Source organism: Mesoplodon mirus, assembly GCF_964341445.2.
Source record: "Mesoplodon mirus genome assembly, chromosome: 10".
Lineage (NCBI taxonomy): Eukaryota > Metazoa > Chordata > Mammalia > Artiodactyla > Ziphiidae > Mesoplodon > Mesoplodon mirus.
In genome coordinates this window covers 23,472,886-23,544,974 of record NC_138986.1, presented here as the reverse complement: position 1 = coordinate 23,544,974, position 72,089 = coordinate 23,472,886, and positions in this window count along the sequence as shown.

Below are 72,089 nucleotides of genomic sequence, written 5' to 3'. Positions count from 1 at the left end.
AATTCATCCAAGCTATGTGTAGCAGTAGTTCACACAGCTACAACTTCTTGTAGCTGTATAGTTTCTCATTGTAAGAAGGTGCCACAATTTACTGACCAATTTTCTTATTGATAAATGGATTATTTCTAGTTTTTTGGTTCTTAGGTATAAAGCTTTTATGAACACCCTCATATATTTCTTTGATAAACATGCACTCTTTTTCTTGGGAATATAACTAAATAGGAAAGAAGTTTTGGAATTTTTAGAACATATTATATATATATATATATATATATATATATATATATATATATATATATATATATATATATTACTCAGAATATACATTCTATATGTTGTCAAAACTATTTGGCATTGTTGATGCTAGTTTTCTGGACTGTTATGTTATCCAGTATTTGGTGTTCCTTGGGTGCTCTTCAATTTTCTGTACTCTCTGATTGGTGAATGCTATTAGTTCAGCCTTGCTGTTGAAGTCTCCTATATCATTTCTGATTATTTTCATCAATTTCACCTATCAATTTCTAGGATATGTATTTAAAATCACCCACTAAATTAGTAGATTTGTTGTCATTTCCTTGAATTTCTGGCAAATTGTGCTTTAAATATTATCAAGTTATATCATTAGCGGCCTCCACATTTAGAACTGTCAAAATTACTTGTGAATTATAGAGTGATCCTTTTTATCTTCAGTCATCACAGTTTTCTTGTGTGATTTTTTAATCTGATATTGATTTATCTACAGCAGCATCTTTTACTTAGTTTTTGCTTGATACACATCTTTCTAACTTTTGAAGTTATATTTTTTATACACTTTAGGGATGTCTTTTGAAATAAAGATGTCATCTTTTGAAATAAAAGTTACATTTAGAGTACATTTATAGATTACATATTTATATCACTCTGAACTTCTTCATTTTTGAAAAAGTTGATTTCATTTTCATTTATTTGATTTCTGTATGTTTGCATTTAATTCTATTTTAGCAGCCATTCCCAATCTTTTTTACCCCGGAGAGAAATTTTAAAAAGTTTACATGTCTCAAACGACTCCTGCATAAAAATTATTATATCTGCACATATTATTTAGCATAATTAATAAATTATAGATATAATAATCCAATAATAGTTGTCTATTATTTTTGAATAGAGAGTAATATTTTTCCTGTAGCTCTGTTTCTTTATTATGGCACTATTTTTGTATGATTTTTTTCCTTCCTACTACTAAAGAAAATAATGTAGATAGTATATACTCCAGTTTTTTTTCCTTTTTAAAACGTTTAACTTCTTACTTATCTTTTAACCCAATCCAAGTTGGCCTAAAAGATTTGCCATAAATTTCTACTATTTAGAATTTAAATAAGGTTATGTATTCTAAGGTATGTACAAGAGTTTTCCTTCTTTCTCTCCCCTTCTTAAAGTTAAAAATGATTTTTCAACCAAACTTTCTTGAAAAACAAAAAAGGAAGTATTAAAATTAGGGTGCCTTTTTTTGACATTAATTTCTTTCCTTTTCAAATATTTTATAACTCATAAAACAAATATTTAAATAAATATTTTAATTTGATATTCTTTGAGGTTACTACAATATGAAATGTGTTGATATGATTGATTGGTAAAACTACTAAATCCATAAACCAAAGCCATATGATTAAAATTATAGTATAAGATATAATTTAATATGTGTTTGGAAAAAAGCATTTTCTAAGTGAAATGACTGGACTCAATATATCAATTATAAAACTATTATGCACATTTGTTGGTTACATGATCTTTTTAATAATTTTATATATACATAAAAGTTATTTTGAACTAGATATAAATAATGGTGCTTACATATTAAGTATAAAATGTGTGCTTTTATTTTTGCTACACAGGTACTCATGGTGATTCAAACTTAAAATGAACACATACAATTTTAATTTTTAACTGAAATGAGACAATTTCTGTCCTCACACTCAATGACTGCTAAACAAGCAGAAATTTGAAGATACATGCAAGAAGTTAAAAACTTCCTCAACAAATGAAGGCGGTCAAAGATACAAATTTCCAGCTATAAGATAAATAAGTAGTAGGGATGTAATACACAACATGCTAAATATAATTAACACTGCTGTATGTTGTATATGAACGTTGTTAAGAGAGTAATCCTAAGAGTTCTTATCACAAGGAAAAATGCCTTTTTTCTTTTTCTTTAATTTTGTAACTATATGAGTTCCTCAATGTTCACTAAACTTCCCTTTGTCATCATTCCATGATGTAAGTCAAATCATTATTCGGTACACCTTAAATGTATACAGTGCTGCATGTCAATTATAACTCAGTAAAACTGGAAGGAAAAAAACGCATCAGAATGTTCAATGCTTTCTTCTGACATGAAGGATCTTCTTTCACAGATATATAAAACTTGTCTAGAGGCAGATTTATAATAATATTGAGCATCTGATCAGACTGCAGCTCACAAAATACTTCCTCTTCTTTCAAAGTCAAGTTCTCAGGCTGAACAGAAATGACAGTGAAAGGGTCTATCACTGTGTCATACATTTGAATTGAGAGGAAGAAAAAATCCTGTTCAGTGTTGCTCTGTAGTTCTCCAGATATTTTTCACTAAGATTTGGGCCTTGCTCCTATTTTTTCTCACTCCAAATCCAAGCAGCAGTGGAAATATTTCAAGATTTCCCTTTGTAACATGATTTTGTAAATATATGATTTTTCTAAATATATGAGTTTTCCAATTTTAAATACAAAAATCTTATCATTTGCAGTAAAATGATTTGCTCTGGGAATTGTTAAACTGGATCATGAGACAAAAAATGTCTGCCAATTAGACTCATTTCTGCAGCCATTTTTCATCTTCAAAGGACTCAGCAAAGTCTGTCCTACAATTTTCTTGAAAGTGTTCCTATAATTTCCCTTTCAGTTCAAAATCCTGTTGGGAACTGTTTCTGCATTAAACCACAGATTCCTTTGTGTAACAGGAAGTGTGTGTATATGTTTTTTGCCCAGGTTTTTTTGGTTTTGTTTAATACAGATTTTAAGTATTTTTGAGTGAGTTGTTCTTGGTTTAATAAAATTGACCATATTTTTCATGGCATCATTCTACTTATTTCATTTTCCTGAGTATTTTTTTAACCTCAGAACTCTGTGAACAAAGCATAGTTTTATGACAATACTGGGACTCTTGCTTTATTAGAGAGGTGAAATCTTCCAAGAGCCAATCATTGACATGGTACCTCAGTGCGTATGCCAATCTAATTCCTCCCAGACAGAACTTCTGTTCGAGATATGAAAATCAAACATCAAGGACATGTAGCCATTTGCTTGTTTCAGACCACTTTTGCACAGGGAAAGTTACTATAAAATTCATCACCATTTACAAATATCACAAATGCTACAGAATGACATTTATTGGTGAAATCTGTTGATTCATCAACCTGAATAGTGAAGCTCTTGTTTTCTACTTTATTATACAAACCATTTTCAACATCTTGTGACATATCATCAATACATTGATGATCACAGTCCTTGAGAATGGAACCTTTTCAAATTTTCATTCAGTGTCTTGTCTCACCAATTTCCTCACTATAATTTTACATGCGGGCATTATTAGATTTTTGCCAACCATGTGACATATATTCTGGACAATATTCTCTGCTGCTAAATAACTTGGTTCCTTTCTGCAGGATGAACTTTTTAACAAAACCTTTATTTTTAAATTCTAAAAGCCATATATAGTTGACCCTTGAACAACGCGGGTTTGAATTGTGTGGGTCCACTTATACAAGGATTTTTTTTTCAATAAATGTAGTATATATATTTTCATTTAACAGACCTTTAAATTAACTAAGTGTGGGGAAAAGTATGTGTTTGATTAGAGATCCCATTATGTGAAATCAAAAGAACTAGGGTTTGAGTCCTGTTTCTGTGAAAACTGTTTCAGCTTCCTGCCCTTGGGTGAGTCATTTATCAATTCCTTTGTTTCTGAGGCAGAGATAGCAGTTCACAGATTCTTGACTGTGCAGCAGTTGGTGCCCCTAACCCTCACATTGTTCAAGAATCAATTGTAAAATAATCAGTAACATTATTTGTCAAATGACTGTGATTTATAAATAAGTTTCTTTAATTTTTCTGGCAATATTATTGCATTTTAAGTTGCCATAGAAGACATAAAGAAATTGCCAAGTTGGACTGTCAGACCATGTAAAACCCACTGATAACAAGCTTTCATGGTAAGACCGATGTTATGTGTCCCTTTGCACACTGATGTATGATTCCGAAGTTTGTAATTCTTTATCACTAACCTGATCAGAATTGTCCATTAGTCCAGGCCTTGAATCCTCCTCACCATTCCATACCTCATCTTTACAGAGCTCCACACTGGATAATCAGACACGTCTGTAAAACAAAAGAGCTAATAAAATACAAAATAAAAGAGCATGATATATGGCTAAATAAATGAGAACATTGGGAAACAATAAAGCACAATATAATTTACTTCTAACTTATAATTGAAGTTTTGTAATGTTCTTCAGGAGAGGATTTGCATTTGCTTCAACCAAGTGAATTTCTTATTAACCTGCGACCACTTGAATTTAAATTCTCCCCTCAAAGATTTTTTGACATATAGGTGGTGTTGCAGTTAATGCTGTTACTTGTGGCATAATATAGTTTCTAAAGATGGCCATAACTTCATAATGCATTTTGCTGTAATACCTAGCTGATGATAATGATTATGTCATTTGCTCCCTTTACCGAAAACCAATGATGAGAAAGGCAAATTTCCTTACTGTTACTTCTGAAAAGTAGGGGTCTATTTTCTATTCCACCACTGTTCTTTGAGACCTAATCTTTATGGAGATGTCTCTTATTTGATGCTTCTCATTGATTGGTCATAAGCTATATTACATGTAGTCTGCAAAGAGGAAGAACTGGATCTCCATCTTTTCATAAAAACAGCTGAAGACAAAAATGTTCTTCTCTTCATTTTTGAAGTTTCAAAATATTTTTGATGTTTATGGATTTCTTTCTTTCTCATTACCTCAGTAATGTTTTAAAAGCTTGTTTTTTGTTCACTTTGTTTTCAACATTTCTGTTATTTTAGTAGTACAGAGTCATCACCATCTTGTTTCTAGGGATGTAAATTCAAAATGGTCTTTCCACAGAGCAAACATTTTAGTGCTACCTCCATGTTTGAAACTGTTCTGTTGATGACACTGCTCTTAAACTACAAACTCTGTTATATGCATCACTAAGTATGCTGTGATCTGGTCCCTCCTCGCCTCTCTTGTCTCATTATTTTCTCCAATCTCCCTTCACCACCACTCATTCTGTTCCAGCTTTTTAGACATTTTTCAAAGGGTAGCTGTCACTGCCTTATTTCTCTTCTCCTTAGTCCTTAGCTGACTCACTCCTACATCAGCACAAAGTGTTTGCTGGTCATAATTTTGCTGAAGAACGCTTGTCTAGTAGCTCCCCTTCATCCTTCCTCACCCACTTCTGTCCACTTGTCCTCCTATAAGCTTCCCCTCTTAGAGAAAACAGCCAAACTGCATCATATCCACCTTGTTATTTGTCTCCCCAAGCAGAAAATACTCCCCTTGAGGATGAAGTCATTGAATATTTATTCATCATTTTCCCCTAGATCCCAGCACAAGGTCATAAATATAGAAGGAACTGAGGGTGTGTGGCATAAATGAATGAAAGTATGTTTAAAGTTTATTACTCATTATGGTCCAAAGAATAGGCATGTGTGTGTGTGTGGATGTGTGTGTGTTTGTATGTATGTGTATGTGATGGTTAAGTTAAAATTTTTGCTTGTGTAAAATAATTTAAAAAACATTTCCCTGTCATCATGATTAATACTGAAATTCTTTAAATTCTTTTTTTCTGGCTTGTCATTTAAACACTTTATTCTGTTTCTTGATAGAAACTTATCATTACTTCTAATCTACTTGCTCTATATCAGATTTTTACTGTAGCCCTATCATTGTCATTAATTTAGCCAACATATATATATATATATATATATATATATATATATATATATATATATATATATATATATATATATATTTTATGTATCTCGTTCCATGTTGTATGCCTGCTGCTTTTAATCTTTAGGGCCAACAATTGTAGTATGTCCATGTTCACATTATACAACCATAACTGTCACATTGAACAAACATAACTCATTTGTATACAGTCATGAAATTGTTTTTCTCACTCTTGCCTGGAAATCTACTACATCACTTCTCTTTTCTCTGGGAGAAATTTTACACAGTCTCTGTAATATTTTCCAGTTATTCTGAAACAATTCTTACAGACATCTTCATTCTTACTCATTTTGGTAATCAAATTGCCCTTTGCTAGTTGCATATTCTCCCCTCCCATGACATGTCTTTGTCAAGCTAGAAACTTAGTAAGAAAAAGGGAAGCTGTCTTCTGTCAGTTTCCTCTCCTTTTCCTAATCTTGTGTTAATATTGTTGTTGCTATTGTTGCTCTTCTTTGTCCTCAGTCCCCAGTGCCCATACCAACCACCAACATTGCCCAGAGTCCTCTGAGAGACAAGAGACAGAACAGCAGTGGGGGAAGACAAGTCAGAGATTCCATAGTAAATGTGCTTTGAACACCAAGAACATTAAATCTCTATGTCCATTAGGAAATGTTGTGGTGTAGGGAATATGAACAGTGTAGAGACACGGGAAAGAGATTTTCTTGTGGAAAATGGTATTTACATCTGACATATCTTTTGCCTAAATTTGGCAGAAAGGGGTTCTCATTAAAAATCACTATTACTCTCTCCTTCTCATCTTTGCTTTGCTCTGACTATAGGCTTCATTGTCAGAAAAGTTGTTCCCCTCTGCAACTCCTATATCTCACACACACACAAAATTTACCATCAAAGATAAATTCAGACATGCTCTACTTGGTCTCAACTCCAAAACTTATAGCCTATTTTTATTTGCATAGTACTAGATATAAATTCCAGGAGCAATAAGCTGTGAAGAGGGAAATATATTTTTGAAATGTAGCTTCAATTTCAACCATATATTTGGAAAGAAGTGTTAAAGCACAAGAGAATTGGATGGGTGTGTTAGGAGTTTTTGGCAAATGAGTCAATATCTAACCACTGCATGGAGGTGGAAGTAAAAAGAAAAAGGTTTCTTTTGGAAAAAACTACCACATTTAGGGGTAGAAATTTGTTGTTTTTATTTGTTTTGGATGAAACTTATAGAAAAAATACAATATGCAATGGCTCTAAGAGGACTAAATCTTTACAAAGCATGATTATATTGAAATAAGTAACAGATCTTAGTCATTGGAAACAAATACTTTGATTTTAAAAAGTTCTAAGATGATTTTGATTGAAACCCTCAGAGACCCCTAGGCAATGCCTAAACAATAGGCTATTTGTATCTGTTTAGAGTTTGTTCAGCTTCCAGCATCAGTGGACTTAGTAGCTTAATATTTCATTAAGGACAGGTTTTTCCCTCTGTTTGCTCCAGCCTTGACATTGGCTTTTTCTCAAGGTGATGGCAATTTGGAGGCAGCCATTCAAGTTATTCTGTAAAATGCAGCAGTGATCCAGAGGAAGCTAAGGGATTATTTTTACTATGGTTCTCACATAGATATGAGAAATAATTTTTAAGAAAATCTCTTACATGTCTTTGGCCAGAATTTGTTTCTATGCCTATTTCTGATCATGCAGTAGCAAAGAGATACCATTGATATTATCATGTTGCCCAAACCCTTACTGTCTGAAGTTAAAGGTCATTGATGAATCAAATTTAATATATGATATTAAAATTAGATCTTTGGATTTCAGGCTATGAATCTTATTTTTTGAATTCTTGTTTGAAAGAGAAAATAATTAATTTATTAAACACATATTCGAATAACATCTTTAAAAAGTCTTCTCATCATTGTTTTCACTGATTTCATTAAGAGATTTTACTTCTGTTATGAAATAAGAGAGTTGCCTTTAATGCTGATGTAACAATAATAAACAACTGCCATTTCCCAAAGTTTTATAACCTAGACGTTGCTTTATGCAGTTTAGTCACTCTCAGAGGTCTTTCTTGTAATAAGCATAGTAAATATTCCAATAAACTATCATAAATAAGTTAAGCATTTATATAAAGTTAAATTCATAAAATTCATAAAATCATAAAAAGCCAAAGAAATTCTGATATTAAAATGTAAGTCATCTAAAATTCTAATAGAATACTTAATCTATGAACCATTTACAAATAGCCAAAATTATAAAATGTTTCCTCTTCACCATTCAAAAAATTTCACCTATGACTTACGAGGAAATTTATATCTAAATAAACTAAAATGAAAATACCACAAGTTTCATGAGTTGGCTATCTAAACTGTTTTGCTGTCCATAGGATATTTGAGAGAAGGAAAAAAGTTGGCATTTGTTGGTTCACCCTTGAACATTTTATGTGAAAACCTGGTTATCATTATAAAGCTGAACAATTACCAAACATGAGGTTTTACCATATTACAACTATATGGTAAATAGTGGAAACAGTGTCTATTATTCTGACAATTTGCTTTTTTTAATTCAAAATTCATAATTTCAAGTGAACAAACATATTGGCTAGTTTAGTTCTACTGCCCACCTTTATATCCCTCTCAAGCTGATAAGGGATACATCCAAATGAAAAAAAAGAAAGTTAAACTTAAGAAGCCCCCCAAGGATTAAACTGTAAAATGCATTTGCATTTAACAGTAAATAAGAAAAAAATTCAAAAGTATATAGCTTATATAGAGTACTGTAATACATTCTTCTTATTATTTTATATTACCTAATGGAGGTAAACAACCCACAGGTGTAAAAATAGCCAGAAGATGGTCATTGGCCTGCACCTAAAACTCAGGAAGGTGAAAATGTGTCTTATGCTTAGATGATTTTGCAGAATTTACTTTTCTACCAATCTGTTTCCTTAACATTTTTAGCTTTAAATTTCCCAGTATAGCTAAAGCGTATTTTAATAGAGTAGAATGCATCTGTTCCATGTGCCTCAAGGATCAGAATTAGAATGTGTTCCTCTTTATCAAATAGTAGAGATGTGTTTGGATGTTTTTGGAGTCAAAATTTTCTGAACATGAAACTTGACCTGAATTATACAATCACCAGAGGAAAAAGAAATCAGGATTTGAACCAGCCATTAAGGATTCTCCTGGAAGCATTTGAAACTCAGGCATTAACTCAATCTTAAAGTGAGTTGGGAAGTACAAGATTAAGTCAATGGCAAACAAAACACTATTAAGGCAACATTAGATGGAATTGTTATTTTTGCAAGTTGGTAGGGAACTGAGAATGAGAAATCATATACAGTTGATTCTCATTATTCAAGGCAGTTTTGTTCTTTGAAGTCGTGAACAATGAATTAGTGAATACTGAACCATTGCTCAAGTGAAAATACAGGGATAGGTTCCTGGAGCCTCTGGTCTAAATATTTCCATCAACTATTAAGTACAATTTTTTGTTTTATGAGTGTCTCTGTTTAAAGACACCTTACTTATGTATATTGCTGATTCATTAACACTGAACTCAGAGTCAACAATACTAAAAGTCAGGCCTGAATGAAGCTTATTGAACACACATATTTTCTCCATAACTCATATTCTTTCTGGCCTTATTTTGCTTAGGAACAAAACAGAGATAGAGCACTTTGGCACTGTGATTAGGGACCATTTAAGCGGCAAAATCACCAACAAAAAGCCCCCAAATGCACAAAAAACCAGTCACCACTTAAACCGTGAAAGGACACTTGTTTATAGTATGAGAGCTGAAAAGAGAAGAGAAGGTAGAGCATCTGTGTTTGACCTCAGCTGGGAATGAGTGTGTCGGGCAACTCAAATTTTTGTCACTCTGCATGTGTCTGTTATTATCCACAAAATTGATTTTGGAGTTACAAATAAATACCACCAAAGAGACAAATTCACAAATATGGAAGTCTCAAGTAATGAGGATACACTGAACCTGAAACAGATGCTAAAAAAATGGTCATAATTTGAACTTCTAAAAACAATCTGGATTTCAAACTAATCACTACTGCCAAGAATTGACACATAACCTACTTATTCTACAGCAACAACCCTGGAAAACAAATCACTCTGTGCATTACTCTAATTATATAACCTCAAATCCCTATGAGATGCTTAGCCCAGGTGACTTGGGCTTTCCATTGGTTCTAAGATTTTAACATGCATCAAATTCACCTAGGGGGCTTGTGAAAACACAGATTGTGGCACCTCACTCCCAGGTTGGTGAGGGGTCTGAGAATTGGCAGTTGACAGGTATGGTGTTGTCCTGGAACCATACTCTGAGCACTGATGGACTAGATGAAGTATGAGTCAAGAAGACACGTTCTAACCTGGGTAAATATTCACAGCTGAGGCTCAAAAAAGACTGCATGGACCTCCTTGGCCTCTTTCCCCTAGCTTCACCTCTCTCATGAGATTGTGTTGTTTTCATGTCAAATATAGAAAAGTTAAATAAAAATAAAGGAAAGGTCTGCCAAAGAAAGAGGAATTTTATCTTTTTTAGAGCAGAATCCATTATTTCTAGGTATTGTCAGTACATGGGATTTGTGTCACTTGAAACGTGGTCCTATTTTACTACACCAGATTCATGGTGGTGCCGAGAATAAATCCTACAAGGAAAAGGAAAGGGAATTGAAAAGTGGCTAAACAGTGAGAAATCATAGCTGAAGAAAAAAAATTAATATGCCCATGAACTCAAGAGATGTTATTCTCAAAAACATTGACATTTCTAATCCTAAATATCCTAACACCATGTTCTCATCATTATTTTTTTTTGGGGGGGGGGAGTGGGATGGAACTGATGGAGCAGTTCTCAAAATCAAGTAAACAAGTGGGTACACAGTTTATTAATTATACTGTCTAATTCTAGCTTGGAAAAGTCAATAAGTTATTTAAAAATATTCCTACAAAGAACCCATAGTGAAGACAATGTCTATACTGAAATTTTAAGAGAACAAGAAAATGGTATATGTAACTCCTCTTTTTGTGATGTGACTCATTGCCAGCTATATAATTTGGTAAAAATTATGATTTTCTAGTAAGATTCTGTCTATAAAGCAAAATCAAATTTTCAGTTTATCAATAAAAGCATTTGATAATATGTCTACAAATCTATTACTAACAAAGAAAATTGCTCTACAGGTATTTTGTCCTTTGAGCTATGTAACCATCAGAGCTAGCAAAATGTTTTAAAATTAAGCTTCAGGAACATAAAGACAAATCTCTAAAACTTTTTTAAAAACTGATGTTTAAAATCAAATGGTAAAAAAAAAAAAAACCTGGCTAAAAAATGGCAAAGGATTTCATTAGATATTTCTCCAAACAAGACATATAAACGGCCAATAAGCCGATGAAAAGATGCTCAACACCACTAATCATTAGGGAAATGTAAATCAAATCAAATCCACAATGAGACACAACTTCACAACCATTAGGATAGCAGGTATTAAAAAAACAAACAAACAAAATAACAAGTGTTGACAAAGGTATGGAGATATGGAATTCTTATGTTCTATTGGTGAGAATGTAAAATGGTGCAGCCACTATGGAAAAGAGTACAATGATTCCTCAAATAATTAAAGTAGAATTACCATAGTACATTTCTGGGTATATATGAAAAATAATTGAAAGCAGGATATCAAAGAGACATTTATACACCCATGTTTATAGTAGCATTATTCACAAGAGCCAAAAAGTGGAAGCAATCCAAATGTCCACTGATGGGTGAATGGATACACAAAATTATTATATACATACAATGGAATATTATTCAGCCTTAAAAAGGGAAGGGCATTCTGAAACATGCTACAACAGCCAATCACAAAAAGACAAATACTGTATGAGTCTATTTATTTAAGGTACCTAGAATAGTCAAATTCATTGAGACAGAAAGCAGAATAGTGGTTGACAGGAGCTGGGGGGAAGACGAAATGGAAAGTTATTGTTTAATGAATATAGGATTTCAGTATTTCAAGATGAAAGGAAGTCTGAAGATTGGTTGCACAACAATGTAAATGTATTTAAAGCTACTGAATTATACACTTAAAAATTAATATGGAAATTTTTATGTTATGTGTGTATTTTACCAGAATTAAAAAGAAATAAAAATCTAATGGTAATGCAGTATTTGCAGAGTGTCACTAAATATAATGATGTGTTTAAAGCTCTCTTTCGTGGATTTTTTTCCCACAATAATGATAGGCAAAAAGAGATATACCATTCAAGAAACACTTGCTCCTCTTTCCTGATAAAAATGGCTGATACAATACAGAGTAAACAATTTGGCCACAAATGGAAATGAATTCTCATGTCAGCAAACATTATTGAAATTTACATGAAAAACAATGCTGACAATAGGAAAAAATATATATACAGTATGATTAAAGTATGGATTTTTAAATATTTCAATTTGTGATATAAAATAGCTTTTCCTTCAATTATGAAGAAATTATTTTCTTTGTTGACCAATTAAGTAAAGATGTATCCAAGAAAATATATTTTCAACATATTCTCAATGTATGCTCTCTATATAGTAGAGTAAATATGTATATGTATAATCCCTGATGGAATGTGTATTTGGCTTCATTTATTTTTTTATTTGAGATAAGATTAGCCAAACATCACCACATATAAAATTTTTTCACAGTATATTTTATAAGGAAGCTTTTGCAATAAAACTCGAAGCCAGAAGTTCACAAAGTGCTACCTGATTTTATCAAGGTATTAAATTTTTTAAAAAATAGATCCTCAACATATAAGTGAATCATTATACTTTATGATGAAATGGAAAGACACCAAGAAAATCTTTCAAAGAGGTTCTCTGGTTATCATGTCAACGTGCTTAAAAGAGTTGTCAAACTTAAAGATTTTGTAAAGTTTTTTTGGGTGTTTCAAATAGACTAAATTTTTTGGAATTGACAAGTGACCAAATGTTTGCTGTAACTCATAATCATTGTAATAATTTGGCCATCACTGTCACTGTCCTAGAGTCTAGAATTTGTCTCCAACAACACATTCTGGGAATTGAGGAACAAACATATCCCTGAAGGGAAATGGAAATCTCAAGGTGTGGTTTTGATTAGCTGCTTCTGTTGAATTTGCTTGGGGTGTTTTCCCATCAGACCAGTCTGAAGTATTTCATATGACCCTTCTATTAGAGTTAAGAACATAGAACCTGAAACAGCATGCATTTAGGTACCACCTCTACATTTACTATATGGTGTATTTCAGGCAAGTTAAATTACATGCATTTATCTCAATTTCTTCACCTGCAAATTGTGGATAATAAATTTTACTATTTAATAATTACAAGAGTGCCTGGTGCAGAATAACATTCAATAGCTAACCAAAGCTTTATTTTATGTTGTCACAAATTTATTAATATTTCCTTTTTCTTGATTTTCAAATATTCAACTTTAGATAAATACCAATCTCGATTCCCAAAATAATGGTGTGGATAATTTCTAGTAAAGAGGGAGGAAAAATTCACTCATGCCATATAGTTTTGCTTCAGTTATACTTTTGGATTTTCTCTGTGAGACTAAGGAAGTTGAATTTTGATAACACTATCATAGTAATCATTTATTGTGCCATAGGGTATTCACAGAGCAGTTCAGCTTCTAGTGCTACTAGTGATCTGGAATTACAAGTCACCATAGCTATAATGGAGTACCTGAAAAATCCTTGGCCCATTTAACTATCAGGGTTCTTTCCACCCATCAATTATAATATAATATAGATAATTTCATAATTGTGTGCAGAAAAAGGAAGCTTTTGTTATCACCAGAGCAAATCTGACAAGGATAACTTTGTCTATGGCAGTTTTTTGCATCCAGTGTTAACCCATCATAAAAGAATGCTGCCATTCTGATGCAAGTTCATACCCTGACTCCAATCTCCATTTTAAAGTGGTGCTTTGTTAACAAATTCACTCAAGAATATGTGTATAACAATACTTGGCATGAAAAAACTACTGAAAAATAAGTAAAAGAGAATATAATGTGGAAGCTTCAGTAGAAGATAAATAGTTCCCTAGGAGATAAATAGTTCTTATTTTTTATAAGAAACTTTAAAAACATGATGAACTGACATAAATAAATTGTAAGTATACATAGACTATGAAGCAGGAGAGATCCATAGATAATCAAATTTACATGAAAAGGCAACTAGTTAAGTTTAAATGAGAAATGTAGAAACATGGAAAGACTGAAAAGAATTTGAAATGCAATATCTCATTTAAAATGCATGTGGGGCTTCCCTAGTGGTGCAGTGGTTGAGAGTCCACCTGCCGATGCAGGGGACAGGGGTTCGTGCTCCGGTCCAGGAACACCCCACATGCTGCGGAGCGGCTAGGCCCGTGAGCCATGGCCGCTGAGCCTGCGCTCCACAACAGGAGAGGGCATAACAGTAAGAGGCCCTTGTACCGCCCCCTCCCCCCAAAACAAATGATAGTTGGTTAAGGTTAAAACTTGAAATATATCCATGGAATACAGGACATTGGATTTTCAAAGTCAATGAAAGGCTTGGGACTATGGTCCAACATGAATAAAACAGACGAAGCTAAAGTTTAAGAAGGAGTTCAAGTGTTCAGTACTGTCATGAGCAGACTATTTTTGCAAGTATTTTTAGCAACTGGCTTCCAATTTGTAGGCAGAAATTTCATCTCATTCATGCACAGTCTTTTGATTCACTTACTTTAATGTTATGCAAATGACTCTACACCTCAGAAATATATATACTAAAGTATGTAATAAATAGATAGCCTATAATAAGATAAATAATAACACACATACATATATGTCTATTCCATAATATTAATTATATTCAGTTATGTTTAGGAACAGAGTGTATAATTATTAATAAATGCAAATTATTAAATTTTAAACATCTCTAATATTTAAAAAAAATATTTACATTAAATTTTACATTTACAACTTTACATTTAGCAACTTTACATTTTTCCATTTTAAATTCATAATAAAGTTTAGACAAGAGGTTTTAATTTGAAGTATATAATAGAATGTAATTTAATTTTAAACATTTTGACACTAATTAAGAAAACAATTTACTACACATATATACTTTTAGTAAATATATGTGACTATTTTGTTTGTGAAAATTGTATATATTGCCATGTCAGAATGTTAACTGATTGAAATAATCAAATATGTTGAATTTACAATTATAGTTAACAACAGTTTGTCATTTATCACTTCACATTTGCTTACTCACAAACATCATTAAAATGATTGTCTTCTTCTTTACAACTTATTTTTTTTTAATTTCCCTCTTTTGTTCCCATCCTAAAATATTCTCTTCCTCCTCATTGTAAAACTTTCCTCATTTGGCTTCTAGGTATGATACTTGTTTGTTTTTTCTCCTACACTTGTAACCTTTAAACTCTGGTGTACTCCAGTACAGAATTTTACTCTTTTCTATTTATGCTTACTCCTTGATAATCTCTGTGTGGTCTAAGGCCAGATTTCTAACCTTTCTGTGCATTTGTTTCCCATTTGTGAATTGGGACAATACCAACTTTACAGAATTATGTGGACGAAGGGAATTAATACACATTTAGAAAAAACTGCTTAGAATATGTTCTAAAAATGCTTAGGCTTGCTTACTCTGAGACATATATATGTTATGTTATTATTAGTGATGACTCATTAGTCATCTAGCCTCATGGCTTTAAATACCTTTTATAGATCGATCATTCCCAGCTTGTACTTGTACTTCCAGCTCAGACTTTCCCCCCAATCCAGACTAATATATGTAACTTCATTGTCAATATTTCCATTTGGGTGTCCTCTTAGTCTACTCAGGCTACTATAACAAAATACAACAAACTTGGCAATTTATAAACAATAGAAATTTATTTCTCATAGTTATGGAGGCTGAAAGTCTATTGAGACTTACCATCTATTCATGTTTAAATATTTTAATTTGCTGCAGGACTGACTTTTGTGACTGACACACTGTAATATTTTTGTTTTTTTAGTATCTTTTAATCTGGATTAGCTTCCTCCATTCCCTTGCCCCTCCTCACCACACAGAACTTTTTATAAAACAATGTCCTGGTCACCACAAAAAGTAAATATTAAAGGGAAAAATGTGACATATTACCCCTGAAATTCTGGATCAGGAAATCCAAATTGGAGGTAATACTGCTATGAGAATCTGGAATTCCATTTTTTAAATTCTTAATGTTTTCTACATTAGTAAGATGGGACGACCTTAATATAAATGTGATGCGTTCAATGTAATGATCAAACCATAGAAATGCATTTTCAAATGTGTATAGGCTGCTAAACTCTGTGATTGTGTACCACTGTTTTAAATTCTATATAGTACTACAAATTCTTCTATTTAATGCATTTTCTTCATACCTTTACACCTTAGAAGTAGTGTAACTTTCCATTTCTTTTATGAAAACCCACATGAATATAAGTCATGCTAGATGATAGATAAGGGGTGTTCACATGTAGGAATAGAACATTTATGCATCCCCAAGTTCTTCAAAGATTCTTTCAAATTTTATCCTAAAATTATTATAAATATAGTGCATAACAGGCAAATAGTCACTTATCATTTTAAAGGTAAATGGATTTTTCAGAACATTAGTTTATCCTCCTTATATTAGTCACTCTAATTTGAAAACATGTAAAATATTCCCAGAAAATCAGTTTTATTCTAAAGTTGGTATTAGTCTTCATATTTATTGAAAACAACATATGCATTTAAAAAAATCTATCACTCTTGCTGCTATTATTCAACAGAGTTTTGGAAGTTTAAGCCACAGCAATCAGAGAAGAAAAAGAAATAAAAGGAATCCAAATCAGAAAAGAAGAAGTAAAGCTGTCACTGTTTGCAGATGACATGAAACTATACATAGAGAATCCTAAAGTTGTTACCAGAAAACTACTAGAGCTAATCAATGAATCTGGTAAAGTAGCAGGATACAAAATTAATGCACAGAAATCTCTTACATTCCTATACACTAATGATGAAAAATCTGAAAGAGAAATTAAGGAAACACCCCCATTTACAATTGCTACAAAAAGATTAAAATACCTAGGAATAAACCTACCTAAGGAGACAAAAGACCTGCATGAAGAAAACTATAAGACACTGATGAAAGAAATTAAAGATGATACAAGCAGATGGAGAGATATACCATGTTCTTGGATTGGAAGAATCAACATTGTGAAAATGACTATGCTACCCAAAGCAATCTACAGATTCAATGCCATCCCTATCAAACTACCAATGGCATTTTTCATAGAACTAGAATAAAATATTTCACAATTTATATGGAAACATAAAAGACCCCAAATAGCCAAAGCAATCTTGAGAAAGAAAAACGGAGCCGAGGAATCAGGCTCCCAGACATCAGACTATACTACAATGCTAGAGTAATCAAGACAGTATGGTACTGGCACAAAAACAGAAATATAGATCAGTGGAACAAGATAGAAAGCCCAGATATAAACCCATGCACATATGGTCACCTTATCTTTGATAAAGGAGGCAAGATTATACAATGGAGAAAAGAGAGCCTCTCTAATAAGTGGCTCTGGGAAAACTGGACAGCTACATGTAAAAGAATGAAATTAGAACACTTCCTAACACCATAAACAAAAATATACTCAAAATGGATTAAAGCCCTAAATGTAAGGCCAGACACTATAAAACTTTTAGAGGCAAATATAGGCAGAACAGGCTATGACATAAAACACAGCAAGATCCTTTTTGGCCCATCTCCTAGAGAAAGGGAAATAAAAACAAAAATAAACAATTGGGACCTAATGAAACTTAAATGTTTTTGCACAGCAAAGGAAAACATAAACAAGACAAAAAGACAACACTCAGAATGGGAGAAAATATTTGCAAATGAAGCAACTGACAAAGGATTAATCTCCAAAATATACAAGCCGCTCATGCAGCTCAATATCAAAAAAACAAACAACCCAATCCAAAAAAGGGCAAAAGAGTTAAATAGAGATTTCTCCAAAAAAGATATACAGATTGCCAAAAAACACATGAAAGAATGTTCAACCTCACTAATCATTAGAGAAATGCAAATCAAAACCACAATGAGGTATCACCTTACACCGGTCAGAATGGCCATCATCAAAAAATCTACAAACAATAAATGCTGGAGAGGGTGTGGAGAAAAGGAACCCTCTTGCACTGTTGGTGGGAATGTAAATTGATACAGCCACTATGGAGAACAGTATGGAGGTTCCTTAAAAATCTAAAACTAGAACTACCATAAGACCCAGCAATCCCACTACTGGGCATATACCCTGAGAAAACCATAATTCAAAAAGAGTCATGTACCACAATGTTCATTGCAGCACTATTTACAATAGCCAGGACATGGAAGCAACCTAAGTGTCCTTCAACATATGAATGGATAAAGAAGTTGTGGCCCATATATACAATGGAATATTACTCAGCCACAAAAAGAAAGAAAATTGAGTTATTTGTAGTGAGGTGGATGGACCTAGAGTCTGTCATACAGAGTGAAGTAAGTGAGAAAGAGAAAAACAAATACCATATGCTAACACATATTTATGGAATTAAAAAAAAAGTGATTCTGAAGAACCTAGGGGCAGGACAGGAATAAAGACGCAAATGTAGAGAATGGATTTGAGGACACAGGGAGGGGAAGGGTATGCTGGGACGAAGTGAGAGAGTGGCATGGACGTATATACACCACCAAATGTAAACTAGATAACTTGTGGGAAGAAGCCAAATAGCACAGGGAGATCAGCTCGGTACTTTGTGACCACATAGAGGGGTGGGATAGGGAGGGTGGGATGGAGAAGCAAGAGGGAGGGGATATGGTGATATATGTATACATATAACTGATTCACTTTGTGATACTGCAGAAACTAACACACCATTGTAAAGCAATTATACTCCAATAAAGATTTAAAAACTTTTTTTTTAAATCTATCAATGTGAACATGGTGGTTTATTTTTTCCCCTCATAGATAAAAACATATAGAATACTTGAAGCATTTTGCCTTGTGCATATCCCTATAGATACAGATGAAGTTGAGAAGAATAGAAGTGATAAGGGAGAAACAAATAAATACATTTTTCTGAATTAAAGTAGGGGAAATACAACGAATGTCTTTATATCACATAGACTTTATATGTTTTTGAATAATTCATGTTCCAGAAAAATCCTGCAGATATTCAAGAAACTTGTTTATCCATTTGGTCACTCACTTATATTTTAAAAAGCAATATAATCCTAGTGTTTTTAGATTGCTTACATTTAGAATTTCTCAGCATTTCCACATGCTTTCTGAGTGAGAAACTTTTAATTCCAAAGATTGTTGACAGAACTGACTCAAGCACATTGGCTCATGCATGATATGTTGTCCCTTCTTTGGAACTGTACATATTGTTTTTCTTCCTCTTGTGGATGTTTATTTGAAGGATGAATAGGTCACTCTTAGCAGGAGAGCTGTTCACATGACTGCCGGATACTGAAGACATATGAGTCAGTTCCACACAGACTACAAATTATACATGCTGGATAAATCTATATTCATATTTGCACTTGACCTAGGCTTCAACTTTAAAAATAGATTTAACAGAAATTATACGGAAATTCAAAAATTGTTTGGCTAGGAAGCAAACAAATTATGCAACACAATTTTATAAAGGAATGTTCCTTCTGCTGAAAGAGATCACATTAGCAGTGAAATACTATATGTCAGCCTGAACTTAAGCCCAAATCCAAGAACATACTGTACACAAAACTTCTGAAATCTATTTATCTGCTGTGTGATTGATAGCTACTATTGCAGTTTGGAGACCTCAGGATGGCATTGCCTTTCCATCATTTGTCATTATAGAATATTCTTTGAATGGAAAGTTATAGCCCTTTCAGGGCCAGGGCTATTTCAGGAAAATAGCCCAGGTTTCTGGGTGCTAGTTAGAATATAAGAACCTGGGCTCAATAGGCAAGGAGCTGGTTTCAAATCCTAGCTCAGCCACTGACTTGATCACATGTAGAAATTATAACAACTGCCTTAGTTTCCTCATGTGTTAAACATGGCTAATAATGACCCTACTTCACAGGGCAGAGTTCAGGTGTGCCTTATGTGACATAATCTTTTAAAAGACTGTCTGTTATATACCTACTTACAACATGCTTGCTGTGTTTTTAATTAGGTCTCTTTAATGTACTGTTGCACAATAAGCCTATAGTGTACAGATTGTGATTTTTGCAAAATTTTATTATGCATTGCTAGATCTCAGAAATATTTGTCCTGCCTCTTTTTCCTGTATATACAATTTAAAAAAAATTAATCTGCTTTTAACAGGGAGCTGCGTCAAATCAAAAGAAAAAAAAAAACAACAAAATCTGCAGCCAACACAAATACAATGCTGAATTCTACATCAGATCTGAATTCCTTCTTCCTTGTTGGAGCAATGGGAGTTGCTAGAGTAGGCACTGAAAATGTCTCAATTTGGAATTACCACTTTCTGGTTTTTTTTAACAAGAAGTCTTCATTATTTTCTTCTGAAATCTTAGATTTCAGAGGATAAGCTAATTTGAGCATCAGAAAGATTTGTAGAAGAATGGTTGAATTTGGAGATTATACATATGTTTCTTATGAATTATTAATAGCAACCAATATTTTAAAGAATTGCACATATTGATTCTCACAGCAGTCTTATGAATTATTATTGTTCTAGTTTCACAAATAAAAAAAGATAATAGTTTAAGGATCTTTTCACGTTTTCATAGGTAGTAGGTGAAATATTCAGAATTAAAACACAGATGTGACCAACTGACCAAACAATATTGTTTCGTGGTAAAAAAAAAAAAAATGTTTTAATCAAAATGCAGAGCCTGACTTTTCTCTATGCGTTTCTATAGGCCCTTCTGGGCAGGCACTAAGGCTGTTTACTAATTCTTTTCTACGATGCTATTAAATAACCAGAAAACTTACCCAAATGTCTGCATATTCCAGTAAAGATGTTTGGCTTAACATATGGCATTCAGATACTATCTTCTGAACTATCCCCTAGAGATATGGAGGCCAGTGCCCTTGAAGAGATAGGACTTTCTGATGTCAGTAATAAGAAAAGACCAAAAACAAACAAAAAACCTACATCACAGAAGATCATCTTTCCCAGAACTTTCTGTTCCTGAGTATCGACAGTGAGGATACTCATAGTTAGCAGAGGGGAGATAGGGGTGGCTACACAGGGAGGGACCTTGTAGGGGACATCAAACTGTTCTAGAACAAAATAAATATTTTTAGTCAGATTATCTAGTTATATGCTATTTCTGTCTGTTATCTAGTAGAAGTACTGTCTAGCACTGTCACGTTTCTTTCTGTTATCTAAGTTCTTTCGTTTAAATATCAGAAACCAGGTTCAGCTGAGCTTTAGAAAGACATTTTTTTTTTATTCCATTAGTTCATGCTTAGGTTCATAAAAGTGACAAGTAATTCCTTGCATAACCAAAAGTAGAAAATCTGAAATTGACTTTCAAAATAAATTACAAGTAACTTGAATTGTGTCAAAAGGCATATAGAATGAAATAATCAACACCCATGTAACCACTCCTCAGCTTATGAAACAAGACATTACAAATGGCCATGAAAACCTCAGTGTCTGCCACTCTGTCACCCCATTTCCCCAGTACCAGGATGCCATTACACTGAATTTGATATTTATTATTTTTATGCACATATTTTTTAACCTTACTGTAGGTACTTATTTTTTAAACAAGGTACTTATATTTTTCTGCTAGATTGCATAATTTTAAACTTTATACAAATAATATTATTCTCTTCATATCCTTCTAATTTTTTCACTCAAATTTATGTTTTTGAGACTTACCCATTTTGATACAAGTAACTCTAGTTCATTCATTTTCTGTTATATAACACTGTAAGGATACAAAATCTATTCCTCCTTCTTCAGTGAGTATTTAGAGTATTTAGATATCTTCCAATTTCAACAAATGTTGCTGCTTTGAACATTTTACACATCTCAATATGCATAAGGTCTCGAGTATTTATGAGTGGGATGGAAGGGGTATTACTATCTTCAAATGTGCTAGCTATTCGTTAAACTTGTCTTTCCAATTGATTACAGTATTTAACATTCTCATTAATAAGAAAACTTTTCAGTAAAACTAGATTATTAATTTCATGAGTATGAAAATTGTCTCTTTGTTATTGCAGTTTGTATTTTCCTGATTATTATTGAAATTCCATTTCATATTTTTATTGGTTTTTCAGGTTGACTTGCTTGAATTGTCCCTTAATGTTATTTGCTTACCTTGCTATTTATAGACTGGATAGTTTGCTTAATGATTTTAAAGTGTCTCTGATGTAATCTCAACGAGACTCTTAAGAGTTACATATATTGCAAGCACCTTACACACCTGTAACTCATAGTTGTTTTTTTCTTTTGTTGCATAAGCATTTTAAATTTTAATACAGTCAAGCATCATTTTATGTTGTTCACAAATATGTTTATCAATGGCCATAACAAAATTTTTTTATACTTGCACATTGATCTTTATGTGTTGGGTAAATTGGGAGTTCAAATTTATTTTATTTTTCATAGAGAACCATTTGTTTAGATTTTTAAAATCATTTCCTCACCTGTCTCTTATGTCATTTTTTCATAGCTAATAAGCCTGTGTCTAGGCTTATTTAGTTCCATTGGTCTCTTTGTCTATCTGTGAGCCAACCAGACAATGTCTTGCTTCTATTATCTGTGTTAGAAATACACTGAAATTGGCACCATTTTTTTTTTTTTTTAATTTTTGGTGAAACATCTACAGAACTATCAGGGGCAATTTTTTTTCCCTTCTTCCTTTTCTCCTCTCCCTCTCTCTCTCTCTGTCTTTCTGTAGATTCATGTACTGATTCAATTCCTTCAGTATATTTGTAGGTATATGGATGTTTGCTAATTCTCCTTAAGCCAGGTTTACTCAGTTATATTTTACTAGGAAACAGTCTATTTTGTCATATTTCCATAATTTTCCTAAAGTAAGTTAATATATTCATTTTTAGTTTCTTAGTCTGTAATTATAGTTTTGTCTCCTTTTTAATTTCTAATATTTTTGTTATTTCTACATACACTCTCATTTTCTTGATTCATCTCACCAGGGTTTTATCAACTTTATGAGCCTTATCAATTCAATCACTGGCTTTTTTAAACCCTCTGTTGCATCTCTGTCTTATCTAATTAATTTCTGCTCTATACTATTACATGTTATAACATTTTTGTGGATTATTCTATAATCTCTTTTTTTTTTTTTTTTTTTTTTTGCAGTATGCGGGCCGCTCACTTTTGTGGCCTCTCCCGCTGCAGAGCACAGGCTCCAGACGCGCAGGCTCAGCGGCCATGGCCCACGGGCCCAGCCACTCCACGGCATGTGGGATCTTCCCAGACTGGGGCACAAACCCGTGTCCCTTGCATCGGCAGGTGGACTCTCAACCACTGCGCCACCAGGGAAGCCCGTATAATCTGTTTTTTTCAAACTTTAAATGAGGTATTTGTTCATTTTTTTCTTCTTAAATTTAAACATTCAATGCCATAAATGACATTCAATTTATTTCTCCTAGATCCTATTGGTTGAGCTCTGCACTATTTTCATTAATATTTATACCTAAGTATTTTCTAATTTCCATTATGATTCCTTCTTTGATCTATGATTCATTCAAGAGGATATCTTTACTACATTTTCATTAAGTTATTTTTACTTATATCTTAATTACACTGTTATCAGATAAAACAGTCTTCACAATAATTATTCTCTAAAGTTTAAAACATGGCTTATGGGCTAGCATATGTTAAATTATTTTAAAATTCCATGTGCTCTTGAGAAGCATGTGGATTTCTAAATTGCTAGATTCAGGATCCTATACATAGACGTTAAGTCAAGCTTATTACTAATGTTATTTAAGGCATCTGTATGCTCAAGAGACATGATCAGCCTGTTACTTGAAGAGGGGTATTAAAATCTCCCACAATATTGGTGAATTTCAAAACTCTCAGTAGTTATATTCAGTTTTGTTTTATATGTGTTTAAGGCTATGTTATTTTGTAATGACAAATTTAAAATTGTTTCTTCCCAATGAATTGTATTTTTTAATGTATGCAGTAACATTTATTTTATAGTTTTGCCACCTAGTCTATTTTGCCTGATCTCTCTTTTGTTTAATATTGCTATTTATTAATATTGTTATATTGTGATATATTATATATATCATATATATTATTTTCTCAAACTTTCTGTGCTTATATATTCTAGGTGTATTTCATGTAAATAACAGATTTTTAAAACTTGTATCTACAATTTTTCTTTAACAGGCAAATTAAGTCCACATGTACTTCCTATAATTATTGATATATTTGTATTTTTGCTAATATCTTTTTTGGTTCTTGCTTTTTACTCTGCATTTCCATATTCTTTCCCATATCTCATTGCATTTCTTCCTCATTTGGGGTTTATCATTCTTCTCCCTCTAGTACTTTGGACATCATATTTTATATTTCAATTATTTTAACTGTTATCAATTATTAAATGTTCATATAATTTTAGCAAAGTTTACAGTTAATATATTTTTATACTTTTCTTTCAAATAATTCTAGAACATTAGAAATTCTTAACTTCAATTAACTCTCATTTGACTTGCATTCTACTATAAGCCAATATTTTAGTTCCACCTTATTTTTACCTACAAAAGTAACCATTTTGATTTTTGTTTTATTCAGTCAAACTTTATTTAGTTTTACTCATATGTTTACAGTTTTGTTGTTGTTGTTAACTGATCATGTTACATCTTAGTCCTTCTTCTGGCTTTCATTTCTTCCATCCAAAATACACACTTTAGAAATTCCTACATAAGGGTCTTTTAGTAATAAATCTGTTTTTGTTTGCCTAAAAATGTTTTTGTTTTGGCTACATTCTTAAATTAATTTGTGCATGATTATGAAATACTATGTTGACAGATATTTCTGTGTTATCACTTTCAGTATATTATTTTACACCCTGGCTATTACTTACTCTTGTCATTTTAAAAATATGCTGTCAGTCTAAAAAATGTGTGTGGAGGGGCTGGCCATATTCATATATTGCTTTTGTCTTTGTGAGTTCTATAGATTTACTAAAATTTATCTAAATTTGGATTTTACAAAATTTATTTATTGGCTTAAAATATTCTGTGAATGTATATAAATTCAAACCCCAGGTCTGCATGAAGATATGCTTCTTTTGCTTAAAAATATGAGTTATAACTATTTTTACCCCACTCAGAATTTAAGCCATGACTGACAATTCCTTGTTCTCTTCCACTGGCTTTTTTTCCTTCTATTCCACTATTGAATTAATAGACTCACATATTGCTATTTTACATAGAAGACTCAATTACAGCACTCCAGCCTGCCTGGTCTCTTTCTATGCATTTCTTAATACTCAAACTTTTCTGTTACCATGACTGGCAAATGTAGTACCTGAGTACCCACTTTATTTTCTATTCCCTCTTATTTTTGATTCCTAAAAGGTTATTTACCCATGATTTCTAGGTGTTACTTAGTGAGGTGTTTTTCAGATTATCCATTTTACTATATATATCTGTGATATAAATTGCAGGTAATTAGTATTGTCTGCATTTGATGTTTATTAAGGTAGCTTGCAAGTGTCTTACTCAGCTCATTTTGGGGTATTGAATTTAGTATTTACAGTGCTTTTATAGTGTTTCTTTCCCTTCTCTAACACTTCTACCCAATGCCACCTCAAAAAAAATTAGAAAAAGAAAATAAAGAAAAAAACATATAAGATGCTTTTAAAGGAGGTGAAATGGTAAAAAAGAAATACTTAGAAAACACTTTGAGTGTTTAGCATATGTGCCACCTACACAATGAAGCTTATTAAATACTACTGAATAACTACAGGCTAAACCAATTTGTCAATCAGTAAATTAAATTGAATTTCATACTGTAAGAGATGGATTTATGCTAAGATTTATATGATGAGGAAGCTATAATCTGTGAATAAGAAGATATGTTCTCACACGAACATAAGTTCTTAAAATATGGATTCTGACTGACTAAACTGGCTTTATGATTCCAAAATTTATAGTACAATTTTAAGCCTAAATAGTATTTTGGTTTTTAAAAAGTAAAAAAAAAAAAAACAAAAAACCAAAAAACACTTGATATTGTATTTTAAAAATAACTATAAACAGATTATAAAACATACTTAAAGCTCTTCAATTTTTCCTTTTTACTGAATAACCTCATTTAATTATCTATCATAAGCACATTTGGACATGCAGGTTTTTAATGAAAAGCAAATGATTTAGAACCTATTTTTGCCATTGAAATCATATTTTTGTCATTTTCATGGTTCATTTTTTAAAGAATAAAGGAGACACCAAAATTTGCAGGTCTTAGTCATAAATTATGAGACTGGGCAAACACTAGCATGAAGAATATTTTAGAATATTAAGGATAATGTCCATTCTTATAATGAGGTCAAATTTTTTTATTTTCTGCAAAGAAACTTATATACATATAATTAAAATCTCAGATCAATGATAATTATATTATATAAGATAATATATATCCTATTACACTGGTATAGAATTTAGTAACCTGGAGAGATGGTGACAGTTTTGAGTTTCTACAACTTCTTCTACAAATGACTGAACAACTCAGATAACAAAACCAAAATATCCATAGACAATAACATTAACAAAACGGGTGACACAGTATATAAGAATGGGAAAAAACCCAGGAAGATCACAAAGACCTTTGTGGTATCAGCTTCTTTACAGGACAAAGTGGCAGGTAGAAAAAGACGTTTCTAGTGCCTTGAGAGCTAGAAGACCCATACATCATTCAAAGGTACTCACTGGATCATTTAGTAAGCCAATCTCAGAAGAAGGTTAAATGGGATTTGCCAGGTTCAATTTGAACCTGAATGCAAGAAAGAAGTGCAAGTGAGTGCACATCAAGTTTATGTTGTTGATGCTTTTAGGTTCTATGAACTCACACAACTAACCAAATAAAGTTTCCTTCCAGGCATAGACATACTGTGAAGAATCTCTTAATGTAGAAACCATATTGACAAGACTAGAAATAACCCAAATGTCCATCTATAGGCACTGGTTGAATAAAGTATGTTTCATTCACATGATGGAGAATTATGCAGCTATACAGGGTATAAAGAATAGCTATATAGACTACTACCAAATCTTCAGGGTACAAATCATGTGAAAACTCAAGAAAGAGACAATGTATACAGTTTGGTAATTCTTATCTAAGAAAGTTATAGATAGAATTAAACATGTTTGTATTCTCTTATTTAAAAAAAATTCATACAGTGAAAGATACTGTTATTTATGTGGGAGAGGAGAGTGTAGGATGAGTCAGGGGCAATATCGAGACTTTTCTGCTAGATCTTGGGTTTTAGATTTCATGTTGGAATCATGTAAATTTTTTACATAACAAATGAACTGAAATTTGCATTGAGTTGACAGCTTAGATAAGCAGAAAGAAATTATGCCAAGTGACCTAAAAACATTGTAATTAGACTGTAATGCCAATAAGGAAATATAAATTAAGAGTAAAAAAGAACTGTAAAAATACCCTAGAATTATGTTGAGTAAAAACATGTTTGGATCATAATTTTGGCATTGTTATTCATAAACTGTTATATGTATACAATATATAAACTAAGGTATTACTTAAAGTTTTTAAGAACCAATATCTTTAACCAAAGAGAAAAGAAAAATAAATATAAAATAAAAGAAGCTAGGTAAAATGCCAAAATATTTTATCCGAATTGAAAATATCAGTATGAGTCAGTGAGGCAATTTCTGTTAAAGAAATATTATCTCACTCTAACTGCTGAAAAGGCCAAAAAATAGGGAACGATTCAGTAACAATCAGGAACCGAGAGCAAAGGCTATGTCTCTATTGTCTACATACCACAGGAACCTGTGCTTTTTGGAGATTTGGCTAATTTCAGTTCTGCAACAGGAAGTGGAAAATATGAGCTTGGACTCCCTGTTTTATCATAAAAAAATGAAGCCACCAAAAACTACTCCAGTCTTGTCAAAAATGCTCAATATCAACCTGAAAAGACTTGCATTGATAATACAGAAGACAGTTTGAACTCTAATAAGATTTTAACAGTAATGGATTGAAGAACATTAAGTATGTTACAATTTCTTATTTCAAAAATGATAGTACTAAAGAGCACAAACAAAAATCTTCTTTAGACATATTTGGAAGATGTTACAGAGCTTCCATTGTCCTGAAAACGGGTAAATAAAGGGAAAGAATCAAGCATCACCCTGCCTTCCCTTTAGGAACTGTACCTCAGGTTAACCAAATAGACATGGAGGGGAATTACCTCTCTACAGAAGGAACCCAGCTGATAAAAAGAGAAATGATAGATCAAGAATGTCACCATTTTACAAACACCTGTTGAAAAAAAATAGATCTTAGCAAGTTTCCTCAATAGCCACAATCTCACAAAAATAGGAATGACCAGATCTCATGTGATGCTTGATGAAAGGACACACCACCACTTACATTGAATCTTTTCAAAAACCCTTCCCTGAATCAGATCAAACCTCCAGAGCTATCTACCAGTGTTCAGGAAATATATATATAGAGAAATGTTTTTGGTTTTGCTTTTGTTCTCCTTTAAGTGCCAGAAAAACTCAATCAAAAAAAAAATACAGAATGTGAGAAATTATAAAACCAATACAGAACCCACTGCAGTTTATTCAAAGCAATGTTTTGAAAGAAAACAAATAAGAGAGAAGGATAAATTACATATAAAAGACATTTAAGAACACATTTACTAAACACAATATTTGGATCCTAATCCATTGGAAAAACAAAATGAAATAATCAGGAAAATTTGAATATTGTCTATTGGAGACTTTTAAGGTAGGTATTGTTGGGTTGTTAGGGATTATAAATTAATCATGGATCTCTGTTTCAAAGTGTACTTATCTTTCAGAGAAGTTTATTGAAATAGTTATGAATTAAATGATATTATGTTTGGCATTTGTTTCCAAAGGGTAACAGTGAACATGAATAGAAACTTAGATATATGAAAAAAGTGATGATGAATATTATAGCTGGGTAATGGCTTCTGTGGGTTCATTTCATCATTGTTTTTTCTTTGCATATGTTTGAAATTTTCCTTTAAAAAAGCTAATCTGAAACCTTAAGAAGCCTCAACCCCTTCCATAGAACATGTCACAATTATCTGACTCCATTTTCCCAGACTTCACATCTGTTTTCACTGCGTTATTTCCCTAAGCCTAAGGATAGTCCAAAAGAAGTCATCAAGTTGATTGGTGATATGAACTGATCAAGTTTAGGAACCAAAATCAGAACTTAATCTTGATTGTCATGACTGTCTGTTGTTCCACTTAGAATGAGAGCTTGACAAGGGTAAAACCACATCTTATTTTTTATGATAACATCAAGGCTTACTGCAGCATCTGGAACTTTTAGCTATTCAAATGGTGTTTTAAATAAACAGGAAAATTCATTAACATATATGCACAATTATTTTCAAAAGGATGCTTTGATTAGTTTAACACACTTTTTAAATTATGATTAAACTGGAGACCCCTAATATGACCAGTCACTCTAACACTTTTACATATTTTGAAGGATTCAAATTACAGAATTAACTGCACTCACAATTTGTTTTTGTGTTTTAATAACATTAGATTTGTTTTGAGAGAAACTGTTTAACAACCTTGGCAACATATGTTGGTCAGCACTCAGTCCTCTCTGGAAAAATTGAAGAGTCCTCAGACAATGTCTTATTTCCTTCTGATCAGTAAAACAATAAAAGCTTTAACTATTTGATGAGATTGGGTAATGATAAAAAAAATTCAAGATCTTATTATAAACTTGTGGCTGAGAAACTGAGGGGGCATTCATGACGAGTAAAGGTGAATACAATGCATTATGATATCAAAAAGAGTTGGGTTGTAATTATAACTAAGAAAACTGAACTCTAACAAAATGGAGAGTATTCTGTTTGAAGGAAAAATATTAACCAATCATAGGGGGTAAGCTCTATTCAGTCATGAAAAAGGGTGTGGGTCAAGGTAGCTACAGCACTGAGCAGATGAGAGAGACCCCTAAAAAGTAAAAGTGCCTACTTGACAGGTATATCCCCAGAATAAAAATCTGGGTTTCATAATTCAATGACAGTGCTCAATATCAGCCAATACAATGAGGGAGAGAGAGAGAGAGAGAGAGAGAGAAGAGATTTGCTGATAAGCTGACCTAAGAATTCAGTTTCCCTCCACAGTTATTTTTTATTGTGATTAATAAATTGATAGTCTTCTTAAATGTGTGTTTGATGAGTATGTCAGGACCTAAGGAATGAATAATTTCTGGGTAGTATGCTGATAATAATCACATTTCTAAAACTGCCTTAGTAACCTCATCAAAACTCTGAGGGAGAGAGATTTTAACATTTCTAATGAGAGCTATTAAAAAAATCACAGTATGCATTCTAGGGGTTAGTAAAAAGAGCAAATAATCCTAATTTTACATTTTGACAAATAATTATCCTAATGGTAAACAATTATACCTTATAATTATGATTACTATGCCTTATTTTGTTTCTATTAATGTGTCTACCTTATACTCATTCTTATTCCTGATATGAAAACACTTGAATACAGTGAAGTCATGCTAGAATGGCCTGTTTAATGTTCCAAACAACCAATTATAATGATTTAATTTACAAACACAGGAGCCATATTCCCTGAGCTCTAATTCTACCTATATGGCTTACTAGCTGTGTGGCTTTGTTCAATAACCTCTGTCTTATTTTGACCATTTATAAATTGGACTTATTAATGGAACTTACTCCATAAATTTTCCATTGTTACACTGTTATTTTTCCTTTTACATCTGCAGCACCCATCACTTACCACCATTAGTGATGCATTTAGGCTAACACACACACACACACACACACACACACAAATTACTTTTAAGATTTTTCCTGCATATAAATTATTTCCTCATTTAAATCTTTATCAATCATTATTGCTAAAAATAATATGAATATTTTAAATATATTTTTCCAAAAGATTTTTTAATTTGTAAAGACCAAAATACTGGTAAAACTGTCTTGGGAAATTAGCTATCAAAATGCTGCCATCTAAAGAAAAATATTTTAAGGGAATTTTAAGGAAAAATATATTTTAAGGGAAATATTTTAAGGAAAATTTAATTCATCAAGTTTGTTATTCATGCTTATTGTATGAACCAGTCAGAAAATTTTTAGGGTAGATATCATTATTATTACCCTCATTTTGCAAATGAGAAACAGACTTTGAGAAGTGACTTGCCTAAGGTAGTTTAGTTAGTGGTAGCTGGGACTTGGGGCAAGTTTGATATTTGGTGGTTGTCAGAGCCTTGTCCACCAAGTTGTCCACAACGTATCACAGAACAATTCCAGAAGAAAAAGTGTAGTTATTAAACTGTACAGCTTATTAAAATGTACAGTCATTCATATGTTGAAGCCTTAAGCTCCAATGTGACTGTATTTGGAAACATTGCCTTTAGGATGTAATTAATATCAAATGAGGTCATAAGTATGGTCCTCGATCTGGTAGGATTAGTGTCTTTATAAGAAGACACACAAGAGTTCCCTTGCTCCACCTACCCTGGAACTGCCTTTTGGGACACAGCAAGAAGATGCCCACTGCAAGCCATGAAGAGAAGCCTCATCAGGGTCTGAGGCTGCCAGAGCTGGATCTGGGACTTCTAGCCTATGGAACCGTGAGAAAATAAATTTCTGTTGTTTAAGCCACCCAGTCTGTGGTATTTTGTTATGACAGCCCAAGCTAACTAATTCTGAGCTTTGTTCTCATTCTCAGAAGTATCAGCTGGATTTGTGTAAAATATGATGCAAATTTCACACGGAGGAGTTTTCTGTTTTCTGTCTTATACGTGTACCTTCTTTAATCTTGCATCTCCTTTCTTATGTTCCCTGGGTCTTGAATTATTAGTTTCTTGGTACAGTTTAACATAGGCTATTCCACAGGTCTGGGATTGTTCATTTTGCCAACCTTACATTTCCTAGCGACTATGGTTATGCTCTCCTTAAGTTTCAGTTCTTTGGAAAAGCCTTCTGTTTTTATCATTTGGACATAGTGCTTGATGATAATAGAGAGCCTATGATTTTTTGTCTTTCCTCTGAACTAGAATTCAAATGACGGATATGCTAAACACAACTGTTGCTGTGTATAATGACATTCAGTATGTGGATGCTGCATCCAGATTCCATTTTAGGGCAGCCATCTGTCCGTTAGCTGGCAAAATATTGGAAGATTTATACCTTAATAAAACCACATGCATAAGTGCAACCTACACTCCTTCATGTGCCCTCCAAGAAGCTTCACATTCGCTAGTGAGTTTTCTTTAGCTTTTTACTAACTTTAAGACTATTTGGTAGTGAGATTTTAGACCTGAGATTTTAGATTTAAGCCTGAATACGAGGATTTTAGCATAACGTATTTCTCACTTGGCATGGTTTTCAGTAAATCTTCATAGATTGAAATGAATATCATGAAATTTAGAAGATTAAGAAATAGTCTCTATTTTTCTAAGCCTATACAAACTAATATTGTTTAGCACTGCAGAGCTTATAAATCCTTTTCTCTTCTTTTTAAATTTAATATCCAGAGCAACCTGTGGGATTGCTCAAGATCACACAATCCATTAGCAAAGAAACCAGGACTCAAAAGAAAATGTCCTTTATCCAAATACCGTGCCCTTTTCATCACCCCTCATAGTTACCTATTTATCTATGCACTGAATTATTGTACTTTATTTTACTTAATTATAGCTATCAATAATAATGATAATTTACTGAACTCATTATACACTAGGAACTTTACTTATTGCTCTAAGTAAATTGATCCATTTGATTGTTACAATTTACTGATGATGTAGACATAACTTCTTAAAAATATAGTACATAAGAACTTATAAAAAACAATTGTCTACATAATACAGAAACTTATGCACTTTCTCCTTAAAGTATAAATAAATATTTTATGTGTGTGTATGGGGGGGGTAGGGTCTACTAATACTTCCTCACCCTTAAATTCTTTACCTTCTTTAGTTAGGTTTTTTTCATATTTAAAAAATGTTATAATCTCAGAAGTCCTATTTGTTTATTAGTTGGTTTTTATGCATTGTTAAAAGTCTGTTGTATTTTTTCAACCTACTACTAACTCTAATACAGATTTGACTTTCCTATTTGTTTTCCATAATTTTGAAGTACAAAGATGTACATTCCTGTCTTTCATATGATAATCCATTTCAATTGATTAACCACTTCTCAAAATATTATTATAGAATGCCTACCATGTGTTAAGCACTGTTATGCACTGCTAAACACAGTTATGAGCACAGATTCATAGTGGAAACAAGACAGACAAACACCCCTTCCCTCATGGAGTGTATACCTTGGTGCAGGGGTCTATTCTCTTTATACATTTCTATTCTCTTGTCTTTGTATTAAAACTGGGATATATTTCTGTCAGTGTTCTGGAGGCTGATTTGGGGTATTTATACATGTATACGCTGCAGAAATGCTCCAGCTGGGGCCTGAGCACCATCAGCACTGCCATAGTTAGGGTAGAGATGCCAAGCTCATGGCCCACAACAGGTCTACTGAATAGATCCCAACGTCATTTGCATTCACATTGAAATTTAAGGAGTGCTGCTTTATATGTATTCAGCAGAAACCATATTCACCTGAGATGTCTTTTCCTCTAGGTGGTCTTCCACTCCTTTGTGCTTCAAAAGCAAGAACATTTCCCTACAGATGCAGGTCCCATTGTGTCTTCAACTTGATTGCAATGTATTGTGAAGTCAGAATCTCTCTGACACATGCAAAAAGCTAGCAACTGATGTAGTTTTTACTGAATGAATAAATGAATGATGAAACATTTAAAAATATATATTTTTAAGAAAATAACTTCAATTTAACATTTCTGAATTATACAATATATTGAAATAAGGAAAAATATAGTCTGTGTCCATAAAAATATTTATCTATATACCAGTGGAGCCTGAAATATAAGGTATGGTAAAGCTGAAAAAGTTAAGTATTTTCCTAAATTAAAAAAAATATATACATATAAAATATGTATGTACCTGTCCACATGCATTTCTTGACATTGTTAAATAAAGGACAGACATTTTCCAAACTGATAAATCACTACTTCTGCAGAAATTGAAATGCAACCAAGAGAAATATATTCACAATTTGCCTTAATTTTCAAACTCCACATACGAAGCAAACAACAAATACACATATTTGCACTAACAGCTTTTTATCTATCTATTTTTAGGACAGATGGCTACTTCTTTCTCTCCACACTGCAGGGAAACTAAACTATTTTTGCAAAGTGTAGTGCATTAATCCTGCTCCATACTCAAGGATCCACACAGATAATTGTTGTTGTGTATTAAGACAGCAGGCAGGAAACATTTTCCTGTTGTGAATACAAATATTTGGGAAACCTGGAATAGCAAAACATCATTTAAATGGAAAACGAATCAAGAATAAAAAAAAAAAACCTGCTTATCTTTTAGAGTGCAGGGAATAAAGAGTATCAGTACCATTTTTAAAGCCCTTTTGCTGTTTTGGCATATGACTGAAATTTATATTATATACTGTCATGGCTAAATCTAGTTAGATAATATACAATAACATGAAGAGAGGAAAAGAAACTTTTGGGACTTTGTTACATAACTGGTAGGTTAAAATAAGGGAAGAAAGAAAAGGTAATCAGAATAAGTTAAATAATTTCATTCAAAATATAAGTTGGATAGAAAATAGTATACATCCCTAGGGGCCTCAATAGAAATGTGGAATAAACCCCAGAGGAAAACAATGGACTAAAGCCTTCAGTCAAAATATAGAATTGTGTTTCTTTTTTTTTTATCTTTGACCCTTTCCTTGTTAATATTGTATGCTGTGTTTTTTAAGGAAATGACAGAAAGTCAGATTATATTTTCTACATGTAACACAGAATAAATTCCATGGTAATAGACTTCAAAATAGTGACCACATAATTTAATGGTATTTAGATTGTTTTCCTTCTTCCCTCCCTCCTTCTTTTTCTCTGCCATTTATCTAATATTTAACACCAACTAATTCAAATATTGTGTTGAGTCAAAAAATATGGATAGGTTACCATGCTCATTCTTTTTTACTTATTCTAAGCATGAGTTTTTACATACTTTCAAATCCAAGAGTTAGCTTCCTCTAAGGTATTTTGGAAAGGGGAAGTTTTACTATGTTATCAACATCACAATTTCTCTTTACTCTGGGTCCCAACTTGTGCAGAGGAGGGGTAAAGCACATCACTTCCCCACCTGTAACTTTTTGGGACAACAGACCTTGTGTGATAGGTTTATCCCTGTGTTATTCAGTTTAAAATAATAACAGCATAATCCAAGGTATGCTCTGCTACTCCATGTCTTGTCTCCTTCCAGTGTTCCCTGGCAGTTTGGGGAGATAAATCTATTAATTACTGTTGGTTGGCTAATAAGTAATGCTTGCATCAAACACACAGCAACAACAACTACACACACACACACAAACCCCAAGGACAATGTCAACAAAGTCTAAACCTACATTGTAGATGAAAAATTGATTTAACTGAATCAAAATCAGTGCTGCTGTCCCGGCCAGGGAGGGCATGTCATCACCATGCACAGCAGCAGCTATTTACAGGTGACCTTTTATTTTTTTAAATTAATTTTTAGCGAGGTATAGCTGATTTACAATGTTGTGTTAGTTTCTGCTGTATAGCAAAGTCAATCAGTTATACAGATAATATAGATTTTTAGATTTCTTAGATTCTTTTTAGGTTCCTTTCCCATATAGGTCATTACAGAGTATTGAGCAGAGTTCCCTGTGCTGTACAGTAGGTTCTCATTAGTTATCTCTTTTTATAGTAGTGTGTATGTGTCAATCCCAATCTCCTAATTTATCCCTCCCCCCACCTTCCCCTTGGTAACCATAAGTTTGTTTTCTACATCTGTGACTCTTCTCCCCTTTTGGAAATAAGTTATTCGTACCAATTTTTTAGTCCACATATAAGTGATATCATATGATACTTGTCTTTCTCTGTCTTACTTCACTCAGTATGACAATCTCTACGTCCATCCATGTCACTGATTTAAATAGCCTTATTTCATTCTTTTATATGGCTGAGTCATGGGTGATATTTTATTCTTTCACATTCTGTTCTTGGTCCTATTATGGACCCATAGAAATCCCCACCTATCTGGATGGCTACTTTATAACTTAGATGCAAGAGAAGATTTAAAAATAAAGCTTATCTTTATTTCTCATACCAGATAATTCAAATATCCTAATCATATATATATATATAAATTAATATATACTAATTATATATGCAGTGCTATAAAAGCAAAGAACAATGCCCTTTCCTCCACAGAGGAGAGAATGATGAATTCTGCCCAAGACAGACTTTTCAGAGATCACACATAGGCCTTGAAAGAAGGGTAGAATTTAAATGCCTCTAAAATGTGAGAGAAGAGCATATCACAGTGAAGAGAATGAATCAAGACACAGAGATATGAGATAGCATCTGTGGGGATAAGTAATGACTCTGGAGTAGCTGGGATTTAAGTGTGGGGCTGGGGAGTAGTAACAGCAGTAAGGAAAGATGAAGTTGGAGAGATAGAGACTGATCTCTTCCAATAGATGAGTTTTCTCTTTCAATTATTAGAATTAGCATTGCTCAAAATAAATACTCCATCAGCTATAGCTTTCAAATGTTAGTCATAGAGAGTCTGATATTTTTGCAAATGACTTGATGTGAAAGTATAACTACATTTTTCCTACACTTTAAAAATGACTCATCATTAGTGTCAGTTGCACTTTTTTGTTTTTACTTATTATACCTTCATGTTCATCCACCTTCTAAAACTTCTCATTTCAAAAGAAAGAGAGTAACAATTTACTGAGCTGAAGTTAAATTCCATAAGAGACTACCTCAAAGGAATTTCTCTTATTACACAAAATTGCTTTGGGTAAAATGGTGCAAAGGTCTCATTCATTTTAATGAGCATTTGCTTATTAAAAATAATAAGCATTAATAATATGAGCTTTTGGATTTTTAACATGGGGACACTTTTTCACTTTAAAATTTCCAGAAATCATAACACTTATTTCAAATTACATTCACTATTCTTAAACAATCTTAGCTTCTCCTTACTTTAAAGTCAAATGTTACTGTGAATTTTGTTGACTAAATTTGCTCCAGCAATAAGGTGTAATGAAGAGGGTTGATAAACAACCTGCATATTATGTCACAGTATTTTCAGAAACAGATTGTCCTGATCACTGTAGAGTCAAGGTGCATGAGCAGGACCAAGGGAATAGTTTCACCTTGTCTGTAGACAATAAAGTGGTGCATTTTAGAAAGAAAAATTTTAAATGGTAATAGAACTGATTAAAAGTCTGTCTGTTTTATATTAACACACTGTACTTCCAACTCTAAATATTATCAGTTATAGAAGTACTACTCCCTAAAAATACTTTTTGCTCTAAGTTAATATTAATATGTTGGTGGTGATTACTGCAAGTTTTAATTATAATATATATGTACACATATATGTGAATTTTAAGAAGAATTGGAAGACAGGAAATACTTGAAGAAATAATGTTTGAGAATTTCTAAAAGTTGTAGAAACATATACATCCTTAGGTTGTAAAAACCTGTAAGATTCTAAATAGAAGAGGTTGGTGAGGGATTAACAGATATAGACAGCATAGTGAAATTTAAGAACATAAAAGGCAAGGAGAAGTTTCTTAGTCTCTAGAGAGACCTTCAAAAAAAATGTCTGATTGAACAAAATTAGAGTTCCCAATTGCAACAATATATGCAAGAAGGCATAAACAAGTTAATCTATTTTATATTACATGGAATAAATTATAAATTTTATATCAAGCATAGTATTTTAATGTAAAATGAAAATATTTTTAGTTATATTATCACACACTGACCTTTCTGAAAATCATCTGAATGATTAACTCCATCAAAAAGAGCATTAAAGGAGTGAGATTTATCATATAATTAAGAATAAATAAGACATAAAAATGTTTATCCATAATAATGATCATATTTATTGCTAATATTGATTGCTTATTATGTTCAAGGCACAGGTGGAAATAATTAATATAATAATAATATTCAAACTTCACAACACCCCTAGGAAATAAATATTATTACCATTCTCAGTTCACAATCTCTCAATTTGGAACAGAAATTTCAGATTACATAAGTATAAGTTGAACTGAAGGGACGAGAAGGAAGGAACCATCATTTAGCATTTTATAAGGGTACATGTTTGAGAATAAAATATACACATTGTTCAGTTTCAGATATCAATGCGAAATTTACACATAAAGATAGATTAAATGTTAAAGAAAGAAGTACAGAAAAGAACAGAATTATAACTTTTAAAACAATAGGGAAAAACTGATCTTTCACTGGAAGTAAGTATAGGAGAAATTCAAGAAAAAAAAAAGACATAAAAACATCTCTCCTAACTTACAAAACTTCTAGTCATTTTAAATGGGCTAAACTCACTAACCAAAAGACTGATGTGTGCAGATCAGCAACTTCTCCTTGAAAAAATTCAGTAATATATTTTCTACAAGGTATACTTAAAATGATGCAGAAATATTGAAAATTAAATGATAGAAAAAGTTATATGATACCTGTACACACTAACGAATACTACACCAGCAAACATAACATCAGAGAAAAAGATTTTAAAGTAAAAAAAATGAATAAAAACTTCGTTGCATACCACCAATGAAACAATAGACTGACTCATTATAACAGTAATATTGTCATAATAGAGACTTAAAATTGGCAAAGAAACAAGGTGATAAAAGGAAGAAATAGATAAATCAATAATTGAAGTCATAAATTTTAATATATCATTCTTGAAAATTAATAGAGAAATTTTACATAAAAGTATAAGAGTTGTGAATAATGTGATTAATAAATTTGATATAATATATACGACTTTACATATCACTGGACACTCTTTTTACACATACATGTGATACTTATTAAAGAATCACATCATATTCTAGCTCCCAAGAGGATCATCAGTACATTTCAAAGAATTAATTTCTTAAAGACTATGTTCTCTGATCAAATAATTGAACTCAGAAATAACCAAATAATGCTAAGACCCTCATATGTTCCAAAATTACAAAACATACCAGTGAATACATGAGACCTGGTTAGATGGAAAGGCTTTAGACCATGAGTGAGATCTATGAGGTAAAATCCACCTTTGGAGAATGGGACTGGCAAAATATAAACCCAACTAATTAGGCTGGTGTGTGTAGGGTGAAAACGCTGTCCTGGGTGAAGGAAAGTAAGAGTACTGGTCAGGTCTGGGGATCTAGACATTGGATCGACTCTGCACATTGAGTCAGCACATGGGGAGTTGGGTGCTGGGGCAATCTCAGTAGACTAGAGCCTTCTCAAGAGGCTCTGTATCCTGGGTCTCATTAGCAGCAAAATCATTTGTGGAGACATGTTAGAGAATAGGAGTCAGTGAACAGGTCTTGGATTTTGAAGAGTCAAAATCTGTCCCTCGCTGAACTGATTTGGGAATCAGAGTATCCTCTGTGTGAAAACCCCTCAGTGGATTCACTTGTGATGAGTTGGGAATAGCAAAGGCCCAGTACTCCTGCAGCCTACGTGCACCGATTCTCTTCTTCTTACATTCGGCACTTTTTAGACAAAAGGACTCTCTATTTTACTTTCAATCAAGGACTCAAATATCTAACAGTAGAAGAAACTAAGGAGAGTCTTAGTAGCAGTATATACATGGTATAGCACCATGCCAGATAGAGAGCAATGTAGAGAAAATAGAGATTTCAAGCCACTGAATTTTCCATTACAAATGTGAAAATGTCCAATAGCCGAAGATTGCATTTGCTTTTAATGCATAATTTTTGATACATTTTAAAAGAGACTTAGGGCTTCCCTGGTGATGCAGTGGTTAAGAATCTGCCTGCCAATGCAGGGGACACGGGTTCAAGCCCTGGTCCGAGAAGATCCCACATACTGCGGAGCAACAAACCCCATGCACCACGACTACCAAGCCTGTGCTCTAGCGCCCGCGTGCCATAATTACTGAAGTCCATGTGCCTAGAGCCTATGCTCCGCAACAAGAGAAGCCACCGGAATGAGAAGCCCACGCACCACAATCAAGAGTAACCCCGCTCGCCACAACTAGAGAAAGCCCACGCACAGCAATGAAGACCCAATGCAGCCAAAAATAAATAAATAAAATAAATTAAAAAATTAAAATGGACATAAAACCAAGAGAAATTATTTAATCAAAATATTTCATTCAAAGAACACCAGAAAAAAATCTCATACTAAAGTTTAATGTTTTCCCATCTAAAAAATCAAATTTAAACATTGTTAGAAAATTAACCACGTACTAACCTGTTATGTGGACCAGCTTTAAATAAATTTTAGCTTTCTCTTAAATGATCAACATACCACCAGCAGGGGAAAAAAATTAGCTAGCCAATGCTTAAAAGCAACTCTGTCTATGAAAATATCTAAAACTGTAGTAGTAATTATGGAAAGTTTTGATATCTGAAGTCAGTGAAAAACAATGGAAGAAAACATTATATTTTAAATTAAAATTCTATAAGTTACTTTTAAAATGTGACATTTAGAATGTCATTGATTAAATAATAGAGAGTGAATGTAAAAAGTCTGTAGCCACTGTAAAGATGAATGGGGCATCTCCCACCCCATGTGTTGCAAAAGAAAGTAACATGCCCTTAGACTTTGTTCCTTCCTTTATTCTTAAAAAACAGTAAGAAAAAACACATTGTGATTGTTTCTCAGTGTAAATTTCTACATTAGTCATTGTTTACAAACTATATAAGAAAAAAATTATTTACAGATTCATATAATTGTGTTGTATGTTCTGCACAGACTCGTCTATTTATTAAATGCTTTATGAACACACAGAGCTTTCTTTTCATTCATAATTGATGAAATTTGTTATTTGGAGACAGATTACTTCTGAAATTATTACTGGTATTTCATAAAGCTCCAAAGGAGCTTTCACCTTTCTTTTTTAAAAAATCTATAATTCATGTGAGGTCAATCTTTAAAGGGAAACATAAAGGATTCAAGGATTATTATTTCTTGCTTATTTGCCTGAAGACTAAGAGTTATATATGAAAATGAACAGGGTCATAAAGCATATCTTTTTCTTACTTCTCACCCCCCATATCTAATATGACTTATAGTGAAAATGCTGCTTCTGTAAACAGAATATGGAGTTCATTTGTGAGTAGTGTTTTTGTTCTGTGTAGTACTAGTGATAGAAACATTTGGTTTGAAGCCAAAAGATACTATTTTCTGCTTAGTATAATTTTCCAGCTGTTGTTGGGGAAAGAATGTTACACTTCCCCACCATTACACTGATATACTCATCTATACATTTATATTTTGCTGCCTTTTCAAATCAGTGATGCAGCTGCCACAATATGCCTCCTCCTTCTAGCAGGTGGTAAGTTATTTTTTGCATAAAATGACATCATTCCCTATCTTGCAGATAACATGCCCTCTGAGCTGAGGAAAGGGCAGAATCACTATGGAAAACAAAATTTAGAGGAATTTAGCACATCGTACTTAGTGAAACTATATCATATATTTTAGAGAATTAACAACTAAAGAAACAAAATAAAGTTATTAATAACATTTGAAAAAAGAATCAGTAAAATATAAATAATTAAAGATTTCAATAATTAAAAGAGTAGTAATATTTTGCTTTCTTTGGAATGAACTTGTTTGTGTGGCCCTACTCTTATCTTACTTTTTCCCCAAAGGGGAAAAAATAACAATTTGTATTATACATAAGATAATTCCTCAGCTCATGAAGGTAGATTTAAATGATTATTTGGTATATGTTTTACAAAGCAAAAGCATAATAAAAATTTCTGTTATAGTTAGACTTGCTCAAAACGTTTTTCCTCTCAAACAGAAACCTTTTTAACAGTAAATAAAATGGCTTTTGGCTTACATTCAATTTTAAAATGAATAAGAAACTTTTTTTTTAAACCAAGATAGAGTAGGAATTGTCAGAAAATCAGAACCAACTGCACTATCCGGTAACTTACTGTAGAGATGTGAGGCTATAAATAAGCATATGAAACCATAATTCTTAACATGAATGAATAATTCCTTAGATGGATATTTTAAATTATCTGACAGAGATAAATCAGCATATTTATACATTTTATTATACATATTTTATACACAAATACCCACAAGAAAATTCATGCTGATGTACCTTTATCAGTTTTTCTTTTGTAAGTATTTTCATCTCTTAGTTATCTTTTTTTTTTTTTTTTTTTTTTTTTTTTGCGGTACGCGGGCCTCTCACTGTTGTGGCCTCTCCCGTTGCGGAGCACAGGCTCTGGACTCGCAGGCCCAGTGGCCATGGCTCATGGGTCCAGCCGCTCCGCGGCACGTGGGATCCTCCCGGACCAGGGCACGAACCCGCGTCCCCTGCACCGGCAGGTGGACTCCCAACCACTGCGCCACCAGGGAAGCCCATCTCTTAGTTATCTTTAAACTCATTTAAAAAAAGTAGTGTAAGAGACCAATAATTCTAGCTTCTACTTTTAGAAAGAATACCTTACACTTATGTGGGTTTTAGAAGGAGCTGGACTTTCATAGGGTAATGATTGCCTGTATGCATGACTTCATGTATAATAAAATTATATCTGTGATAGGAAGAAAATCATTTTTTCAGAGGTGAAAGATCAGTTTCAAATTCATACTAGGGTTAGGAGAAACCAAATGTCCCTGGTAATAAACAGCATTGGAAGTAATTGGCAAGCCCACTAAAACTATGAAATACATTTATATTGAAGATCTACTGATTATCAGAGTAGAAGGAGAAGATTTGATGGTATGGTTTTACTGGAAAGCTGTTGACTTATTTATTATATCCTTTCTAGAAGATGATATATATGTCATGAGGAAAATGTTTCTAATGTCTAATAGTTTTCTGTTCTAACAAGATAGGCCCAAGAATATGAGAGATAATAGATGGCAGTTATCTAGTACAGGGAAAACCTGTCTAAGTCTTAGCACAAAGTGGTCCCAGTGAATCTTTGCTGAATGGCTGCAAGAATGAAGAAGTTATGCACCACATCTGTAGAAAAAGTTAAAAGTAGTACCTCTCTCTGCTAAGCCAATAGTTAGCATGTGAAGCCAGTGTTGTGCTTTAAAATTTCCAGAAATTCTGTTTAAAATTTCAGATCAGAGTTAGATTATATTAGGTAGCAAATCAATAACATATGTTATTAGGAGTGATGTTTATATTGTATATAGAAATAAATTAATGCAATAGCATTAAAAAATAATATATATATTCCAGCAGCAATTTTAAAATATTCACATAAACAAAAATAGGAAAATAAGACATTTCCATGAGTCCAGATATAAGCATCATTATCACAGTAGTGTACATACTTCCAGCCATTTAGATATATGTAATTGGAATCTACAATTATTGGAGTCATAACATTAAATGGTATTATTTTTCCTAAGAGTGGCAATAATCATTTAAACCAACCCTCACCCTCTCCCCTACTTACATATAACTCACATACTCCTTTCTTTTTGGGTAGCACCTTCGTCACTGGCATCTTGCTCTGATTCCCTTTCAATGTAGTCAGATAAATGACTCCACTTCCTTGGAGTGGAAGAGAAAGGTCACAGTCTTGCTCTGAAATGCTTCTTAATTTTCCTTCTTCTATTTGTTCCTGAGGCTTTATCACCTCTGAGTGATAAAGGTGTCAGATTCCAACTGTTGTCATTTCATTGTTGGCTATGTGAATTTAGAACGGTGATTTGGTACTTTTTTAAAATTCAGCTTTGAATTCAGCTTTGTGCCTTGGGCACAATTCTGGGACAATAGAGTTTTACTTAGGCATACACACACACACACACACACACACACATCCATAATTTTTGTAAATGGGAATTACTACACAGATTGCTTTGTGACCTGCTTCTAACATGCATGATAAAAAATGTTTCGTATTAATCTTTATCAATTAAAACTTTTATCTTTTTCACATTACAGGGATAATGCATGCTTCTTTCAACAAGTGAAACAATGTATTACAAAATGTATAAAGGCAAAGCTAATTATTGATACCTTTCTTTGCTTCTCTTTAACATCATTGAGACAGCCAATGTTAATGACCTTATATGTATACTTTCATTCCTTTTCTCTTGCCCATAAATATTTATACAAGCATACATTCACATATAGGATACACAGTATTTTCTTTTTTATTAAGGTAGGATTATGTGATATACATAATACTCAACAACTTTCTTATTCACTGAAAATAGATTCCCCATAAGCTGGAAAAGAAATATTTAACAGCTTTTCTAAACAATCTACTATATAAACAACACATACACAGAGGCAAGTATCATTTTACATAAATTGATTTTATTCATGGGCACACCATTTTCTCTCCTTCTTTTTCCCCAGGCAATCTGTGCTAAAAACCTAGAGTATAATATTCTGTTCTTTTTTTTGGTAATCTTCTGTACATTTCTTCACACACATACATATACACACACACTTACATTTCTATATAAAATAAAGCAATTGATAGCTTCAAACATTCTTTACTGCGTACAATCTTTTTTAAAAATCAAGAGTAAAGGGGCCTCCCTGGTGGCGCAGTGGTTGAGAGTCCGCCTGCCGATGCAGGGGATACGGGTTCGTGCCCCGGTCCAGGAGGATCCCATATGCCGCGGAGCGGCTGGGCCCGTGGGCCATGGCCGCTGAGCCTGCGCATCCGGAGCCTGCGCATCCAGAGCCTGTGCTCCACAACGGGAGAGGCCGCAACAGTGAGAGGCCCGCATACCGCAAAAAAAAAAAAAAAAAAAAAAAAAAAAAATCAAGAGTAAGGCTTGAAATGATGGTTATAAAGTTTTGATTCAAATATACAGCTCCTTTTCAGATTCTGGAGTGCATACCAAGACTTAGGATATTAATGGTAACAATGTAAATCTTTCTCCATCATGTCCAGTAACCCATAGCTCTCTGAAGAGTAAGTCATCTCCAGGACTTGCAATATTCACACTCTTACTACTGAACTCTCTGGGTGTTCCTCAAGCTTCCAGACTACCTAGATCCTAGATCCTGTATTCCTAAAGCAGGGATTCAAAATCATTTTTTTTTTGGAATCCCTTTATATTAAGTTATTTGGGACCCAAATTACTTTTGTTTCTGTGGGTCATAAGTCTGAATGTTTACATTAGATATTAAAACTAAAAATTTTGAAAACTGTTTATTTATATTTAAAATAATAATAAATGTATTACATGTAAACGTATTTTTTCTAAAAGTTACTATCATGTTGAAAACACTATTAAGGTATTAATGAATAATAACACTAAATGTAATATATTGGTGCTGAATTTGACTATGGAAAGTTTTGTGAAAATCACATGTATGAATAAAATTCTCTTCCTATACTCATAAGCCTATATTTTTTTTAAATTTAATAATTTAAAGATAGATTCTGTACTTGCAAGTGTTCCCAGATAGAAAATGCTAGTCTTGGCTGTTATGGAAAGGAACAGAAATGACTTAAGACCCCAATATTTGATAAGCTACTTACTGTCATCAAAACTTCCAGAGAGAAATATAAAGTTGACCCATCACGAGAAAATCCACACTATGCCTTATAATAGAACCTTAGTCCCAAACCTTTATGGAATCTCCTTTGACATGAGATCAGAATAAAATAGCTAGTTGTGGCTCCCTCAATTTTCTTTCACATACAAAACTTGGTACTTCTCATTGAAGAGAAGAGATGTATAAAGACCGGGGAAGCAAGAACCAAAGTACAGGCCCATCTCTTCTCTGTCACTGGGTGCTCCTTGTAAAACAGGTGGGTTGTTTCCTTAGCTTTGACTCACATTAGTTCTGTGACTGTGAGTGGAGTCTGGAAAGAGTGAGAGTGAGTGAACAAATAAGTGAATGCATGAACACATGTGTTTTGTAGGGAGATGGCTGGCAATAAGCTCCCCTACAAGGTATAGACTACATTTCCTAATCGATGAAGTTAAAATTATTAAGATACTAAATACAACATCAGGTTTGCGTATGCTCTATATGTATACATACATGTGTATATAGAAAATACTGTCTTCAAAAGTTAGCTCTTCAAACTTTTGGGTCTGTCATAAAGTCAGAGTAGGTTAGAACCAGAAGGGAAAATAAAAGTAATCTTGATCAATAATATCATTTTAAAAACAAGAAAAATAATACTGATTATAGAAGACATAGATTTGAAATTTACTGGCTGTCAGAATTTTTAAAATGTGGACATATATCTCACAATCATGATGTTCTGTCTTTGTTTTTTTAGTGTTCATGTTTTTGAAATAAAGTGCTTTAACTAGAATTTATTATAGAATTTTAAAATAAATGTTTATAGAATTACAGAATTGTTACAAAGATAGCACAGAGTGTTCCAGTATATCCCATACCCAGTTTCCCCTACTGTTGACATCTTACAGCAATATGGTATATTTTCACAGTTAATGAACCATTATTTATTTATTAACTAAAGTCCATACTTTAGTCAAATTTCCTCAGTTTTCCTTAATGTCCTTTCTCTGTCTCAGGATCCCACTCAGGATATCATATGACATTGTTGTCCTGTCTTCTTAGTTTACTCTTGTTTGTGACAGTTTCTCAGACTTTCCTTGTTTTTGATGATCTTGACAGTTTTCAGGGTTACTGCTTTGGTATTTTGTAGAATGTCCCATAGTAGTGATTTATTTGAAGTTTCTCTATAGTTAGGATAGGATACTGTGTTTTGGGTAGCATTTTCTTTGGCCTTAATAAAGTAATTACATTAGAATTTGTTGCTTATAGCCTAGTTTCCTAAGAGATGGACTTCAGGGAGAATAACCGATAGCAAAATGTGACCAAACATTTTTATGTTTATAAGTGCTCAATGGTGCTTTGACCTTTACTTTCGGGAATTTTTTACACTCACATAAATATTGTATTAGTTCATATAAGGCTATTCAATACTGCATATATGCAAGGACAGTTATCATGAAAGTTAACTCACTTCCTGGCAAAGTTATAAAGTGGCCTCATAATAGGGTAAACATTCATCTCAATTTGGCAAGGGCATTCCCAGTTTCTAGCTGCTGTCCCATTGTCATGCTCAATAGCCCCTCCTCTTTTAAAAATATTGCAGATTGTATGATAAATCATTTGGTCATAGATCCATTTCCCATTGTTGCTGTAACAAATTACCACAAATTATGTGGCTTAAAACAACACAAATTTATTATTCTACAGTTGGGGATGTTGGAAGTCCAAAATCAGGTTCACTGAGCTAAAATCTACTGGCTTGTCACTCTTCCAGCAATAATATCATGTTGACCTCTGCTCTGTCATCACTTTCCTTGTCTGACTATAACCCTCTCACTTCCTTTTATAGGGACCCTTGTGAATACACTGGGCCCATCTGGATAATCCAGGATAATCCCCCAGTTTCAAGACACTTAATCACATCTTCACAGTCTCTTTACCTTGTAAGGTAATATATTCACAGGTTTCGGATCAGGGAATGAACAGCTTTGGGAGGTCATCATTCGGCCTATGATATATCCTAGTAATGAAGAATTAGTAAAAAGTTAAAAAAAAATCATTTTGAGCTGGAAAAGTGAAGTTGTTAGGTATAAGGCTTAAGTCTGCGAATGCATTTCAATGTAAACCCCTCACCTCTCCATGCATTTCTACCATTCACTTGCTGTTAAGATATAGGAACAGGAATTATGGAAATTATGATATTATTTGATGGTAATCTGAGATAAGAAAAGAATGCAACATGAATTTATAATTACATTTTGTTTATTAGACTAGACTTCTCTCCTAAATTGGAATGTGGACCTAAGCAAAAGCATAGAGCAGGTGAGTTTATGTGGTAAAATAATAAACTTCCTGAACTAAATTTTTTTGAGAGTTCTAGGGTCACATTTCACTTTATCAGTTTTCTGCTTTACTAAACTTGTAACATCTTAATAAAGTAAGCAGTATATACTCCCAAAGTTAAATGCTTTCAGTGAGAGATTCCTTGGAGAAATCTTGGTGGATTTCCTTGAACAAAATTAAGCAGAGTAAGAGTTGCCTAAGGAGACTTTTTTTTTTCTTTTTTTAACTTAGGACTTTAAAAATTTATTTAACCTTTACTTTAAAGAAAATATTACATAGTGTACTTAAATTAAATAGAAAAAACTTTTGAATATCTATTATTTTCAAAGTAGTAGAGGACACGAAAATAACCACATGCCAGTCACTTTTCTAATCACTTGGGTTATAATAGTGAACAGTAAGAAACAAAGACCCTGCTCCTATCAAACATAAATTTTGGTGGTAAGAAACAGAAAATATACACATAAACAAATAAATAAATACATGATATGTCAGGCTGTGCTGTCTTTTATGATAACCAATGGTCACATGGGGCTATTTAAATTTAAATTTTATTAAAATAAAAAAGAATTCCCCAGTCATACTAACCACACTTCAAGTGCTCAATAACCTTAAGTGGCCAGTGTCTACCACATTGCACAGCGCAGACTAGAGAAACTTCCCATCTTCCCAGAAAGTTCTAATGGCCAGCATAAAAAATTAATGCAAGGTAAGTGTAAGTGTTCAGAATAATTTGAAAACTGATAGGACTAAAATCTTCCATAGTGTCTTTTTTAGAGCATTATATGGATCTCTTTATTAAGTGCCTCACAAAGACCAGAACAATCAATTGTTGATTAATTTATCTTAGAGTTAAAAAGGAAGTGAATTTGTTTTCTGCAGCATTCATTAAGAGCACAGTTTAGAATTTTGTTAGTTTTCTTTTAAAATCCTTCTATTATAAACAAAAAGGAATATATTAATAATGGTCTTTCTTCTTCTGTGGTATGAATTACACAAAGTATTTAAAGATGCTATAAAAAAAAGCTCTTTTGCATGTTTATGGCTGATTTTTTTTAAAGTTGAGAATATTATAGTAAAAAGTAATATAATATTGAAGCTTAATCTTAGTTATAATTTGATTCAAATTTTAATTTCTAGGGAAAAATATAACTCATAAAATATTTCAAGAAGCTAGAATTTTAATTTAGTCAAATATTATTGAATAAGATAAATCAAACTTATCCCTTTGGCTAATTTCATTTTAATTGGTTTTCAGTTATCATCTTCTTTCTTTGTTTCATCAAGAAGATCTATACCTGCACTCAAATTTTTGTGAGATCATTATTACTTGCATATAAATATTTCTAAATTATGATCATGATATATTACTATTTAAATGTATTTTAGGTAAAATATTAATGAGGTGCAAAGGCTTCCCACTGTGCCACTGAGTTAAAAAATTAAAACATGAAATGCTACATTAGGAATTAGACAAAACAAAAAACATCATTCGTAAAATTCAGGAACTATTTAGGATAGGAAACTCATACCAAGGCTGGAATAAAAAGAAGCTCTTTTACTTGCAGATAACTCTCAGTAAATTATCTGATATTAAATCAGAAACAATATAGCAATAAATATTCAGTTTTATGACATTTATTCTACATATTATGAGAGATCTTAGCTTTTATATTTACACAAAGGAAAAAAGAGCTGTAATAATTAGAAAGAAAGAAAAAAAACCTAACAACATTCATGAATAATGTGATTATTTTCACAGCAGTTTCAACAGTCATCTAGATTTCTATGCAATGACAGAAACATAATTTTGAGGATCTCATTATTATAGAAACAATATTACAATTTGCTTATGAATAAATGTTTAAAAAAGAATGCATGCAAGTTTTATGTTAAAAAGTGTTTAAATATGTTGAAAGATATGAAAGTTCTAAGTACATGAAAGGAAATACCATACTCAGGGATAAAAACTCATTTCATAAAGATTTCTATTCTTTTAAAATTAATCTAGAGATTCAATAGAATTCCAACTAAAATACCAAAATGTACGAGGTGGACAAGCAGATTTTAAAATGGAGAAGAGAAGAGCCAAGAATAGTTAAGAAGAAAGACAGGACTGAAGTGGGGAATATCTTCTATGTGGAAACTTATTACAAAATCATAATAATTAAGAGGATCTGTTTTGGCTCGGGGATAAATATACAGAGCAATAAAAAGAATGGAGAGAGGATAAATCTACTCATATTTGATAAATAACCAATATGCTATTGTTTATTAGTCAGAATATGTTGAACATCTCAACAAATGGTGCTGTGAATTTTAGTAATCCACATTCTTTAATGGGAAATTTTATATACATAATGCCTAAGATCAAGCCCAGACTAACTTTAGAGTGAAATATAGAGGAATATATATCTTCCTTCTCTCAGATAGGAATTTCTCAAATGAGATACAAAAAGTATGTTTTAAAGAAGTTTTATAAATTTGTCAACTAAAATGAAATTAAGACATTTATCTAAGGAACAATTGAGTAAAAGACAAGCTACACAGTAGCAGAAGATATTTGTAACATATAGTACAAGAAAATGATACATATTTCCTATAAACCAATAAGAAAGAAACATAATCATATAGAAAAAACGGACAAATAGTTACATGGCAAGAGGAAACAAGCAGATCTGTTTTATCCTAGTTCTTCTCTTCTAAGCTCATAATGAGATATCAGATTAAAGAACTAGATTGGCAAAAAATAAAATAGAGTGATGATACAAAAATGTTGTCATGGAAACAAAGAAGCAGAAACTCTAGTTGCTGGTGGGCTTGTAAATTATTATAAATATTCTGGAAAACCATTTGGCAATATCTAATAAAAGTGAAAACAGGTATATTTTAAGGAAATATAATTTTATTCCTTGGAAGGTACTATAGATAAAACCTTTCATATATAGCACAGAATTTATCTATCTTGATAGAATACCTTTTTGGTAATAGTTAAAAACTGGGAGCAATATGAATATCTATTAATAATATAACAAACAGACATATGTTGATATATTCATACAATAAAATATTATATGTGAAAATAAATGCACTATAGTTACACATATCAAAATAGATGACTTACAACAAAATAAAAGGTTAAAAAAGATGTCCAGAAGAGTATGCACAGAATGACTTCATCTGTGTAATTTTAGAAAAAAAAAGTTGACCAATGTGTTATTGTGATAAGATAGGTAACATCTATACTTTTTATTTAAGGAAAAAAAATTAGTATTAAGAAAATTCCATATTTGTCAACTGCTTTCTCAGTAACTGGTACAAATCTTTCTGATAATAATAAAATCTATATACTATATTACAAAATACTTTCCTTAAAATCATCTAGGAAGTACCAAAATAGTGAAGTTTCTTTGGCCTGAGATATAGAATAAAAAGAGAATCCAGAGAAACAGGCTGTTATTTGGAGGCAATTTTTTTTAATGGAAAATTTTTGCCATTTTCCAGGGAGGTTAATGAGTACTTTCACTAGTTCTTTGGGGTTAAGGATCCATCAGGGATGAAGACTCTGGTAATCATCTTCTGCTTTGGGTTGGGAATCCTACAGTGTTGCTCTCAAGTAGCGTAAACAAGAATATAATGTCTCTGCAAGTACTACAGTTTGACTTTGCATTATCTGGGCACTCCAGAACCTAAAGCATTAAGGTGTCCCAAACCATTATGACCCAAGAACTAGGAGAGACAAATGAAAATTCTCTCTAGCAGGGGAAAACATCATCCTATGTCTGACATTATTGAAACAAATAATTTTGCAAATACAATGAGCAGTACACAATCAAAGATGGCATGCAGTATGAAACAACTAAGAACTGGTTTACAAAACAAAAAGACTGGAGAAACATCATTGGGACACTTGAAAATAACTATCCTTGCTATGTTTAAGCATATAAAAGCCAAGCACAAAATTTGTATAATGAAATTGACATTACACATTTGAAAAACATAAGGCATTCTATTACAGAATTGAAAATCTATTAATAATATAACAGATATATGTTGATATATTCATACAATAAAATTTTATATGAGTAGGAACCCAATGGGCATGTCTAACAGTAGATTAAACAAAATTGAACAAAAAATTGGCATCTGGAAGATAACACAGAAAGAATTATCCAAAATGAAGTATTAAGAGAAAAAACATACTGAGCATATACCCAGAGAAAACCATAATTCAGAAAGACACATGCACCCCAACGTTCATTTGCAGCACTATTTACAATAGCCAGGTCATGGAAGCAACCTAAATGCCCATCGACAGATGAATGGATAAAGAAGATGTGGTACATATATACAATGGAATATTACTCTGTCATAAAAAGGAATGAAATTGGGTCATTTGTAGAGACGTGGATGGATCTAGAGACTGTCATACAGTAAGTATGACATAAGTAAGTATGACTATCATACAGCAAGTCAGAAAGAGAAAAACAAATATTGTAGATTAACACATATAGTTGGAACCTAGAAAAATGGTACAGATGAACTGTTTTGCAGGGTAGAAATGGAGACACAGATGTAGAGAACAAACATATTGACACCAAGGGGGTAAAATGGCAGGGGTGGTGGTGGTGGTGGGATGAACTGGGAGATTGGATTGATTGGGTTAGATTGGATTGTATAAAATAGATAACTAATAAGAACCTGCTGTATAAAAAAAAATTAAATTAAAAAAAATGATTTCTGGAATGCCTCAAATACAAAATCCCACAATATGCTGTGTGAAAAAAACACAGCTAAAACAAATTGAATTTTAAAAGTTACAGTTTAGAAGGCAGGTAAACAGATACCATGAAAATACTATTAAGAAAAGAGCAAGGTTACAGATGAATATCCCATGATATTTGTGCAAATCTTAGAGTTGCTTGAAATAATCTGCCAGAAGTAGAATTTCTGGGTCAAAAATAAGTGTACTTTACATTTTGTATAACATACTGCCTTCAGAATTGGTAAGTAGTAGAAATAATTTATGTTGGCACCAATAATGTATAAGAATACACCATTGCTTCAGATGAACTGGTTTGCAGGGCAGAAATAGAGACACAGATGTAGAGAACAAACATATGGACACCAAGAGGGGAAAGTGGGGGGTGGGGGTGGGGATGAACTGGGAGACTGGGACTGACATGTATACACTGATGTGTATAAAATAGATAACTAATAAGAATCTGCTGTATAAAAAATAAATAAAATAAAATTCAAAACAAAACACAAAATAATACACCATTGCTAACCTTAGAAATTATCAATCTTCTTCAATTTGTTAACTAATATGAGTAAAAAGAAAAAGCATTTTTTTCATTTGCATTTCCCTGACTAAAAATGAGGCTCAGAATCTTTATGTATATATTGGCATCTGTTATTTCTTCTGTGACTAGCCTGTTCTATACTTGTCTAGTTTTTATGGATTTGTAGCTGAAATGTATGGAATGTAATTATTTACCTTTCATATGTAAATATTTCCAGGATTATAAAAATATCTTCATATCTTTTTATAATAACTTTATACCTTTTTTTTGTTTTCAGATTTATCTCTTTAAACTTCTGGAATTTATTTTTGTATATGGCATACATAAGAGTTTAAATTTTTGTTTTCTTTATGGAAAAAAGAAAGAAGATGAAAATACAGAAGAAAGTATAAAGTATCTTTAAGATATAGTGAGAAGGATTGACATACATTTTAACACACCTCACAGGAGTAAAGAGAAAGATGATAGTAAAGGTGATATTTGAAGGAAAAGTTGCTGAGATTGTTCTAAAACTAATGAAGGACATAAGATTCAAGAAAGCCACTAAATCCAAAGTAGGACAAAAGTATTGTACATTGTCACACTGCATAATAAAAACCCAAAGAGAAAATCTTAAAGTAGCTATAGTGAAAGTTAAACTTGCTTTAAAAAGAGCTAGCTAGACCAATAGCTGGCTTCTTAACAATGGAACAATGGAAACCAGGAACAATGGAAATCAGGAAATAATGTTTTCATTTGTGGCAGAAAATAATCACAAACCATACTGAGATACCAGTACAAATTTATTAAACAACTAAATTTTAGAAAGCACAGATATAGAGAAGCTGGAACTCTCACACACTGTTCATGGGGATAAAAAAGGTATAACCACTTTGGAAAACAATTAGGCAGTTTCTCATAAAGTTAAACATACATAAAATTTCTCAGAATTAAACCTGGATTTCTACCTGTTCCTGAAAAGAGCCCTAGCCTTATTCATAGAAATGCACATGATATAAAGTTAAGACTGTTTTCTTTCACTTCTCCTAGAAACGTTTTCATATGCTGTAAAAATTAGATCTGTAGCCATTTGTTTTCCTAATGACAGAACTAATTTATCTGATTCAAAAAAATGATAAAAACTTCTCTTATCTCCCCCATTCCATGGTTACATCCAGGGATAGGTCTCTTATCTTAACTCTTGGCAAGCTACTGGTGACTGGAATATTACCTTCCTACTTATTTACATTTCTAGGAGGAATTTGGCCCCTGACCTCGAAGACATCTCTAGTTCTTACAATTTGAGGTTATCTGGCTCTAGAAGAGATCTTACTTACATATCAAGAAATTGGAGTAATGAGAAGATCCTTTCAGAAGTCAGAAGGATTGCTGCCTCTTTCTCTTCTATAAGCAGAGACAAATCACTTTTTTCTCTCCTGTACTAGGGAGTGTTTGGCTACTTGGGTAGGAAGTATTTCCATGGGTTCTCATCGTGTTGCCTCAGGGACAAGGTTAGAATAAGGAAGGGAGGGACAACACACATTAATCGCTATGTGAAATTAGTAAGAAATCTTTGTCTGATTCAGAACACTTCATATACCCAAAAAGGATAAAGTTAATAAAAATGAATATTAAAAATCCAACACCCATACAACTCAAGAATTCTACACATAAATATTTTCTCAAAATAAATGAAAACATATATCCTACAAGGACTTCTGAATAATTATTTATAGCAGTTTTATTCATAATAGTCAAGAACTTTTAACAAACTAAATGTCTATCAGCGGGTAAATGGATAAACAAATCATAGTATATCTTTATGATGGAATACTCAGCAATAAAAAGTAATAAACTGGTGATATGAACAATAATATGGACAGGTATCATGGACATTAAACTGAGCATAAAAAGCCAGATCCAACAGAGGGCATTTTGTATACTTCTTTTTATAAAATGTTTTTTAAGAATCTAACATATAAACAAATCTATAATTACCCAGAGCCAGGAGTGGAAGATGAGGATTCACTGGGAAGATGTATAAGAAAACTTATGGGGTGATGAAAATGCTTTATATCTTGATTGCCGTGGTGATTATGTGGATATACAAACTGGGTAAAGTCCATTCAACTTTACATTTTAAATGTGTACATTTATAGTATGTAAATTTTACTCAACACACTTGATTTAAAAATTCTGTAGGGGTTGTCACAGGGGAGAAGTGTGCTAAGATCCTTACTATTCTAGAAGGAAGATACTGCTTAAGAGTAGGTGTTTTGGTTTTCATTATTGGACTTTATTTTTCAGAGCAGTTTTAGAGTTTCAAAAACTTTGAGCACCAAGTACAGAGAGCACTTTTCATCCTCCTCCCGACAGTTTCCTCTATTATTAATATCTTGCATTAGTGTGGTACATTTGTTACAATGGTGAACCAATATTGATCAATTATTATTAACTAAAGCCCCTAGCTCACATTAGGGTTACTCTTTGCATTGTACAGTTCTATTGGTTTTGACAAATACATAATGACATGTATCCACTATTACAGTAACATAGATAGTTTCACTGCCCTATAGGTTCCCTGTACTTTACATATTCATGTCTCCCTCCCATCCCCAAGCCCTCGGCAACCTCTGATTATCTTGTCTCTATAGTTTAGCCTTTTCCAGAATGTTACATACCTATAATCATATTATATGTAGACATTTCAGAATGGCCTTCTTCACTTGGCAGTATGAATTTAAGTTTCTTCCATGCCTTTTCATGGCTTTATGTTTCATTAGCTCATTTCTTTTTAGTGCTGAATAATATTCCATAGTCTGAATGCATCACTTTTGTTTATCCATTCACCTATTAAAGGGCATCTTGTTTTTTCAGTTTTGGCAATTATAGATGAAACTGCTATAAAGTTTCATGTGCCGGTTTTTGTGCGTAAGCAAGTTCTCACCTTATTTAGGTAAATACCAAGGAGTACTACTGATGGATCATATGGTAAAGGTGTGTTCAGTTTTATAAGAAAGTGCCAAACTGTCTCCCCAAGTGGCTGTACCATTTTGCACTCCTACCCAGCAAAAAGGGAAGTATTACTTGACATTCTTGCCGGCATTTGGCTTTGTCAGTATTTTGGATTCTGGCCATTCTAATAAGTATGTAGTGATATCTTTTTGTTGTTTTATTTTGCAATTTCCTAGTGACATATGATGTTGAACATCTTTTCCTATTTTTGTTTATCCTGTATGCCACTTTTAGTATGGTTTCTGAACAGTAGCTTTTGGTCATTCAAAGTTGGAGTTATAATTTCAAGTTTAACTAATAAAGTAACTAAAAAAGAGTATAAAAATGGTAGGAAAAAAGAAAGGAAAGATTAAACAATACTCACTTATTCCAAAATAAGGCAACAAAAGATATTAAAAGAAAAAAATTACTGAATCACATAGTAAAAGATTAGCTTACCAAACTTAAACCCAAAGATATCAGTAAGTACAGTAAATGTAAAGGTATTAATTACTCCAATTAAAAGAAAAAAACAAAACACAACAAAAGCCAGTGATATCCCTTTTGTAAGAGACACTATAAAATATAAGATTAGTGGTAACATAAAAGTAGATGATGGAGAAATACTAACCTACATAAATATGTTTTAGCCATGTTAGTATCAAAAAAGTATATTGAAATCAAAAATCCCTTTACTAGGAAGAAATATAGATCTAAGTATTCTTAGTAATACAATTTCAGAGTATATAAAGGATATGCTGAAAGAACTAAAAAGAGAACAAATTTGTAACCATAATGGGGAAAATAAGAAAAATATCATAGGAATCATAAAAAAATTAGACAAAAATCAGTAAGGTTATATAATGTTAAACCAACAAGAAACACACTACTAAACTGTCCCAATGGACAATTCTTGAAATAGAAGACAAAACAAAAATGTCTGTTATGACTGTCTAGCATTGTACTGAGAGTACTAGTCATTAAAATAAATCAACAAAAATAAATATAGGGAATAAAAAAGGAGATCTAAATAAGTGCAGGATATATTATGTTCTTGTATGTATTGAAAGATCCAAATTTGTGTGTTTGAGTGTGTGTAGTTGTGTGCATATGTATGCCAATTTCTCTCTAAATTGTTGTAGATGCAACATAAACTCAATTAAATTTTCAACAGGTGTGTATGTGTGTGTGTTGTTCTTTTTAAGCTGATTTGAAAGTTTAAAGATATGTAATCTCCAAGATTTGCAAACAGACTCAAAGCAGAAGGATATTATTGGAAAACTTACTCTACTAGATGTCAAAATTATTAAATATCTACAATAATTAAGACAGTTTGAATAGATGCAGAAATAAACCAATACATCAATGGAACAGAAAAAAGACAGACAAGAACAAAAAGATGTCAGTGCATACGAGGGGAGTAGGAAAGTAGTTTCAATAAATGCTGTTAGGACAAAATGTTTGTCCATATGGGGGAAAAACATGAGCCTAGTCCTCTACTTCAAACCACACGCAAAAATTCCTTTCAGATAGAACATAGATTTAAAGGTGAAAGGGAAAGCAATCAATGATGTAGACTTTAAAATAGGTGACACTCTTAATGAACACATGGTAGGGGAAGTTTTCTTAAACAATACACAAAAAGAAAAAATCATAAATGAAAAGTTAACGTATTTGACAAATTAAATTAAAAACCATCTGTTCATTAAAAACCACTATTAAGAAATTGAAAACATTAGATATAAGAAAAAAGATAACTATGTGCAATACATAAACAAAGTGCTCATATTCAGAGTATGTATGTATATTTGTATGTGTGTGTATTCCACTCTATAACCCATTAGGTACACACACAGAAAAAAATAACTCATACATCTGTATACAGGAGACATTTACAGTATTTTTTAACAGCATCCTTGTTTGAAAGAGTCAAAACTGAATACAATAGAAGAGATGAAAACTTTATGGCATATACAAATACTAGATTATCATACAATAATAAAAATGAAAGAACTACAGTTAGAGACAACACATCTGATAAATTCTTAAATGATAATATTGTATGAAATAAACCAATCAACACAGAGCATGGATATTTTTGAAGGATTATTATTTAGTAACACTATACAGAAATGCAAAAAGTTACACAAGATGTTCCAAATTATATTTTTCAATCTCGGTCGTGGGTCCACTGATGGTTACTTTATTATTTTTATTAGTATTAAAACTCTGCATGAGTATTATATATGCCTATATGTCAGAAATGTTTAAGAATAAAATTTTCTTTTTAAGAATCAGTCAAATTGTTTTGTTCTAAAACATAAACAGGTTATAAAAAAGTAACCAGAGATTTAAATCTATGAGAATAAAATTGAAGTTACAATTTGGATCCCAATTATAAATTTTGTTACTTTACATTTTTCATATACTATAATAGAAACCAAAAAATTGGAATTAAAGCTTTACACCATTCTGGTTATCACTGCTAACAAAATAAATGTTTAGTATGTTCATCTATTACTGCCACAGAGAAGGGGACAACTAGCCCCTGCTACTTCTATGTGTGTGAGACAGGAATACTCATTATCAAGGATAAATTTATAATTTGATACTGAACAAAGCTAAGTCTGACACTGAGAAATCTCATCTCCCATTAGAGATCTTTAAAAAGTGAGTAACATAATTAGAGTCAGATTATGGAAAATAACTTTTTCACCATCTTCTGTTTTGTTTTGTGTTATGGAAGAACCAGGTCAGGCCACAGTGCTTTTGTTCACTTATCATAACATTTATTTCATTATTTTCTGCACTACATTTCTATGTTTTTTGGTAAAGCTTTCTTCCCAATTATTATTTCTATTTTAGTACAGGAATAATCTAATGTAATAAAACTTATGATTGGAGTTCAGATTATGGATATAATGCCATTCCTATAAATTTAAATTCTCTGCGATACTTCTTCATTAGTTCTAATATTAAAAAATGTGAAAGCTTTCTAGACTATGTCTTAGTTTAGGAACTTCTTTTAGAAAAAATGAATGATTTCTCAATTCCTTTTAAAGAAGGTAATATATAAATACAAATACATACATAATAAAGTAGTAGAAAGTTACCTTATATAGCCTTGATTTAAAGAACCAAATCAAAAGACTGTATCAGGATAACATCCTATGCTATTAGTTTGTGTTTGTGTTCTGTTTTCTTAGTATTTTTCCAACCCCTATTAACTTGGCTGACAGAAGTTGCCAGAGGACAATCTCCCTTCCAGCTTTCATATTAGAAACCTGGGATTTATGAAGCAGAGTTTGCTAGGGGGAAGAGAAAAAGGTAGGTTACTGGGGTATTTGAGGTTGAGATAACAGTAGAGATTTGCACAAGTCCAGCAAGGAAGTTTAGTTTGGAGTTAAAGAGTGACTGTGATCTACACCCCACCTCCTGAATCGTGGAGTTCGAGTTAAGATTTCAAAGGAGAATGATTTAATTGTCAAATAGGAAGACAGACCCTTGGGTACCAAGGCTTCCAGTCCGGCAAAAGGACAAAAAGCCTAACCATTGAATGGATGCCTCAGCTTTTCCTGCCTTCATGGGGCCAGAGGGTTAGGATAACATACGTACCTGCGGTTACCCACCTGGCCGGTAGACCAAGCCTCCCTGAATGCCCTGCTTTGAGTTGGAGCCTTTCCACTCTGTACCCCAAACTCAGAACCTTGTTCAAATCTTGGTGTGTGTGAAAGAAATCAGGGTGATGGTAAAATTGACTTTCCTTCCAAACTAATGGGGAAATAGGATTTCAAATACAAATTTATTTTTGAAAAATAATGAATTATATCTTGTACAAATGAATTTGAGCATGTGTACCTGGAATTACATTTGTGTATTTAGAATGATGTTTATTTTACTAAATCACAGTGCTCTGCATCCCATAAATATTTTAATATGTTTTTAAATAAATTATATATTTATTTTCCTTCTCGTCAGTTCACTTAAATGAAGCAAGGTCCACTTGATATTCATATAACATTAAAAAAAAAAAACTGTTAGAAACAGTAATTTGGCATTGTGGACCTAATTGTTGGACTAACTTCAACTTTTTTTCTCCTGTTTTACTAAATTCAGTGATTTCAGTCTGTTTCGGACACTGTTTGCAGCTTTTTGCAAGGAGGATACATGTTCTCATATGTTACATAATTTTCATTCAGTAAAGATTAAAAAACTAATTAAGTATAGGTTTATGAAAAAGTTTATATAAAAAAAGAGTAGTCAGGGAAAGTAGTAACTTAGAGAAAAAATCATGTGAATTATGCTTTTAGAACCAAATTTAATGAAACTGTGCTGGGATGTGTTTTATCTAAACTATTCTGCATAACTTTAAGCCCATGAATACATAAACACAATTATGATTCCAAGTTAAAATGTTCTAGTGTCAAACTTGGTGCTACTGCCAAAATATTAATGAAAAACAGAATATTTGGCACAGAGAACCTATCAGTATTTTTGAATAATGCTAAAAATTATGGGGAATAGACAATATTTTTCATCATGTAGTAATGTTGATATTCAGTTGTTGAAATAACAGAGAACTATAAAATGAAAATGAGTTATAAGCTTTCTTTGCTGGAATTTTAGTGAAAATAAGAGAAAGAACTCCCCATATTAAAAATACTTCCAAAGCCTCAGTTCTTTAACACACTGGTTAAGTCAGAACTGAAATGGTTGGTGTAAAGACTCTGACTTTTAGGAGAGTTCTTGGTTTCTTTTATGAATTCTACTGACTCACATTTCAAACATTAAGCTCACACATTTTATTTTTTGTTTATCCAGAACCAAGCTTATAATTACAGTAGAAGAAACAGCTTAGAAGTTAGAGTTGGCAGACTTTTTGCCATAAATGTGGACTCTAACTTCAGACGGCAGTGAGGAAAGATAAATGACAAACAGCTATGGAGGATAAAAAAGATCAATAGGAAAACACTTGGATAGAATTACAAATGCATAATAACAATTGTGATTTAAAGTTAAAGAAGGAATTAACATCGTACCTTACACTAGAGCAAAATAATCTCCATAACCTTAATTTATGTCATATAGAAAATTTTAGGAAAAATTGGCATTTCCAAGGAAAATAACATATGAACCTTCAAAATGACAGTTAAAGGACAGATACACTCTTTTAAATCCTGAGAATTATATATTTTCCAGCGTCAAATGTGTTATATTTACTTACACTATGAAAAGATTTTGAAATTGCATTTATTTCTTATACATCTCATGACAGGAACTTTACAAAGTGTTCAGTGTTTTTGGATTTGTTTTTAAAGGTTATAAACAACAAAGCTTGATAGAGTGGCTGATACTGGAGAAGGGTCTAGGGTCATTCATATATATGTATATGTGTATATATATATATATATATATATATATATATATGAGTACATATATACATATGTTATGGGATATTGTATAAATATCAGGAATATATGGAAACCTCACTAAACTTTGAAGGATATTAAACAAAGCCATATGATAGGCAGAATGTATTCCCAATACTGTCCACACTATATTTCCCAGAATCAGTGAATATATTAGATTATATGGCAAAAGAGATTTGCAGAAATATTGAAATAATGCTTGCACATAACCATCTTTGATATTTTTTTCAACTTTCAATTATATAAAACCTCTTGGTCATCATGAAGATATACTTGCAAGGAAGAAGGTAATAAGTTATTTAATTTTGTAGTTTGTTAATTGATATAAAAATTTAAATATTTAGACATATAGTATATGGACCTCAACTTTTACCCCTGTACTGTGCCTGTATAGGTTTGAAGTTGACCTGCCAGAGGAATTAAATAATTATTGATGTCAGGGTACCAAAGAGAGTGAGCTGGAAATCTGGGAATTACAGAAGCATGCTGAGAAATTATTGGTAGATTGCAGTTTGGGGTGACATTCTGGGATATGATTCTAAAATGAATGTTTGAGGTAGGGTGAAGGAAAAGCTTACTTAGAAAAATAATTCCAGATTATGATGGGCTGAGTTATTGAGAGTATCATTTACCAGAATATTTAAATTACTAAGGATTTAAGGCAGGAATATTGAGGAAGAGGATTATGCTGAGCTAGAGCAAAAGAAATGTAAATGGAAAGGGAAAAAAATAAAGGGCCGATTTGGGGGTCAGTAGATCATACCAAAAAGGTAGGATGCTGTGTGATATATATTTATGGTAGATTTAAAGTTAGATGACATTACTACAGGACTCAAGACTTACCCACAATGTTAACACTATTTACCCATCATATTTTACCATGATTTCTCACATAGTTTAAACAAAGGGTAAGATAGATAAACAGATAGAAAAAATTTCAACTTAATTCTCCAAAATACATTAACTTTGCAGTTTTAATCAGCTAAATCATTGGGAGAGGCATTTCTTTTCAGTTGGAGGATAAATTTAGTAAATAGTGATGGTAATGTTGAAAAGAATAGGAAAAGTGCTTTGGTGAAAAATGAATTTTTTGAGTCCAAAGTAATAAACAGAAGGAGATGTTATCTGTTATCTGAATGTTGAAAGAAAAATAAGATTTCAGAGTGATGAGATGAGAAAAGACAACACAGTAGAGAATACTGTAAGTAAAAGTTCAGGAGTAAGGAAGCACATTGTTTTCGTGGAATATTTACAATCTGGCCAAAGCATTTGTTGGAAAGGAGTAGGAAATAAAATTAGAAATGTAGGTTGGGCTCATACTGTGGAGGCACTTGAATGTCAAGGTGATTCATTGGGTAATGTTGTTCCAAATACCAATGGGCAAAGTAAATATATTTGAAACCCGTTAATCTAAATTTATATTTGCTTAAATGTTCATGGAAAAGAAATACTAATCTTTATATTAATATATTCATGCCAGTGTATATATCCATTATTTTATTGTATAATATGTCCTAATATATTATAGTCCAGATTTACCTTGTTTCTAGGTTCAGAAAGATTTATTTCATAAATAGAATATTTTATTTCCTGATTTGCTGAGATAACATTTGATCGCAAGCTTCTTTTCTCTTTTTCTTTTTTTCCTGTACCATGGATTTTACTCATTAAGCCTTTTTCCCCAAAGGAAGGAATGTAGTAAACAGGGTAAAATAAATTACAACTCAATCTAGCTTTTGAAATTTTCTACAATATTTGTATACCATAAAAATCATGACACTTGAGACTTCTCTTTGAAGTATATATATTAACTTTAGCTGTTCTGCTCCTATCTTATAATATCACTTTCATCCACTACAGTCCTCCTAAAGAGTAAGATCTGAAATACTGTAGACTTAGTTCTCCTTCAAACTAAGGAACACATTTTTTCTTTAAATTTACAGAACACTCTATTGAATTCTATACATTTTTTTTTCTTTTGGTGCGTAACTCCAAAAGAAAGGAAGAAAATATGTGTTTTATGCTTTCCACAAGAAATGATTCAGAAAGAAAACTGTCTTCTAAGTTATATTTTTTCCAAAAATACTATTAAAAAATTCAACTATCTGATGGAAAGTTATAAGACACTAATTTTAACATAAAGAAAATTACTAACTTTCTATAAAAATCTTACATACAAAATCGAACCAGTGCTGGAATAGAATAATACAATAACATCTCTGAAAATAAGTTGGGAATCAAAATGACCACTTCTTAATTCTCCCTACCTTAAATATTTCTAGACAAGATAGATTTTTCAGATTACTTTTACCAATGTTTAAGAAGTAGACCATCTGAAGAGGAGCTTCAACATGGCGGAAGAGTAAGATGTGGAGATCACCTTCCTCCCCACAAATACATCAGAAATACATCTACATATGGAACTACTCCTACAGAACACCTACTGAACGCTGGCAGAAGACCTCAGACCTCCCAAAAGGCAAGAAGCTCCTCACATACCTGAGTAGGGCAAAAGAAAAAAAGAAAAAACAGAGACAAAATAATAGGGATGGGAACTGCACCAGTGGGAGGGAGCTGTGAAGGAGGAAACGTTTCCACACACTAGGAAGCCCCTTCAGCAGCGGAGACTGTGGGTGGTGGAGGAGGGAAGCTTTGGAGCTGCGGAGGAGAGCACAGCAACAGCGGTGCAGAGGGCAAAGTGGAGTGATTCCCGAACAGAGGATTGGTGCCAACCAGCACTCACCAGCCCGAGAGGCTTCTCTGCTCACCCTCTGGGTCGGGTGGGTGCTGGGAGCTGAGGCTCAGGATTTGGGGGTCAGATTCCTGGGAGAGGACTGGGGTTGGCAGCGTGAAACACACCCTGAAGGGGGCTAGTGCACCACAGCTAGCCGGGAGGGAGTCCAGGAAAATGTCTGGAGCTGGCGAAGAGACAAGAGACTTTTCCTTGCCTCTTTGTTTCCTGGTGCACAAGGAGAGGAGATTAAGAGTGCCCCTTAAAGGAGCTCCAGTGATGGGTGTGAGCCGTGGCTATCAGTGCGGACCCCAGAGATGGACATGAGATGCTAAGGTTGCTACTGCAGCCACCAAGAAGCCTGTGTGTGAGCACAGGTCACTATCCACACCGTCCCTCCCGGGAGCAGGTGCAGCCCACCACTGCCAGGCTCCCGTTATCCAGGGACAACTTCCATGGGAGAACACAAGGCATGCCTCAGGCTTGTGCAACATCACACTGGCTCTGCCAATGCAGGCTTGCCCCGCATTGGTACCCCTCCCTCCCCCAGCCTGAGTGAGCCAGAGCCCCCGAATCAGCTGCTCCTTTAACCCCGTCCTGTCTGAGCGAAGAACAGATGCCCTCAGGCAATCTACATGCCGAGGCGGGGCCAAATCCAAAGCTGAACCCCAGGAGCTGTGGGAACAAAGAAGAGAAAGGGAAATCTTTCCCAGCAGCCTCAGGAGCAGCAGATTAAAGCTCCACAATCAACTTGATATACCCTGCATCTGTGGATTACCTGAAGAGACAATGAATCATCACAAATTGAGGAGGTGGACTTTGGGAGCAATGATATATAACTTTTTTCTCTTTTTGTGAGTGTGTATGTGTATGCTTCTGTGTGTGATTTTGTCTGTATAGCTTTGCTTTTACCATTTGTCCTAGGGTTCTATCTGTCTGGGTTTTTTGTTGTTGTTGTTGTTGTTGTTATTATTTTTAGTATAGTTTTCAGCACTTGTTGTCATTGGTGGATTTGGTTTTTAGTTTGTTATCTTCTTTCTTTCTTTTTTTTAATTACTTAAAATTTTTTTAATAATTATTTTTTTATTTTAATAACTATTTTATTTTACTTTATCTTCTTTCTTTCTTTCTTTCTTTCTTTTTTTTTTACTCGCTTTTATTTCGAGCTGTGTGGATGACAGGCCCATGGTGCTCCAGCCGGGCATCAGGGCTGTACCTCTGAGGTGAGAGAGCCAAGTTCAGGACATTGATCCACAAGAGACCTCCCAGGTCCATGTAATATCAAAAGGCAAAAATATCCCAGGGATCTCATTCTCAATGCCAAGACCCAGCTCCACTCAATGACCAGCAAGTTACAGTGCTGGAGCCCCTATTCCAAACAGCTAGCAAGACAGGAACACAACCCCACCTATTAGCAGGGAGGCTGTTAAAAACAAAATAAGGACACAGACACCCCAAAATACACCACCGGACATGGACCTGTCCACCAGAAAGACAAGATCCACCCTCATCCACCAGAACACAGGCACTACTCCCCTCCACCAGGAAGCCTACACAACCCACTGAACCAACCTTAGCCACTGGGGGCAAATAAAAAAAAAATGGGAAGTACAAACCCAGTCTGTGAAAAGCAGACCCCAAACACAGTAAGGTAAGCAAAATGAGAAGACAGAAATGCACACAGCAGATGAAGCAGCAAGGTAAAAACCCACCAGACCTAAAAAATGAAGAGGAAATAAGCAGTCTACCTGAAAAATAATTCAGAATAATTATAGTAAAGATGATCCAAAGTCTTGAAAATAGAATGGAGAAAATACAAGAAATGTTTAACAAGGACCTAGAAGAACTAAAGAGCAAACAAACAGTGATGAACAACACAATAAATGAAATTAAAAATTCTCTAGAAGGGATCAGTAGCAGAATAACTGAGGCAGACTAATGGATAACTGACCTGGAAGATAAAATAGTGGAAATAACTACTGCAGAGCAGAATACAGAAAAAAAGAATGAAAAGAATTGAGGACAGTCTCAGAAAGCTCTGGAACAACATTGAACACACCAACGTTCGAAATATAGGGGTCCCAGAAGAGGAAAAGAAAAACAAAAGGACTGAGAAAAATATTTGAAGAGATTATACTTGAAAACTTCTCTAATATGGAAAAGGAAATAGTTAATCAAGTCCAGGATGAACAGAGAGTCCTATACAGGATAAATCGAAGGGGAAACATGCCAAGAAACATATTAATCAAACTATCAAAAATTAAATAAAAACAAAAACTATTAAAAACAGCAAGGGAGAAAGAACAAACAACACAAAAGGGAATCCCCATAAGGCTAACAGCTGATCTTTCAGCAGAAACTCTGCAAGCCAGAAGGGAGTGGCAGGACATATTTAAAGTGATGAAGGGGAAAAAGCTACAACCAAGATAACTCTACCCAGCAAGGATCTCATTCAGATTTAAGGGAGAAATTAAAAGATTTACAGACAAGCAAAAGCTAAGAGAATTCAGCAACACCTAACTATCTTTACAACAACTGCTAAAGGAACTTCTCTAGGCAGGAAACACAAGAGAAGGAAAAGACCTACAATAACAAACCCAAAACAATTAAGAAAATGGAAAGAGGAACATACATACTGATAATTACTTTAAATGTAAATGGATTAAATGCTCCCACCAAAAGACATAGACTGGCTGAATGGATACAAAAACAAGACCCATATATATGCTGTTTAAAAGAGACCCACTTCAGACCTAAGGACACATACAGACTGAAAGTGAGGAGATGGAAAAAGACATTCCATGCAAATGGAAATCAAAAGAAACCTGGAGTAGCAATTCTCATATCAGACAAAATAGACTTTAAAACAAAGACTATTACAAGAGACAAAGAAGGACACTACATAATGATCAAGGGATCAATCCAAGAAGAAGATATAACAGTTGTAAATATTTATGCACCCAACATAGGAGCACCTCAACATATAAGGCAAACACTAACAGCTATAAAAGGGGAAATCAACAGTAACACAATCATTGTAGGGGACATTAACACCCCAATGTCACCAATGGACAGATTATCCAAAATGAAAATAAATAAGGAAACACAAACTTTAAATGACACATTAAACATGATGGACTTAATAGATATTCAGAGAACATTACATTAAAAAACAACAGAATACACTTTCTTCTCAAGTGCTCATGGAACATTCTCCAGGATAGATAATATCTTGGGTCACAAATCAAGACTTGGTAAATTGAAGAAAACTGAAACTGTATCAAGTTTCTTTTCTGACCACAATGCTATGAGACAAGATACAAATTACAGGAAAAAATCTGTAAAAATACAACACATGGAAGCTAAACAATACACGACTGAATAACCAAGAGATCACTGAAGAAATCAAAGAGGAAATCAAAAAATACCTAGAAACAAATGACAATGAAAACACGATGACCCAAAACCTATGGGATGCAGCAAAAGCAGTTCTAAGAGGGAAGTTTATAGCAATACAATCCTACCTTAAGAAAGAAGAAACATCTCAAATAAACAACCTAACCGTCCACCTAAAACAATTAGAGAAAGAAGATAAAAAATCCCCAAAGTTAGTGAAAGTAGGAAATGATAAAGATCATATCAGAAATAAATGATAAAGAAATGAAGGAAATGATAGCAAAGATCAATAAAACTAAAAGATGATTCTTTGAGAAGATAAAACAAAATTGATAAACCATTAGCCAGACTCAACAAGAAAACGAGGGAGAAGACTCAAATCGAAAAAAATTAGAAATGTAAAAGAGAAGTAACAACTGACACTGCAGAAATACAAAATATCATGAGAGATTACTGCAAGGAACACTATGCCAATAAAATGGACAACCTGGAAGAAATGGACAATATCTTAGGAAATCACAGCCTTCTGTGACTGAACCTGGAAGAAATAGAAAATATGAACAGACAAGTCACAAACACTGAAATTGAAACTGTGATTAAAAATCTTCCAACAGGGCCTCCCTGGTGGCGCAGTGGTTGAGAGTCCGCCTGCCGATGCAGGGGATACGGGTTCGTGCCCCGGTCCGGGAGGATCCCATATGCCACGGAGCGGCTGGGCCCGTGAGCCATGGCGGCTGAGCCTGCGCATCCGGAGCCTGTGCTCCGCAACGGGAGAGGCCACAACAGTGAGAGGCCCGCATACCACAAAAAAAAAAAAAAAAAAAAAAATCTTCCAACAAAAAACAGCCCAGGATCAGATGGCTTCACAGGAGAATTCTATCAAACATTTAGAAGAGTGCTAACACCTATCCTTCTCAAACTCTTCCAAAATACTGCAGAGGGAGGAAAACTCCAAAACTCATTCTATGAGACCACCATCACCCTGACCCCCAAAGTGGACAAAAATGTCACAAAGAAAGAAAACTACAGGCCAATATCACTGATGACCATAGATGCAAAAACCCTCAACAAAATACAAGCAAACAGAATCCAACAGCACATTAAAGGATCATACACCATGATCAAGTGGGGTTTATCCCAGGAGTGCAAGTATTCTTCAATATATGCAAATCAATCAACGTGATATACCATATTAACAAACTGAAGGAGAAAAATCATATGATCATCTCAATAGATGCAGAGAAACCTTTTGATACAATTCAACATCCATTTATGATAAAAACCCTCCAGAAAGAAAGCATAAATGCACAGAAATCTCTGGCATTCCTATATACTGATGATGAAAAATCTGAAAGTGAAATCAAGGAAACACTCCCATTTACCATTGCAACAAAAAGAATAAAATATCTAGGAATAAACCTACCTAAGGAGACAAAAGACCTGTATGCAGAAAATTATAAGACACTGATGAAAGAAATTAAAGATGATACAAATAGATGGAGAGATGTACCATGTTCTTGGATTGGAAGAATCAACATTGTGAAAATGACTCTACTACCCAAAGCAATCTACAGGTTCAATGCAATCCCTATCAAACTACCACTGGCATTTTTCACAGAACTAGAACAAAAAATTTCACAATTTGTATGGAAACACAAAAGACCCCGAATAGCCAAAGCAATCTTGAGAACGAAAAATGGAGCTGGAGGAATCAGGCTCCCTGACTTCAGACTATACTACAAAGCTACAGTAATCAAGACAGTATGGTACTGGCACAAAAACAGAAAGATAGATCAATGGAACAGGATAGAAAGCCCAGAGTTAAACCCACGCACATATGGTCACCTTATCTTTGATAAAGGAGGCAGGAATGTACAGTGGAGAAAGGACAGTCTCTTCAATAAGTGGTGCTGGGAAAACTGGATAGGGACATGTAAAAGTATGAGATTAGATCACTCCCTAACACCATACACAAAAATAAGCTCAAAATGGATTAAAGACCTAAATGTAAGGCCAGACACTATCAAACTCTTAGAGGAAAACATAGGCAGAACACTCTATGACATAAATCACAGCAAGATCCTTTTTGACCCACCTCCTAGAGAAATGGAAATAAAGACAAAAATAAACACATGGGACCTAATGAAACTTAAAAGCTTTTGCACAGCAAAGGAAACTATAAACAAGACCAAAAGACAACCCTCAGAATGGGAGAAAATATTTGCAAATGAAGCAACTGACAAAGGATTAATCTCCAAAATTTATAAGCAGCTCATGCAGCTCAATAGCAAAAAAACAAACAACCCAATCCAAAAATGGGCAGAAGACCTAAATAGACATTTCTCCACAGAAGATATACAGACTGCCAACAAACACATGAAAGGATGCTCAACATCTTTACTCATTAGAGAAATGCAAATCAAAACTACAATGAGATATCATCTCACACCAGTCAGAATGGCCATCATCAAAAAATCTAGAAACAATAAATGCTGGAGAGGGTGTGGAAAAAAGGGAACACTCTTGCACTGCTGGTGGGAATGTGAATTGGTACAGCCGCTATGGAGAACGGTATGGAGGTTCCTTAAAAAACTACAAATAGAACTACCATATGACCCAGCAATCCCACTACTGGGCATATACCCTGAGAAAACCATAATTCAAAAAGAGACATGTACCAAAATGTTCATAGCAGCCCTATTTACAATAGCCCGGAGATGGAAACAACCTAAGTGTCCATCATCGGATGAATGGATAAAGAAGATGTGGCACATATATACAATGGAATATTACTCAGCCATAAAAAGAAATGAAATTGAGCTATTTGTAATGAGGTGGATAGACCTAGAGTCTGTCATACAGAGTGAAGTAAGTCAGAAAGAGAAAGACAAATACTGTATGCTAACACATATATATGGAATTTAAGAAAAAAAAATGTCATGAAGAACATAGGGGTAAGACAGGAATAAAGACACAGACCTACTAGAGAATGGACTTGAGGATATGGGGAGGGGGAAGGGTAAGCTGTGACAAAGTGAAAGAGCGGCATGGACATATATACACTACCAAACGTGAGGTAGATAGCTAGTGGGAAGCAGCCGCATAGCACAGGGAGATCAGCTCGGTACTTTGTGACCGCCTGGAGGGGTGGGATAGGGAGGGTGGGAGGGAGACGCAAAAGGGAGGGGATATGGAAACATATGTATATGTATAACTGATTAAATTTGTTATAAAGCAAAAAAATAAAATAAAATAAAATTTAAAAAAAAAAAAAAAAAAAAAAAAAGAAAGCATAGAGGGAACTTTCCTCAACATATTAAAGGCCATATAGGACAAACCTACAGTCAACATCGTCCTCAATGGTGAAAAACTGAAACCATTTCTACTAAGATCAGGAACAAGACAAGGCTGCCCTCTCTTACCACTCTTATTTAACATAGTTTTGGAAGTTTTAGCCACAGCAATCAAAGAAAAAAAGAAATACAAGGAATCCAAATTGGAAAAGAAGAAGTAAAGCTGTCACTATTTGTAGATGACATGATACTATACATAGAGAATCCTAAAGATGCTACCAGAAAACTACTAGAGCTAATCAATGAATTTGGTAAAGTAGCAGGATACAAAATTAATGCACAGAAATCTCTTGCATTCCTATACACTAATGATGAAAAATCTGAAAGTTAAATTAAGAAAACACTCCCATTTACCATTGCAACAAAAAGAATAAAATATCTAGGAATAAGTCTACCTAAGGAGACAAAAGACCTGTATGCTGAAAATTATAAGACACTGGTGAAAGATATTAAGGATGATACAAACAGATGGAGAGATAGACCATGTTCTTGGATTGGAACAACCAACACTGTGAAATTGTCTATACTACCCCAAGCAATCTATAGATTCAATGCAATCCCTATCAAACTACCAATGGCATTTTTCACAGAACTAGAACAAAAAATTTCACAATTTGTGTGGAAACACAAAAGATCCTGAGAAATAAAAACAGAGTTGGAGGAATCAGGCTCCCA